Source organism: Haliotis rubra, unplaced genomic scaffold, assembly GCF_003918875.1.
Source record: "Haliotis rubra isolate DU_JTF1 unplaced genomic scaffold, ASM391887v1 Scf1423, whole genome shotgun sequence".
In the NCBI taxonomy this organism is placed as follows: domain Eukaryota; kingdom Metazoa; phylum Mollusca; class Gastropoda; order Lepetellida; family Haliotidae; genus Haliotis; species Haliotis rubra.
Genome location: NW_025765363.1, coordinates 137,501 through 188,911, shown reverse-complemented (window position 1 = coordinate 188,911; position 51,411 = coordinate 137,501). Strand labels below are relative to the sequence as shown.

At 39.2% G+C, this 51,411-nt stretch overlaps 2 protein-coding genes and 1 long non-coding RNA gene across 4 annotated transcripts in view; 1 reads left to right on the top strand and 2 right to left on the bottom strand.

The window, feature by feature from the left end:
- Nucleotides 1–1,772: 1,772 nt before the first annotated feature.
- LOC124269149 (leucine-rich repeat-containing protein 46-like) lies at nt 1,773–15,190 on the top strand. Its single transcript, XM_046704168.1, has 7 exons — nt 1,773–1,946; nt 2,613–2,703; nt 7,101–7,212; nt 10,266–10,422; nt 12,504–12,573; nt 14,674–14,837; nt 15,033–15,190. The coding sequence occupies exons 1-7, from the start codon at nt 1,901–1,903 to the stop codon at nt 15,188–15,190; spliced, it is 798 nt and encodes a 265-aa protein (XP_046560124.1). The 5' UTR covers nt 1,773–1,900.
- A 7,691-nt stretch (nt 15,191–22,881) lies between these two features.
- LOC124269144 (uracil-DNA glycosylase-like) lies at nt 22,882–32,107 on the bottom strand. Of its 2 annotated transcripts, none has more exons than XM_046704163.1 (5): nt 32,018–32,107; nt 29,415–29,638; nt 28,243–28,290; nt 27,668–27,840; nt 22,882–23,217 (listed from the first exon to the last, which is right to left on the bottom strand). In XM_046704163.1, the coding sequence occupies exons 1-5, from the start codon at nt 32,055–32,057 to the stop codon at nt 22,935–22,937; spliced, it is 768 nt and encodes a 255-aa protein (XP_046560119.1). In that variant the 5' UTR covers nt 32,058–32,107; the 3' UTR covers nt 22,882–22,934. The 2 variants fall into 2 exon arrangements, with proteins under 2 accessions (XP_046560119.1, XP_046560120.1); XM_046704164.1 differs by lacking the exon at nt 32,018–32,107 and adding an exon at nt 30,043–30,149.
- A 16,567-nt stretch (nt 32,108–48,674) lies between these two features.
- The window catches only part of LOC124269150, a 3,383-nt gene continuing 646 nt past the window's right edge, over nt 48,675–51,411 (bottom strand). Inside the window, exons 2-3 of the long non-coding RNA XR_006896443.1 lie at nt 49,767–49,852; nt 48,675–48,780 (exon numbers count right to left, since the gene is read on the bottom strand). This is a non-coding gene — a long non-coding RNA (uncharacterized LOC124269150). The remainder of the gene's footprint in view (nt 48,781–49,766; nt 49,853–51,411) is intronic.

Sequence of the window (51,411 nt, the reverse complement as noted above, 5' to 3'; positions counted from 1 at the left end):
AAAGATTAGGTGTGGAAACGAAGGCGGTGCAAACTGTACTTGTGTAAAATGTAAACAAATCATCACAATTCAGTTCTTAGACTGTGTAGCATTTAGATTTATGAACGTTTGATAATTAGTTGGTATGAACATACTTATTATAAGTTAGTGTTGTATACAAAATCTCGTACCTAGAAACTAGTGTCAGCAGATCTCAATGTACTCTACCTCTGAACATATTGTAATAGTCGGAGGACCGTAGATCCAATGCAACGTTCACTTTTAAGATAATGTAAAATTGTGCGTCACAAGATACTTCCGCATCCAGTGGTTGTATTATTTTTAGCAATTTCATTAAATTTGAAGATATGACTAGTACTCTGTTAATAATGATGCAAAATTAGTCAAAATACATCTACACAAACAGGAGAATATGGGAATCTAAGAACTAATTTACATATCGGACAGGGCCATCAAAATCGCTATTTGGTTCTTTTTTCATGTAGTGTGTTGTCATCTTTTCTTATAAATTGTGAAACTTCCAAAACTTATCCACTCACATTGGGGAACTTTGTATTGGAATAGTTTGGTTCAGGGTTAACAAACCATAACGAAATATAGCGTCCATATCCACAACAAATTCTATCCAAGTATCCTGAGTTACATTGAAATGGTGTTAAGCATATAGGAGTTATGCCCCCTTATCTGTATACCGTATTTCCTCTAATAAGCCCCCACCCCCGAGCGCTTATATTTTCAACGGACCTCCAGACCCGGCGCTTATTAGAGGCTCGGCGCTTATTAAAATACCCTGTATTTTTAAAAGCGGGGAAGAGTACATGAAGTTATGATTAAAGGGACCATTCCTTAATATATCTATTTTTAGACCAAGGGAGAATACATTTGCGAAAAAATGCAAAGGTCTATACCCGGCGCTTATTAGAGACCCGGCGCTTATTAGAGGCCCGGTGCTTATTTCTTAAAGCACTGCTTTATCCTCGGCGGTTATTAGAGGTCCGGAACTTAATAGAGGAAAAACGGTATATATGTGTATGGCCACTCGGTCGTCGTTTGACGTCATAGAACAAAATCCATTTTAGACATTTATTGCGAGTCATTTTCAAGGTTGAGCGCAGGGGCGGATACAGGATTTTGTTGGGGGTGGGGGTTTGCACCCCAATCCCCGAACCCCGGGCATTAAACATGTAGTACATTTGGAACACTCTGGGGGTTGCGCACCCACCCCCACCCCTCTGATCCGCGCATGGAGCGTATTTATGTATGAAACGTTATGCATTAGAACACAAACCCATTTCATATATACTTATGTCGTTGAGATATCAGACTGTACACTTTCCATAAAGATGCCAAATTTAAAAAGTCGCAGCGCAATGCTTTTATCGGTGCATGATAAAAACCAGAGACCTTTACTGTTTTTTAACGCATAACAAAATTTGACAGCATTTAGCTGTGTTTATTTCGCAAACCGCAGAGGTATTTGCACTTATATTTATACCAACGTATAGGAAATTTAATATTCTACATTTCTGTGTAATTTTATAGCCGTACGCAGATCCAGGACCACGCAAGAGGAATTCTAGCTCAACGTTCACTTTTCAAACCTAATGATTCCCAGATCTTTCAGCAGGACGTCAATGTACAGCTTGACCAGCTTGACCAATCCAGGTGTGACGGCGGCCTGTACCGGGTCCTACCTTTGGCGCAAGGTGGCGCGCGCAAAGGGAGCCGTGAACCAGCTTATGCGGGAAGGAGCTCGGTGCTCACCTAATGAAGGGAGAGCACTCTAGTTTGTTGCCGAGTCGATAAACAAACAATCACTCCGACAGATGCAACGATATTAGATCTACGACAGTGACCCAGTGCATGTGACTGATGTAACAGAGTGGTCGATAACCTGATCATGGAAGAGGAGGAGGCAGATCTTCAAACGTGTGATGCTTTCAAAAGTGAGTATGTGGAAGGATTTTTTTAAGGAAAACAGATTGATCAGATGCCGAAATGAGACTGAATGTCGCTGCGTTTCGTTTCATGCAACAAATAGGATTGTCACTGCTAGTCGGGCAACAATCTTTGGTATGCAATGTTCTGATCGTTGACTGCTACTCATATAAACAGTTAACAGCTTATCACAAGAGTAATTTTGCATGAGAAAAACATGGTATATAGTTCCAAATGATAGTGATTTTACAAACTGATGGCAATAAACATATGCATGTTAGAAGTAATAGAACTATACTCAGTCAGATGAAATGAACTATCACATCACGTTCAAGATTTTAACATCCAATGACGTACCAGGTTTTTGAAATTTTAGAATTCTCTATTGTACTATTTCTGATCTATGTAATGAAGTTGTGGTGTTTGAGTACTTGAAATATGCATCCAAAAGACACGTCAGAGTTTAAGGTTATCAAGGGATCTTGATTTTGAAGCCTTGACAAATTCCTCAATAGACAGACCGTAAATGCAAAATGTTTGGTCAACTCTGATCCCTGATATTGCACATTAGTCCCCAAATATGATCTGTCCCAAATGTTGCCATGGGTACAGATGATTCCTCTCACCACATACATCCTAGGTATGTCCTCCATGTTCATTGTATGTCTGTTCAGCTGAGAAGAAAGCTCAACGCTTGTCCTTGCATCTGCTTGTAACCAGACATCTTCCTCCAGAGGCAACTTCTTCATGGGACCAGGAGAAAATGTAAATATCTTTTGTCTGTATTTATAGGTCCGTCTCCCATTCTCGTGGGTTTCCGATTCTCGCGGTAAACACGCTTTCTGCCGAAATCGCCGATGCACGACACTTAGCGGTTGTTTACATCACCGACTGGTAACTAGGAAGTGGCCCAAGTCTGTGAGTGACAAAAATCTTGCAGTGTCACGAAAATTGGGGAGTTTATACCAACTTGGACATATCATTACTTTTTCCCGCCCTTTCCGGTAGGATTGCTTTTACATACACTTAATAACGTTAATTCCTGGTAATACCGCGAGAATGGGAGAAGCCTCGTTTCGTCAATGGCCGATGGCATTGTTTATCACCGGGCTCACAAGTGGTAGTTCACCTGATGGATCTGGCAGCTGATAGATGTAGATGTTAGAGGAGAAGGCCCTTCGTTTAAACACAACAAGCATGAATACGATAAGAATTGTTTGTGTTATTTTTTCAGCCGATATCCGTAAGTACCGCAAGAATAGAAAACGCCTTCCTATCTACTTTGTTAGTGAGGTAAATTCTGGGGTGGGTATAAAAGAAGGGAGCTGTTTATGGGCACAGCTTACTGTAGCGATAATTGGCTCCTTGTTTGATCGACATTTATAGAAGTTGGTGAGTCAAAAAAGAAGGAAACAACTTTATTGATGACAACTTCTTGTTTATTGCATTGAGAGACGTTTCGATATAGATTCATACACCACCATGAACCTAAAAGTGACTACAACCAAATGATTAGAAATATATATGAAGTATGTTTCAACAAACCGCAGATAACATGGTATTTTGTGACAAACAGCAGATTAACATTAACAACAGCATAATTGGCCCCTTGCATTTGTTAAAACTGATATAAAATACAAAATCTTTGATGTTCCAAGCAGTATATCCGAATGTTTTCACAGGCCCCTTGACAAGATAATCATTCCGTGTGTATATTCTGAATAGCAAGTTCATTTGGGCAAATTTTGATATTCAAAATAAGCATGCTAGTAATTATAGACATGGTTTTCTAATTATAAACATGGTAATCTAAGTATAAACATGATAATCTAAGTATAAACATGGTAATCTAATTATAAACATGGTAATCTAAGTATAAACATGGTAATCTAATTACAAACATGGTAATCTAAGTATAAACATGGTAATCTAAGTAAACACATGGTAATCTAATTATAAACATGGTAATCTAAGTATAAACATGGTATTCTAAGTATAAACATGGTAATCTAAGTATAAACATGGTAATCTAAGTATAAACACATTAGAATAGTTAATATGGAGAACTCAGTAAGCATGATTATCCAATTAATTGCAAACATGGTAATCTAATTATAAACATGGTAAGCATAGTTATCATAGAGAAAATACTAAGTGTCATTATCCAATTAATTAATAACTTGGCAATCTAATTATAGACATGTTATGGGCAGTTAATATAGGCAACATAGTAAGCGTTATTATCCAGTTTATTATATACATGGTAATCGAATTATACACTTGGTAGGCATAGTTAATATAGAGAACATACTAAGCATGATTATCCAATTAATTATAAACATGGTAATCAAATTATAGGCATGGTAAGATTGTTAATATAGAAAACATGCTAAGCATGATTATAAGTTTAATTTTGATTAGAGCTTAGATGCAACAAAGAAATGAAACATTTTTAAAACACAATTATCATTTTTTTATGCCATATAATATACATTGCTGATTATGAAAAAAAATATAAACACAATTATAAGCGTACAATCGCAAATCAACGTGCAATATTTTGTACTTGGGTTTACTTCCCTCGAAACGAACACCCGGATACCGAACCCAGTCAGAGTGGGTGGGCGTGCACTTCAGTGTAACGAAGACTTTCATTGGCTGATTCATTTGCCGATACTCTTAGGGCTCTTTGTGTGTGTATAGAGATGTTAGGTTTTTGTAAATATATGCTCATTTTTTGTGTATAACATTTTGCAATCAGCAGACGTCATAGCATGTGATGTGTACAATTATCACACCTGCCTGTCTGTATAATTACATAATGTGACAGAGACAGAACTCAGGTGCACGAGCCATAAATCAATGCGTTTTGTTTTTGGTGTATAGCCTGATAGGTGTTAAGTACAACTTGCATGTGGTCAGTGATCGAAGTTGTGTATTGAATATTGTCATTAGCAGACAGGCAGGCAGACACATAGGTGTCAATAAAACAGACATTGAGTTTTGTCTGTGACATAGACATATCTATATCACAGTTGCTGTTAAGTATTGAACTGAGAAGTGACTCGGTAAAAAGAATGTGTGGTGAAATAGTCAAATGAAATTATATAAACAGTTAAATCGGTAATCTACTGTCATAACATATTGAAAGCTCGCGCCTGTGAAACATTAACAAAACTCAAAACATTAGAAAAATAGCTCACATCAAAGCCTACTTCGAGTACTCACTGCCAGCGAAGGTTTTCAGTCTTGAAATGTCGAACACCTCACTGGTTGACACATAACTGAGTAGATCTAGATCCTTAACAAGGTTCTTTTATGTAAGGAGTAGATTATTTACTATTTGTTGCTTGTGTACACAACCAAGATTAGACTACTCCTGCTCACGACCTTATAATCCGGGCATGCCGCTTCAAGCTGCACAAACCTATTCACTCGCATGCACTATGAGCGCACCGCCGCACAGCTGTTGCAAACACTTTTCACCCCAGTTGGGACGATTTTGGTGAATCGTTTGAACTCCGATTTCGCTGGGGGTTTTTCATCGCATTATTTTTCAACTTTATAATCTGCAAAGTTGTGTTTTGAGTTGCATGTAAGCTCTAGGTCAGCATTCTTTTCATGTGATTTACATAGCCACTGTGATCTAAAGTTGGGCTGGCTGGTTTAGAGTATAAAAGAGGGAATTAAAAATGTTCATTTCACATCAAAAATGATTCTGCTTTATTTTGAATGTTTGTGGCCAGGGCAAATCTGCATATGGAAACAAAAAGACCTGTCTTCAACAAAACTATTTCTTCTATTTTCTTTGGTATTCGCGAAACTAAAAATATATTTATACAGGAAAATCATTTGTTGTCAAATTTGCAGATTTTAAATCCGTAACAGATAGCACAGCAAGAAAAAGTAGCAGAGAACAAAGCAAAGCAGCAGAGACCATCGAAAGATAATCAAAGTAGTTTTGACAATGATCATAAACATGATAATGACAGTGGACATAGTAAGCCGAGTAAGCATGACTATCAAAGTAAGCATGGTGTGCTTAACGAGCATAAGGCCAGTACAATGTCATTATTTTCTACAAAGCACACATGACACATGTGGACTCACCTTAAGCAAGTGAGTTTGTTCATGAATTGCCTCTGTTCACCCAGCAGTGAATGGGTACCCGGTGGGATAAGCTTGGGTTATCCAGGGTAATAACGTGTTAGCACACAGCATGCACAAGTGCGTGGGAACCAGCACTTTATTAATAGCCATTATTATCATATTGCACAGTTGGACGTTTCACTTTCTTTTGAGAAACAAGCCTGTAAAGAGAAATGATCGTTCCTGGTTACTTTTTTTCGAACAAAGACAGTCAGAGTTAAGCCTCCCACTCATCCAACTGTCATAGCTACTAATTCAGAACAGCCATCATAGACATCATAGACACAAGTCTGTCAAGAGAAATGATCATTCCTGGTTACTGTTTTTCGAAACAAAGACAGTCAGGGTTAAGCCTCCCACTCATCAAACTGTCATAGCTACTAATTCAGAACAGCCATCGTCCAAGTATTTCCAAGGGCCAGTTACTATGTAGTCAAGACATTTGAAACTTAACTGTAATTATGTATAAAATCCTCATCACCACATCATCGTACATTGACATGTCAGTGAACCAGTACCAACCAGGCCCCGATTTCTCGAAACAAACTTAAGTCTGAGTTTTGACTTAAGTTAGAGATTTTACTCAAATTTGAAAATGCATTTCCCACATTGAACTGAAATTGACTCAAAACATAAGGGACAATTTGGGTTTGGTGGATGGAATTACTTAAGCTGTATGGGCTTTTCTATTTTAAAAAATTGTAGTTGAGTTAAAATTAGATGTTTCCAAATTGTCAAACTCAGTTTGAAATTTGAGTAAAGACTTAAGTTTGTTTCGAGAAATCGGGGCCTGGGGCTCCTTTCACGAAGCAACTTTAACTAAGGTTAACCTTAACTCCCATTCTTTAACAGTGCACTAAGGTTACCTTAGTGACTTCCGATCACCTTAGTGCTTTGTGAAAGGAGGCCCAGCACGCCATTTAGAAAGGGGTTCACCAGACACCACATTGGTACAATAACACAACCAAGATTAATCATGATGAATTAAAAGAAGCATTTTTCATGTTTCACAGCTTAACAGCCCTTTGTGAGATCACACATGTTCGACTAGACCGTGAAAACATCAGTCATATTGACAGTCTGGAGCTTCTGAGTTATAAAGTCACCAACGTGTATCTCCAACAGGTGAAAGTGTGTGTGTGTGTGTGTGCGTGCGTGCGTGCGTGCGTGCGTGCGTGCGTGCGTGCGTGCGTGCGTGCGTGTGTGGTTCAAGTGTTCGCTTGTCATCTCTAAAACCTGGGTTCAATTGCCTATATGGGTATAATGTGTGAAGCCCATTATGAATTTCACAGCTTGGTGTTCATGAATTTCATAGTTTTGCACCTGTTTGTCTCCGGCCAATTCTGGTGTCCCCTGTCGTGATATTGCTGGAGTATTGCTAGAAGTGGCATAAGGTTAGGGGGGAATTCAGTTGAGTTTCATTGATATATGATACAGGGACTTTAAACACTAGGGTAGGGGTGTACAAATTATGAGCACTGGATGATAGTCACTTCTAACGTGATGTTTAATATACACAGTGACTTTGTTGACACAGTGAGATAATGGACTCATTGACATCATAGACGCAGTGGTGTCATAGACACAGTGGCGTCATAGACACAGTGACTTCATAGGTACAGTGACATCATAGACACAGTGATGTCATTGGCACAGTGACATCATAGACATAGTGACATCATAGACACAGTTGCATCATAGACACAGTGAGATCATAGACACAGTGAGATCATAGACTCAGTGAGATCATAGACACAGTGACATCGTAAAAACAGTGAGATCAGAGACATAGTGACATCATAGACATAGTGACATCAGAGACACAGTGAGATCATAGACTTAGTGACATTGTAGACAAAGTGACCTTATAGACACAGTGAGATCATAGACTTAGTAAGATCATAGACACAGTGAGATCATAGACTCAGTGAGATCATAGACACAGTGACATCATAAACACAGTGAGATCAGAGACATAGTGACATTGTAGACAAAGTGACCTTATAGACACAGTGAGATCATAGACTTAGTAAGATCATAGACACAGTGAGATCATAGACTCAGTGAGATCATAGACACAGTGACATCATAAACACAGTGAGATCAGAGACATAGTGACATCATAGACATAGTGACATCAGAGACACAGTGAGATCATAGACACAGTGACATCATAAACACAGTGAGATCAGAAACATAGTGACATCATAGACGCAATGACATGATAGACACAGTGATGTCATAGACACAGTGACGTCATAGACACAGTGGTGTCATAGACAGTGGCGTCATAGACACAGTGACTTCATAGACATAGTGACATCATAGACACAGTTGCATCATAGACACAGTGACATCATAGACACAGTGAGATCATAGACTTAGTAAGATCATAGACACAGTTGCATCATAGACACAGTGAGATCATAGACTCAGTGAGATCATAGACACAGTGACATCGTAAAAACAGTGAGATCAGAGACATAGTGACATCATAGACATAGTGACATCAGAGACACAGTGAGATCATAGACTTAGTGACATTGTAGACAAAGTGACCTTATAGCCACAGTGAGATCATAGACTTAGTAAGATCATAGACACAGTGAGATCATAGACTCAGTGAGATCATAGACACAGTGACATCATAAACACAGTGAGATCAGAGACATAGTGACATTGTAGACAAAGTGACCTTATAGACACAGTGACCTTATAGACACAGTGAGATCATAGACTTAGTAAGATCATAGACACAGTGAGATCATAGACTCAGTGAGATCATAGACACAGTGACATCATAAACACAGTGAGATCAGAGACATAGTGACATCATAGACATAGTGACATCAGAGACACAGTGATGTCATTGGCACAGTGAGATCAGAGACATAGTGACATCATAGACATAGTGACATCATAGACACAGTGATGTCATTGGCACAGTGACATCATAGACATAGTGACATCATAGACACAGTTGCATCATAGACACAGAGACATCATAGACACAGTGAGATCATAGACTTAGTAAGATCATAGACACAGTGAGATCATAGACTCAGTGAGATCATAGACACAGTGACATCATAAAAACAGTGAGATCAGAGACATAGTGACATCATAGACATAGTGACATCAGAGACACAGTGAGATCATAGACTTAGTGACATTGTAGACAAAGTGACCTTATAGACACAGTGAGATCATAGACTTAGTAAGATCATAGACACAGTGAGATCATAGACTCAGTGAGATCATAGACACAGTGACATCATAAACACAGTGAGATCAGAGACATAGTGACATCATAGACATAGTGACATCAGAGACACATTGAGATCATAAACACAGTGACATCATAAACACAGTGAGATCAGAGACATAGTGACATCATAGACATAGTGACGTCAGAGACACAGTGAGATCAGAGACTTAGTGACGTCGTAGACAGAGTGACATCAGAGACACAGTGAGATCATAGACTTAGTGACATTGTAGACAAAGTGACCTTATAGACACAGTGAGATCATGGACTCAGTGTCATCACAGACACAGTGACATCACAGACCCAATGACAGCATAGATTCAGTGACATCAGAGACAGTGACATCATAGACTTAATGACATCATTGGTGATGTCATGTACATGGTGGTGTCATAGACGCAGTGACATCAGAGACACAGTGGCATCAGAGACACAGTAACATCATAGACTCAGTGACATCATAGGCACAGTGGCATCAGAGACACAGTGCAATCATAGACATAATGACATCATATACATAGTGACATTATAGATAGTGAGATCATGGACACAGTGACTTCAGAGTCATAGTGAGAACATTGACTCAATGACATCATAGACATAGTGAGAACATGGAGTCAGTGACATCATGGACTGAATGACATCATGGACTCAATGACATCATAGACACAGTGACATCATAGACCCAGTGAAATCTTGGTTTCTGTATGGTCATGGAACATGTCCCCCCAAATCACTCTCTACACAGAAGTTCAAGTTTGTTTCCATAGACAACACTGCTAAAGGTAGTTTCAAGTGTTGTGTTCCTGTCTTTCATGTCTCAAACTTTGTATTTCCTTCAAAAGAATCAGAAATGCTGTACATGCCAGAGAAAGCCGAGTTTGATTTGGACAGTTGTACTTGCTTCCAGAACCGGATCACACGCATCAGCAACCTCGACTGCCTGAAAAACTTACAGTTTCTGACACTGGCCGGCAACCTCTTACAGAAGGTGGAGAACCTCAGTAAACTCTCCAAGCTTCTCTTCCTTGACCTCTCAGACAACCGCATAGCACAGTTTGACATTGGTAAGGTGCCACCCCAGCTCTGTGTTTGGAGACCAACAATTCAGGGAGCAGCCTTGGATGCTTTCTCAAGGCACTAGTTCAAGATTAAAGCCCTACATGATCTGAAATAATGCCTCTGTATTTTTATGCATGCCAGGGAATGCACAGGGGTGTCCCCAGGAATGTGGAAGTAGTGTGTCTGTGAACAACCAGGAGAGTTTTATGGACATAAAACTTATGAGCAATGTTTCAGTGTAGCTACAAACAAAATTTTAAGCAAGTGATGTGCAATACTGCAGGCAAGGCTATATGCTACTAGTAAAGTTTGAACAGTAAACTGGTTGTTCTTTACACAATTATTAAGCTTGATCTACAAGATTGGAGGATGTATACACAAGAAGGCAATTGTTACACAAGCAGAATTACCGGTAATGAAGGAGGGATTAATGGGCAAGGGAAGTCAATGATATGACAGACAGGAGAATAATGGAATTAAGATTGCTTGGTGATGAGTTGATGGTAGGCAGTGGGGATGTAATATCCTTGGTCTCTGTTCATGGCCTATTGGAGTCTCTTGATGTGAATGGCTTCTAGTAGTCTCCTGATCTTGTAGTGGGTGTGATTACTGGTGAGTACATTGATGCTGTTACAAAGGATCATATATGGTGGATTTGGAGTCTTTCTTCTTCACAGAGGTTTGATGTTCTTTCATTCTTACAGGGAGGGTCTTGAGGTTTTGTGGATGTATCAGTCACCACAGTCACATTGTATGTGGTAAACTGTACCTCAAGGGTGACAGTTTGGCAGCTTGACACCTGAGAGTTTCTAGGAGTTCAGTCCTGTCTCACAACGAAGCACATGTGATACATGTCGTCTCACCTTAAGCAAGTGAGTTTGTTCAAAATTGCCTCTGCAGAAAATGGGTACCCGGTTGGATAACGTCATGTGACTATTACCTTCTAGCGCCTAACAGGCAGCTTGGGTTATCCGGGGTAATAAGAATCAGATTCTGATTAAGCGCTGCGAGCAATCACTTGGTGTTTGGAGACTGTGCGCTATAGAAGATGACTTATTATTATTAGTGGTATATCCATGTAACTCTCCCTGTTGTTCACGACCGCCTCCGTGGTGTAGTGGTTAGAGCGTCTGCCTGGAGAACGGAAGGTCGGGGGTTTGATACCCGACCGCATCATACCAAAAGACGTTAAAATATGGTACTTGTTGGTCCCTACCTGGCGCTCGGCATTAATAGGTACAACAAGGGCTGGTCGGCTCGGAGTCAGTATAATGTGTCTGAGTGGGGTATTCATGCTTCACTGCGGCATGGTATCTCAGTGGGCTAGCACTATAAAACCCGCTTAAGCCTGGGCTAGTACAAGCAGCCGCACATACACATGAATATCAGCTGTCAAGGTCATGTGACCAGTTTCTCTCGTCCAAAGCTGTATATTGTATAGGCTTCAAAATAAATGACCAGTCATGTGTACCTGCCATTGTTTCAAAGCAAAATGCTGATGATCAGTTTTCCAACCACTGTTTCATGTCAGTACACTGATGATCAATTACCTGTCACTGTTTCATACCAATTCAGTGATAATCAGTTTACCTGTCACTCTTTCATAACAATATACCCGTGAATATATGGTCTGGGTTAGAATATTGAACTTTAATAACCCACGCTTGTCGTAAGAGGCGACTAACGGGGTCGGGTGGTCAGGCCCGCTGACTTGGTTGTCACATGTCATCATATCCAAATTGCGTAGATTGATGCTCATGCTGTTGATCACTGATGATCAGTTTACCTGACATTTCAGGGGTGGAAATAACCCTTTGCCCGATGCCCCAGTCCAGTGCTTTTTTCTGTTGGGCTAGCAAATTTGTATGTCACGCTGTACCGGTGTCCAGTTGACTTTCCAATGTTAATTATGTTGTTTATTTAAAATATCAACAAGAAAATCGGCCAGTGTAGTGGAAAAATTATCAGGGCACGTGATTTTACATGTGCCACTGTACCGGAGTACACTAGCAATTTTAAAGTTATTTCCACCCCTGCATTTTTTATAGCAAGACACCAATGATTGATTTACCTGATACTGTTCCAGATGAGTTCCCCCAGTCTCTGATACTGCTGAACCTGTCTGGTAACCCCTGTACTCAGATGGCAGACTACCGGTGAGATACTGGCTTCATAATGTTGACAAACTACATCTTGTACATAACTCACAACTTAAAAAATTGTTTCTTTATTTAAACTTGATATGGAAGAATACTGCTGTATCTGTAACAGAACTGGGTCAGTGGAGTTTGTTTGTTTATATCACATGTTGCGGCACGTGGTCCTGTGCATAGAGCTCAGGACAAAAATTAGTTAAAGTTAAACAACGTTGAGCGCGGAGAGTAATTGGATGGGTGACCGTGTTTGGCAGCTTGACTCCTGAGAGTTTCTAGAACTTCAGTCCTGCCCCACAATGAAGCACATGTGATACATGTGGCCTCCCCTTAGCTTATGCAAGTTTGTTCAAAATTGCTTGTGTTCACCCATCTGAAAAATGGTTATCCCTGTGGGATAAATCATGTGACTATAACCTTCTAGCGCTACCCTGTGGGATAAATCATGTGACTATAACATTCTAGCGCTACCCTGTGGGATAAATCATGTGACTATAACCTTCTAGCGCTACCCTGTGGGATAAATCATGTGACTATAACCTTCTAGCGCTACCCTGTGGGATAAATCATGTGACTATAACCTTCTAGTGCTATCAGGCTGCTTGGGTTATCGGGGGCAATAATGTATTGTACTATTCATTGTTAATGCAATGAGCATGTCTAGTGTGGAGTCTGGCGCCATAAAAATGGACACATTATTTTGTTTGTTTGTTAAATGTCATATTAATTGTTCTGGATTGGATTTTTGACAAAGGCTAGGGCACTTCAGTAAGGGGTCTTTCCTCCTCAACAAATCCAATCAGGTGTCTTTTTCCTTCTCTCTTGTTTTCATATTTTGTTGTGAAAGTTGAAGCATCTTAATTCTTTCAGGTCCGGTAGGCTGCTCAGGGGTGCAAATAACTTTAAAATTGGTAGTGTACTCCGGTACAGTGGCACATGTAAAATCACTTGCCCTGATCATTTTTCCACTATACCGGCCGTTTTCTTGTTGATTTTTTAAAATAAACAACATAATTAACATTGGAAAGTCAACTGGACACCGGCACAGTATGATATACAAATTTTCTTGCCCGACAGAAAAAAAACACTGGACTCGGACGTCGGGCAATGGGTTATTTCCACCCCTGCTGCTGAACATTCTGGTTTTGTTGTTTTCCAAATAGATTGATTCACCAATTGTTGTTTAACACCACACTCAGCAATATTCCAGCTATATGGCGGTGGTTTGTAAATAATCAAGTCTCGACCAGACAATCCAGTGATCAACAACATGAGCATTGTTCTACACAATTGGGAACCGATGACATGTATCAACCAAGCCAGCGATCCTGACCACCTGATCCTGTCAGTTGCCCCTTACGACAAGTATGGGTTGCTGAAGACCAATTCTAACCCGGATCTTCACGGTCGTTTTCCAAAAAAGAGACTGGTCACTCTGTAATTGTGGGTTTGATTTTTATTGGTTGGTTGTAGGTCTGTTCCTAGGCCTGTATCATATATTGCTGACCCCCACCACCATGACTGATCATATTTTTCAATGAAACATTTCCTATGGATTGTTTATCAGCTTAACTGGCTGGTTTTGCTCTTTGGTATATTTTTCTGAATTGTACTTTGTTTCTTTTCATGGAAACAATTTGACTTAGTCTCACACGACTCGAGGCTTCATTCTCAAACTAATGATATTTTTGTTTGAAGCTACAAACTTTGCATTGCGTTTATGCTGAGCTGCTGCCTAATAATATTTTGGGGCTTTTTTATTTCTTGTGTTTCTATGGAATCAAGTTGGACTTAGTCTCAAACAAGTTGCATTTGTTGTTAATTATGCAAACAAATATTTCCGCATGAAACCATTATCTTCATAAGTTATAATACAAAACACATATATAATAACAAATTGAATTTATGTATAAAATTTGGAGTTGGGGAGTTGGAGTAAAAATACATTCTATTTGGATGTTGACCAAGCTAATTGATGGGTTAGCGAATAATGTAACCTTAAAAATAATATTAAAAGAGTGGCTCAAAATACTCATTTTATTAAAAATAATCATTTAACTTAAAATACTTTTCTGTTTAGTATAGTGTCATACTGTTCTCCAGAGGCTGCATCATTCAAGACCTGCACAATCTGCAGCAGCTGGATAATGTGGATGTCACTCGGGAGGAGCGAGAGGAGGCGGGATACCCGGTGTCCAGTGAGGAGGACTCGGATGAGACAGAAGAGGAGCCAAGACGCAGGATGATGAGAGAACATGAGGTGGATGGTAAGTTGATCACATGTGGTACTTGATATGTCTGTCAGGAAACAGGTTGTTATCATATATGTGTAATATATATATTAAAAGTTTACAAGATCATATGGGTTTAGTGCAATTAATAGTTTTGCAAAATGGTATACAACCACGGCAGCTAAGCAAAAGTTACATGCTCTAAATTTCCTGCGTTGTCTTTTTCCTCAGTGCCTCTACAGAGTCTAACGTCTGAGGTGTTGATGAGGTCACAGACCCGTCTAGAGGAGAGTCTTGCTGACCATCGCAGACACAACATGGAGCTGGACAACATTAAGCTTAAGTACAAGCTGCCCCCAAGTGCTAGATCCGCTCCACACAACACCTGACTCCACTCCTCGCAACACCTGACTCCACTCCTCGCAACACCTGGCTCCATTCCACACAACACCTGACTCGACTCCACATAACACCTGGCTCCACTCCACACAACACCTGACTCCACTCCACACAACACCTGACTCCACTCCACACAGCACCTAACTCCGCTCCACACAACACCTGACTCCGCTCCACACAACACCTAACTCCACTCCACACAACACCTAACTCCACTCCACACAACACCTAACTCCACTCCACACAACACCTAACTCCACTCCACACAACACCTAACTCCTCTCCACACAACACCTGACTCCACTCCACACAACACCTAACTCCACTCCACACAACACCTAACTCCACTCCACATAGCACCTTACTCCACTCCACACAACACCTGACTCCACTCCACACAACACCTGACTCCACTCCACAACACCTGGCTCTGCTCCACATAACACCTGGCTCCACTCCACACAACACCTGGCTCCACTCCACACAACACCTGGCTCCACTCCACACAACACCTTACTCCACTCCACACAACACCTGACTCCACTCCACACAACACCTGACTCCACTCCACACAACCCTTTACTCCACTCCACACAACACCTGACTCCACTCCACACAACACCTGGCTCCGCTCCACATAACACCTGGCTCCACTCCACACAACACCTGGTTCCACTCCACACAACACCTGACTCCTCTCCACACAACACCTTACTCCACTCCACACAACACCTTACTCCACTCCTCACAACACCTGACTCCACTCCATACAACACCTTACTCCACTCCACACAACACCTTACTCCACTCCATACAACACCTCACTATTCAACACTGACTCCACTCCCCACAACACCTGACTCCGCTCCACACAACACCTGATCCTGCTCTACACAACACAGGATTCCACACCATACAACACCTGACTCCGCTCCACACCGGATCTGCTCTACACAACACCTGACTCCACTCCACATCTGACCTTGCTCTACATAACACATGATTCCTTGTCACACAACACCTGACTCCACTCCACATCGGACCTTGCTCTACATAACACATGATTCCTTGTCACACAACACCTGACTTCGATCCGCATCTGACCCTGCTCTATACAACACATGATTTTTCGCCACACAACACCGGTCTCCACACTACACAACACCCGATTTCTCGCCACACAACACCGGTCTCCACACTACACAACAGCTGACTGCACTCCACTCCATTCCAAAGTTTTACATGTATTTAGGGAGAATGGAATGATGTTATGTAAAATGGTGTTGGCAATTCACATCAATAAACCATTTCAGATATATAATCACAATAACCATATCCCGATCTATATAACCTGGGTTAGATCACATATCCTGATCTGTATTACTTGGGTAAGATCACATATCCTTTTTTGTATTACTGGGTAAGGGCACATATCCCATATGTATTACCTGGATAAGATCACATATCCCAAACTGTATTACCTGGGTAAGATCACATATCCCGATCTGTATTACCTGGGTAAGATCACATATCCCGATCTGTATTACCTGGGTAAGGGCACATATCCCAATCTGTATTACCTGGTAAGGGCACATATCCCCATCTGTATTACCTGGGTAAGATCACATATCCCCATCTGTATTACCTGGGTAAGATCACATATCCCGATCTGTATTACCCTGTAAGGGCACATATCCCGATCTGTATTACCTGGTTAAGATCACATATCCCCATCTGTATTACCTGGGTAAGATCACATATCCCATCTGTATTACCAGGGTAAGATCACATATCCCAAACTGTATTACCTGGGTAAGATCACATATCCCGATCTGTATTACCTGGGTAAGATCACATATCCCAACTGTATTACCTGGTTAAGGGCACATATCCCCATCTGTATTACCAGGGTAAGGGCACATATCACAATGTGTATTACCAGGGTAAGGGTACATCTACTGATATCATCTGGTTGTTCTTTGGTTATAATTTGTTTCTTGGTTTAAGCTTCTGCCAACATTAAAGGTCAATAATCCAAAAACAATGTCCAAGTTGACCAGGCCTCGAAGATATATGGGCCATACCACTTTTTGTTGTATTTATGCCTTTACATGAATCCATCCACAATGAACAAAAGCATATTTTTTATTTATCATTCTATGTCATGGTGACAAGTCATTTTTTGAGACGTGTTTACATGTATCATTTATTTCTTTGTGTTGTTGAAATATATTCAGTATCATTCCATTATAGTTCAATGTTGATAAAAAAATCCATGTTTTATATGTTTAAAATGATAAGATTCATTTAGTCGTCAGAAATGAACAAGTTATGTTCAGGCCCAAATCCTTGAAGTATGTAAAATTGTATAATTGCCAAGAAATATATAGGCACAAAACAATGACAATATACCATAATAAGCTAAACACAGGTGTTGGGCTATAAACAGATATTGCACTGATCGATATTCATCACTTGTATCAGCTCTATAGATCTGAGAATTTCATTTGAATATGGTACATGGGAATTCTGTTTATCTGACTACATTCCTGACAAAATGAACAAGATTTATACATCCAAATTGAATAAACTTCACAAATGAAAACTCCCATTTAATTAAATTAAAATTACTTAATGGTATGACAGTTAGTTTCAGTTGTCTTAAGAGCTTATTATTGCTTGTTCCAGCAGGATCTAAGCAACAGCTCATTTAGTTCTGATTGCTCGTTTGGAAGGAGATATAATTCTCCGTTTCTGTGACTTTGGCATGCCAATCTTTCATATACTGGACCGAGACACAAATGTGTTATCAATATGTGATTGTATCTAGCGCTGGCTATTCAGAAATATCATCGATTGGAAATATTATTAATGATTATCGATATGAAAATTGTGTGATCAATAATATCGTATATCAACCTATGTGATAGAAGAAAAATCATAATTTTCTCACACAATACCAATTTAGGACATTATTCGTATTCTGCTTCTAAATTGTGTTCAGAATGTAGTTTTGTTAATAATCACAGCAAAAACATGTCAGCACTCCCAGTGATGTGAAATATATTCCTTTATTTCAGATAGTTTTGGCATTTTGGCTCAAAGTTACGTCTCCGATAATTATCGATAATCGATTGATATTTTTTAGTTGATGATTATCAATTTCTACAATCTATATCATCAATAGCCAGACCTAACTGTATGTTCTTAAAGTATTGTTAAACAACCAACGTTTATATTTTTTTACTTTGAAATAAAGGGTTTTGAATCTGTGTTCTGTTTTGTATTGTGTTCTTATGAATCACAGATACAGTTCTATTAGTGATTTGAATTCTGGGAATAGAGTGAGTGAATATGGTTTTACTCCGCTTTTAGTAATATTCCAGCAATTTCAAGTTGGGGGACACCAGAAATGGGCTTCACACATAGTACCCATGTGGGAAATCGAACCCGGGTCTTCCGCATGACGAGCCAATGCTTTAACCACTAGGCTACCCCACCGCCCCTCTGGGAATAGGGGTAAGAGACTCCAGGACTGCTGTCGTCACAAACATCAATTTTTGCTGTATAAACCTCGTACACCCGTGAAGGTCCGGGTTAGAATTGATCTTCAGAAACTTGTAAGAGGCGACTCATGGGATCGGCTGGTCACGCTCGCTGACTGGATTGACACATCATCGTATCCAAATTTTGTAGATTGATGTTCATGCTGTTGATCCCTGGATTGTCTGGTCCAGACTCGATTATTTACAGACCGCCGCCATATAGCTGGGATATTGCTGAGTGCGGTGTAAAACTAAACTAACTCACTCATAAAAGGCGACTGAGGGGATCAGGTAGTCAGACTCACTGATTTGGTTGACACATGCCATCACAAAAGGAATTTTGAAATTTCGTAGATCTATGCTCATGCCGTTGATCACTGGATTGTCTGGTCCAGACTTGATTAATTACAGACAGCCTCCTTTATTCTTTTCCAGGTGTCTTCACAAGGTATGTATTGTGCTGTGGGTGAAATTCTTGGTATACTGACTGATTGAGTTTAGTTTTACGCCGCTTTTAGCAATATTCCAGCAATATCACGACAGGGGACACCAGAAATAGGCTAATTCTGGGTATAAATAAGGTGAGGTGAGGTGAAATTGGGTTTTACGTCGTGCTTGAGAATATTTCGCTCATATGACGACGTGTGTGTATGTGCGGCTGCTTGTACTAGCCCAGACTTAAGCTGGTTTTAAAGTGCTAGCCCACTGAGATACCATGCCGCAGTGAAGCATGGTATACTGACTCTGAGCCGACCAGTCCTTGTTGTACCCATTAATGCCGATCGCCAGGCAGGGACCAACAAGTACCATATTTTAACGTCTTTTGGTATGAAGTGGTCGGGGATCGACCCCGCGACCTTCCGCTCTCGAGAATACATAAAGGAACACTTTTACTTTCATGTGTTCCCTTATTCGTTTCCATGAGTATATATTCAATGACTAAGAGCAAGTGGAATGTCAACCAAGTTAGTCAATCTGACCAACGATCCCCTCCGTCGCTTCTCATAACAAGCATGGGTTGCTGAAGACCAATTCGAACGAAGATCTTCACTGTATCCAGCTATTTCAACAGCTGATGGTCACCAATCTGGTCAAGCAGTAATGTGTCAGTATGATACATGACCTAAAGTTTTTAAGAATGACACATACAAAACTGTCGCAAAGTGTTTTATTTAAAAATCTGTCCCAAAACTGCTCATTAAAAACATGGTGGAAAATTACAAAAAGAAATATAGTCTCTACAAATGTATATGGTTAATGTTACATCAAAACAACATGTGTAAAAATAACTATATCAGTTTACAAGCAATAATAAAAAAATATCATATTAACAAGATAGGTGTAAAAAAACAATTAGATTTAGAATATTGATAACAAATTGTTACATTTACAAGATATGCGTAAAAATTGGTATATTTGTTTTAAAGTAACGCTGAAAAATATTGAATGCTAGTGCAAATCCTAAGAACTATGACAAAATTGGTCCCTGTGCATGGAATCTATTGCTGGAATCTGGTTAAAAGAAACACTGAACAATTCTCATTCACCCACACAAATGACAATGTTGTTTCATGATTGAAGCAAGCACTGCTATCAGTGCTATTGGATATGTGATGATGTGCTCTCATAAACCAACTGTTCATGGTATGAGCTTGTGTCACTCTAATGATGAGATGCTACAGCTGCCACAGCTCTGGTCCCTGTAATGACAAGATGCTACAGCTCTAGCCAAGTTGGCAACCAGCTGCTACAGCTTTTGCCACTGTAGGGGCCAGCTGCTACAGCTCTTGTCACTGTAGGGACCAGCTGCTACAGCTCTTGTCACTGTAGGGACCAGCTGCTACAGCTCTTGTCGCTGTAGGGACCAGCTGCAACAGCTATCACAACTCTGTAATGACAAATTGCTACAGCTCTTGCCAATGTGTGGACCAGCTGCAACGGCTCTTGTCACTGTAATGACCAGCTGCCACAGTTCTTGTTAACGCATGGACCAGATACTTGAGATAAAGTCATTACAGGAACCAGATGCTTGCAATAAAGTCATTGCAGGGACCAGGTTCTTGGGCTAGCCACTACAGGGTCCAAATACAGGGTTCCCACAGGCATGGCAGGCCAAAATTCCCTGACTTTTCCCTGATAAGTATAGATTTGTCCCTGACCATTTAAGTGTAAAAACTGGCCTTCTTCCTCCCTTTCAGTCAGTCCTAACCACCCTGTTAAGATATTTCCTTCACACATATCATAAAAACACACAATATTTGTTAATTTATTACATTTACAAAAACATTTATATTTGTGATGAAGAAAATTTTCCTTGACTCTCCTGCCACAATGTTACATAATACTATTAGATACATTTGACCGCACCATCATATATATATTCTCAGGTGAAGTCAGTAATATATCATCTGAAAACTTTGTATTTTATATTAAAGGCTTTTGACAAAGAGCATAAATGTGAAACTAATGATTTAATTGAATTGTTTCATTCAAAGTCAGGAACACATTTCTTCATTATCACAAAATGTTATAATTATCAAAGGCGTATTTGGAAAGAATAAACATGCAAGATGTAACTTTACATTCAGTACAACCATGACAACTAGATTATGAACATCATTAAACCACTTTCCATTTGTGAATAAACAGCAAATGTCAGAACATAGGGCATATTATAAACCTATGCTGTACTTTAACAATGAAACTTATATGGGTATTTTTGGCCAATATAGGCTTTCACAATTTGCAAGAAACCACCATAGCCATCATACTATTTATAATATTTTGGAACAGTATACAAATGAATGGAAAATTATCTGTTAACATAGTTATCTTTAGAAGAAGTGGATCTGTTGCCTATAAAGAAAAATGTTTTTAAATGGCAAACAATTATCTATTGTTAATCACTATGCCTATCTCGGATTAGTGTTTTTCCATACTAAACAAGAGTCATCAGAAGATGACAAATCCCCCAGCCCATACAAATATGAAAGAGCAAATCATCTGACAGTTACTTAAAGTTGAACTTCATTTTTTCAGACAAATTCCAATATGTTTCCATGGAAACCAAGAAAAATAGATATGACAAAAATCTGTAAATAGCAAAAGGCACCACTTTAGGTTCTGTTTGATATAACTGCCAAGTTTTGTTGAAAGATATTAAACGGTTTTCGAGTTGTGCTCCGGAAGCAAAGCCCACCACTCCCTTTTAAGAACAGTCTTAAACGTTTCCATGGAAACCAAGAAAAAAAAAAATGACAAAAATATGTAATTAGTCAAAGGCACCACTTTAACTTCTGTTTGATATATCTGCAAAGTTTTGTAAAAAAATTGAACCGTTTTCGAGTTATGCTCCGGAAACCAAATGATTACAGGTGGAGGGACAGACAGACGGGCAAGGCGTCGACTATATCACCCCGCATTCATGCTAAGAAGGCTCTTATCAAATTTATGTCAGTTTCCCAGAATTTTGGAATTTTAACCCAGAAAATATGTTTCATATTGTTTGATTCACAAATCCAACCGATTGTGCTTCATAGAAGAATATGTCTGTTATGTCACCCGGCTGTAGAAGATACAATTCACATTATGCTGATTTCAGAAAACAATACATGCCAAATAATTATCTGTAAAAATATCCTTCAAGTGACTTTGTTTCCATTCTATCCTCCAGAAATGAAAATGTAATATGTAATCTAGGGCATTATGTAAAACATGCTGTTATGCTTAAAAGCAATCTCTTATCTGAACTGTAATTTATTTCATGAAATGTCTGTAACATGTGCTGCTTCTTTGACTTTGACTACTACCATACCTGATTAGCGACATCCTGAGTCTTACTTTTCCCTGACCCAAACCCTAAATTTCCCTGACTTAAACCCCAAATTCCCTGACTATTTCCTGACTTTTGAAAACATATCAAAATTCCCTGACTTTTGAAAACATATCAAAATTCCCTGACTTTTCCCTGACTTTCATAGAAATGCCAAATTTCCCTGACTTTTCCCTGACTTTTGAAAACATATCAAAATTCCCTGACTATTCCCTGACTTTTGAAAACATATCAAAATTCCCTGACTTTTCCCTGACTTTCATAGAAATGCCAAATTTCCCTGACTTTTCCCTGACCTGTGGGAGCCCTGAAATACTACAGTTATGTGACTTCATGACCCAGCTGCTACAGCTCCTGTTACTCCAGAGACCAGTTTATTGGAGAGAACCCTTTCTTCTGCAGAGCATCATTAGTGGCAGAGAAACACTTACAGCCTGCGAACCTGGTAAAACTTAGTGGGGAGGGGTGAGCATTCTTAATGATTTTGTGCTTATTATCATCAATTACTTTGCCCTTTTCCTGAGCAAAGTTTCCCCAGAGGTTGAAAACGACAAATGGGCACTGATCACTGATGATCTTGATGACCTGGTCAGTCAGCTTCAGCCAGCCATAGCCTTTATGTGAGTTAGGAGTGTGTGCCCTGAAACAGAAGAGGTAACGAAATGCAGGGATCAAAATAAGGAGATGAAACCTTCTTGCACCCAACGCAACATTAGGTAATAACCTTGCTGCACCTGACAAACAGATTGCACCTGCAGCTCAATATATAGTGATTACAAAGCTTGTGGGTGTTGAATATGACAAATTGTCCAACTCAATATTCTTAAACGTTTTGATTTATTCACAAGCCAAAATTCCATATTCGACATCCACGAGTTTTGTGATCTATTTATCACACATAGGTTGGGAAGACAGTGTGATCTAGAATGACAAATCAAGCGGATGATGCCAGATGTAAACAAAATGAAAGGGAGATAACTCTGTCTTAGAATTACTTTAAAGGCAAAAATAAACAAAAATATTCAGTTGAAAAACAACTACTAATCCCCATGACACTGTAATTGAACTTTAATCATGTACAAACCCAATGTTTTGTTTGGTTGACAGTTTTGGTAAAAAAATGCTTGAATGGAGTTATAGTGTCAATTCAAAATATCAAGTTCGCAACAGAAATGTCTGCATTATGAATTCAACATCACTGAATAATCTAGTTTGGTTACACAACACTCATTGGATAATTTAGAACTGGCTACACAACACCTGTTTCAAATAACCAAATTTAACTCACAAAGATATATAGGTTATCATCCGAATATGTTTTGGGATGGTTAATATCCTGCTTTGGGAATAAACATTGTATTTAGCAAACCTTGGCGAGATAAATACATAGTGTTTACTTCCAATGCAGGATGCTGAGCACCGCTGCTAGCTTCACATGCACAATGAGTAACGGCTGAATAAATTCAGAAGTAGATTTTTATTACGGCCATTACTGCAACCATTATGAACATTCAGACTGAAACCAATTGAACATATATTCAGCTGTATTATATAAGGATCAGGACATGAAGATTAAGCTTCACGATTATTTCCGTGGTTTGAGAGGGTGTTTTTTCACATTTTCAGTATGTTTACTGGTAGACATATTTGATTTTCCATCAAGCTGCTTTGTACGGAAGCGTAGTAGGGCCACGGTGAAAAATGTTTTGGTCTCATTATCTCCTACGGAGGTCATACTATGTCCTACGTAGGACATAGTATCTCCTACATAGGATATCGTATCTCCTACGTAGGATATCGTATCTCCTACATAGGATATTGTATCTCCTACATAGGCCATTGTATCTCCTACGTAGGACTTAATATCTGCTACGTAGGACTTACTGTCTCCTACGTAGGAGTTATTAAGTCCTACGTAGGACATACTCTATCCTACGTAGTACTTAATATCTCCTACGTAGGATTTGGTATCTCCTTCTAAGACTTACTATATCCTATGTAGTACTTAGTATCTCCTACGTTGGACTTAGTATCTCCTACGTAGGACATATAACACCTCCTTTGAAGGAGATGAGCGATATATATTAATATACATTAATTTGAAATGGTCAACTCAAATCCCCAGACACGCAAACAATCCCCCGTTTCAGTCAGTGTTGTATACAGTCACTATTATGTAGAGCCTACTATCATGTGTTTCATTTCCTATTAGAGTCTGGGTGGTGGGGTAGCCTAGTGGTTAAAGTGTTCGCTCGTCACGCAAAAGGCCCATGTTCGATTCCCCACATGGATACAATGAGTGAGGCATATTTCTGGTGTCCCCCCAGCAATGATGTTACTGTAATATAGTTAAAAGCGGTATAAACCTGAACTTACTCACTCACTATCTACTATCATGTGTTTCATTTACTATTAGAGTCTGCTGTTTCATTCACTATTAGAGTCTTGTGTTGAACTAATTGCTGCACATTACTGTCACGTGTTGGACGGACTGTTATACTTTACTGCCTTGCGTTCAGTTTGCTCTACTATTACGCGTTGCAGTTATTCACTGTTATATGTTGCACTTTGTTACACTTTACTCTTATACGTTGGATATTTCAGAGGTCATTGCACATGATCCATAATCTGCATACACAGACCTGTCTAAGATTATCGGTGTGAATCTATATTTGCCTATTTCCACGATTCAGAAGCCGGTCGAGTGTAGTAGCTACGTCGACACAGAAAATGTTTGTCAACAATATTTTCCCTGACCTTCCTCCAAGATAAAAGACAACATTACCATCTTCTTGTGAATAGATATTACAGCTTGTCGAGTTTGTGGCATGAAAATGTATACTGTAAATACTCGTGAAATGCATTTTCTGTAATATTTGACTAATAAAAAAAAAAAAAAAAAAAAAATTATCTCTGGAAATAAAAAAAAAAAAAAAAAAAAAGAGTTTGTGTCATTTCACATCATGGGAATTCTGTGTTAGAACTAAACCCCAGTAACCTGTGCTTGTGGTCCGGTTGACTTCAAGTGGATCCGGTCGGTAGGCTATGCGACATTTTAAATGCGAGTGACATTGATCATTGGCCAATATATGTCTTTTTGTGTTACAGCGGTTTACAAATAACTAGAATGACAATTCTTTGCCTTTTTTAATTTTGCATAGTTTTACGCCGCATTCAAGACTTTTTCACCCAGTCAAGTCAACCTGTAAACAATCACGAACAAAGCGCAAACAACGAGCGTTGTATCCGATCCAACCTAGCCCCATCGGAAGACAAGCAGCAACTTGCGGAGGAGTTTCATATCATAACCTCATCCCTCCCCACCTACCCCCCTCTCTCTCCGTCTGTGTATGAATAGATGCATGTATGATAGATCAAACATAACCATACCAAAATTGCTATAACTGCACTTATCAATAGAAGGTTCACGCCACCCTAACGTTATACACAACAACACTGTATAGCAACACTGCGTTAGTGTCATGAAAATTCACTGACTCACATTTCTACTATCTAACGTCCTGCATAAACAAACAAACTTTAAAAAGGGAACTTTTTCTGGAATTATTCAATTGCTACGATTGGCATACGCATGTAATTACAACATTAAGCGACACTCAGTACCCAGATTCGAATTGTAAATACCCGGTACTTTCTAGCCATTACTAGCCTCTAAGTAGACATAAACTGTAACATTAAAAATGGAAGAAATTATTATCAAGTCTTGACGTGGTTGCTGGACTTAATAATTACGTGTGACCCATCCACATAACTGCAGGATTCTTATCAATTTCCCTTTCACCTCACGGAACATTAGTTGTGTATATACGCAAATATCTTTATATATATTTATCATCTCCTATGTAGGAGATATTAAGGAAATACATGTAGTATGTCCAACGTAGGAGATATTAAGTCCTACATAGGAGATACGAAGTCCTACGTAGGAGATACGAAGTCCTACATAGGAAATACGAAGTCCTACGTAGGAGAGACGAAGTCCTACGTAGGAGATATGATGTCCTACGTAGGAGATACGATGTCCTACACAGGAGATACGATGTCCTACGTAGGAGATACTAAGTCCTACATAGGAGATATGATGTCCTACGTAGGAGATACGATGTCCTACATAGGAGATACTAAGTCCTACATAGGAGATACAAAGTCCTACATAGGAGATACAATGTCCTACGTAGGGGATACTAAGTCCTACGTAGGAGATACCATGTCCTACGTAGGAGATACTAAGTCCTACATAGGAGATATTATGTCCTATGTAGGAGATAAAGAGACCCAAAACAAAATTCACTGTGTCCCTACTACACTTCCGTAGCTTTGAACTATATGGCCTTACTTAAGATCACCCTGTTGACCACATTTCACGTCTAGGGCCCTTTATGTTTTTTCAGAATAAAAGATTCATCCTAGTGACAATATTGATATTAAAATTGGATGCTTTGATGTGTTAGTTTATTTGTTTATTTGTTGTTTTAAACCCTGCACTCAGCAGTTTCCAGACGTAAGACATCTATCCCCTTAGATGTGTCTTAATAAAAACATGAGTTGCTGAAGACCAAATCTAACCCTGGTATGGATGATTTGAAAAGCCATTAACACCCTTATAGAAACTAGAGGTGTGACGATACAGAAATTTTATGATACGTATCTCGATATCTTTGAATGATACGATTCGATACAATGCGTATCATGATATGCTATCTTTAGTTATTTTCTATAAAAAGGTGTATTTGAATAACAAGTAACAGTGTAAATTTTGACACACCCGTCAATTTCCAGTGAAAATTCACAATTTTTAGGTCAACGATACATATCACGATACTAAAACAAGTATCGATATATTTATTGTCGGAAAAGATATCATGATTATCGATACGACGATATATCGTCACAGCTCTAATAGAAATAACATCCAAGCCATTATGAGAAGAGGACAAAAATATAGAATTATTACTTCATAATATTTTCGGACAATGACAATAGTACACGCTGTGACACAGGCCAGTTGAGCTAAAAAGCCCTCAGCAGTCACCTCTATATATCACACAAACGCTATGAGACAAACTTACTCCACAGTGAGTGTAGCATTGAGAAGGAACACTCCTTGTACAGCCCATTTCTCTAGACTTCCGCCAGCAGGCGTCTTGAACCCTGGGATGTCTGTTGTCAATTCCCTGAAGATGTTCTTTAGAGACGGAGGAACAGCCAGTCCATCAGGCACCGAGAACGCCAGCCCTTCCGCCTAAAACAAAAAGCCCTTGGTTTCACATTATCCAAAACCGTTAGAACTAGATCCCCATATACTACACAGTTACCTCCCTTAGACCACTCTGGTAATGTCTCACTACACAAATATTGAAAACAGGCATTGACACAATATTGTTGGAAATTTTCAACACTGTGATATTTTACGATCATATTCGGTAATAGCAAGACAAAGTTATATCAATCTTCAAAACGAGTGCAAATAAAATAATTCAAACTCAATGGCTATGTATAAAAAAACCCAGGGCATTCCTTAAGAAATTCCTGGAATTTCCTGGAGAATGCCCAGGAAACTGACTGCAGAACTTTACGCTGTAAAAGAACAACCCAACTGAACAATAGCGTGATGTCACTTGAGGTTTATAAGTGAGTTTCTCACCTGCCCATCATCGTGGTATGGGTCTTGTCCAAGGATCACAACTCTCACCTAAAAAACAACACACATTGTCAACATGCCATTAAGAACGGTACCACTGTGTTGAAATCAGTAAAGTTGCCCCTTCTCATTTTTATTTCACAACACATCAACTGTTCAACCGTATAACCTTATAATACAACCATATCCCCATTGACTAGATCCATGCTCATGATTTTAATCACTGGATTATCTGGTTCAGACTCTTTTTTCATGGCCACCACGTAGTTTAATATTGCTGAGTACAGCGTTAAACGACAAATATACAATCAGGAATTCAGAAATCTATCATATATATACACCCATGCATACATATACAGAATAGCCCGTGAAGGTCCTGGTTAGAATGTGAATTCAGTAACCCATGCTTGTTGTTAGAGGTGACTAACGGGATCGGTGGTCAGGCTTGCTGACCCGGTTGACACATGTCATTGTATCCCCATTGCATAGATCGATGCTCATGCTGTTGATCACTGGATTGTCTGGTCCAGACTTGATTATTTACAGACCGCCGCCATATAGCTGAAACATTGTTAAGTGCTGCGTAAAACTAAACTCGCTCACTCACATTTACAGAAAATCATAATATACTGTACATGTATATGCAGTAATAAGATTCCTGGTGTACAAAAACATAACCGTAACCTGGGGTGGAAATAACCCATTGACTGACGCCCAAGTCCAGTGTTTTTTCATGCCGGGCAAGCAAATTTGTATGTCACACTGTACTGGTGTCCAATTGACTTTCCAATATTTATTATGTGGTTTATTTTTAAAAATCAACAGAAAAACGGTCGGTATAGTGGAAAAATTATCAGGGCAAGTGATTTTACAAGTGCCACTGTCCCGGAGTACACTAGCAATTTTAAAGTTCTTTCCACCCCTGGTAACAAATTATACCTTTTCAGAGAGATCATGGGTAGGTTAAAATATCTCCTCAATATTGATGAAACACAAGGACAATGTAACCACCCAATATTTCAAAATATTTTCAGATTATCAATTAAGGACAATTTAACCACCCAATATTTCAACATATTTTCAGATTATCAATTAAAGTTTTAGTTTAAATAAATCTGACGCCTTTACAGATTCAGATCTGTGACCTCACTTCACACTTTCACAAAAATGTTTACCTTGTCAATTGGGGTCAGGTTAAAAGCATTAAAAATCTTTTCTTTTGGAGGAAAGATCTGCTTTGCTCCTGAGTAATCTTGCTCCAGCTTTTTCTGGAGGTCTTCAAAATACTGCTCTTTGAACACTTCCTGTAAGGCGTTTGTCCAGCTGCTTTCCGTTAGAAAGGACTTCAGGTCAAATGGTGATGACATGCTTGCTTTCGCTTCTGCCACTTTTACAGGTGCTAAAGAGGAAACGAGGAAAACATGATCAGAGTATGGCAGTTTAACTTCTTTTAGACATGTTTAACATCCTAAGAGAGACTTCAGTTTTTCCATATTTTCATGATATTACTAGGGTACAATTAAGAGGAAATCGGCTGTAAATCTTTAAATGATGCCCCATGGAAGGTATTGTGTGCAAGACAGAGTGGTCAAGGTCATATCACATTAACTAGGAACCTACATCGTCCAGAATTAATCAAGGACACTTTTACAATACACACTATTTTTATCTTAAAATGTTGACCTTTTGCTCAAAGGTTGTTTGTTTGTTTGTTTGTTTAATGCCACAGCCAACAATATTCTTCCTAAACATGTAAAGCATTATGTCTGGACTATACACGGGGAGTCATGTGTTCTGTCGTACCTCCCTTCCAAAGTCCGTAATAGGTAGAACACTATTGATGATATCCAACTGCCCATAAGCCCGACAGCTTTCGCTTTAACAGGAATTGCCAGAAAAACTATTTATAGCTTATGACTCACTTTGTCGCTGGGCGTTGAGGTGATTACCAGGCATGACGACCTGAGCTGTGTTGCATGAATTGCAGTTGTCAATAGAAATAAGCCACTCACGTCGAGAGATTCAAATCTTGAATAAACCTATACAGACTTGTCTATATTTAATAACTAGATGTCTAAGATAAGACGAATGAAAATATGAAAATGATAATTCCACCATTTTTGTTTGGGGTTAAGGTTTTCCATTGTTGCTTTGATTTATCAAACTATCAAAACAGATATACAGTCGTTACTTACTAACTATTGACTAAATTTCTGTTACTGATTAATGTAACTGATTATTGTGTAAAATAATGTTATAAATCGAAAGTACATATACTGTGTATGAAAGACACATTCAATGATCCCTCAAAGTCATTACCGGATAAACAATCTGAGCCAATTCATTCCACTTTTCAGGAGCCATGCCATAAAATAGATGCTTAACTGATGATTTGTTAATATCATAGATATATCTTGAGGTTGCCCCTGCAAATATTTTTAACATTATTTTGACACTTTAAAAAAAACCTCCAAACTCACAAACTTGCATTAAAACATTATGAACGTTTATGAACTAGAAATGAGAGGAAAATGAAATATCGGAATAATGGAACATGAAACACCATTCCGAACTGTGAACACGCAAAACACCGAATACCCCACAAAAACAATGAATGCTCACAGACCTGGTTTATGAAAAACAAACGTAGTAAATCTAGATGATTTAGATAGCTTTAATGGATACTAATATTGATGTTGACTAATATTGACAAAGGTCTTCTGTATTTAGACTTATTACATATAAATATTATTGTTAATACCTAATAAAGGAAAACGATAACATCTGCAATTCCTAAATTTCAAAGAAATTTGAAGAAATTAATGTACACTGAATAGATATATTTTAATCTCTTTAACGTTTTTACAAACATTTAGATGTATACATTTGGAAATAAAACACTTAAAGCTCGGAATAATTACGACGACAGAATATGTTTCCAACAAATTCATTTCATCATCATCATCATAATTGTGTAGTATACGCAGACGCACGCAGACGCACGCACACATACATACACACACAAATACTCAAAGAAACCGCACATACACAAGGATTAGAAAAATGTACTGGATGAATATGCACAGTTCAGTAAAAGAAAAGCCGACATCAGCAAGGGGGGTTAAACAACAAACAAACAAATCACATGGTCAGGCAAGCGTCTGCAGGAGAACGTATTGACGATGAATATTATACTCAACGTCGTCAGTAGCCTAGCTGTTGGCGAGAACGCTCACGGTCTCATTCGTTTATGAAATACAGCAATGAGTGATTGTTAAAACTATTAGAATCATTCAGAAATAGAGTTATCGTTCAAGTCTGAAGTAGTTCTGCTCTTCATTAGCCAACATTAAATCCTCAGCTTGGCCCGTAATAACACGAATTGGTAACGAATGAAATGCAGCTCGTCAACTCTACACTGTGACGTCAGGTCACATAATAGCAACTCTAGTCGTCAACTCTCGCTAGTTTCCGGAACACGAGTACTTTTTTAGAAGACTATTGACATTATGAAAAACATCATTTTCAAGATGCTTGTTTTTATATGCTTTATAAATGATTTGATTTGAGTTTTACTGTACATCTCCTTTACGTGGAGCGTTGAAATCAGAGGGTGTGAAGTAGCTTTGAACACAAGTGTTTGGTCACCAGTAACAGTTAAATCATGACATGTTCGTAACACTAAACAATAACATTAAGACAGCAGTCTACAGAAACAGTTATATCCCAAGCATGGAGACAGTGGGAGAGTATGTAACATTGAATACGAACAACTTACAGTGAAACTCTGATAGTGTGCGGGCGGTCCACCCGTCCATACAACCAGGAAGTTACCCGGGTTCTACTTTCGTTATCGTGTATGAAGGGGGACAACTCGTACAGTAACAGTCTATTATATATCACCTTACGTTGTGGACCGGTTCAAATCATGGTTCTCGTCAACACTCTTCTTTTAATACTTTGTTTCAGTTTGTATTCCATATTTGGTTACCGACTTACAAACTATCCTAATCTATGTATGGTATTTTCATGGATCCGAGGATGAGGTCAATTCATTGGATTCCTATGGCATGCTTGCCGCATGATTTGACTGTTAATCACATTAGGCACTGTATGGGCAGACCTATCGGCGTACAGTTTGTAAAACAAGACAGCCGATTTGAGAAAACCTTTAATGTTTTTCATAGAAGACAGGTGTACTATTTGACATCGAACATGTGATACACGCGTTTACTGTATAACCAACATATATTACGGTATTTAATTTATTATATACCTGTTTTAGACACAGTAGTCCTTGTATCCGACTGCGCGTGAACACACAGACAGAAACACGCACACACACGCACACACAGATAGACAGAAACACGCGCACACACAGACAGAACGCACACAGACAGAAACACGCACACAGACAGACAGAAACACACACAGACAGACAGAAACACACGCACACAGAGACTGAAACACGCACACACACAGACAGAAACACACGCACACACACGGACAGGCACGAAAGGGGAACTGTACACGAATAAATCACATTTATTCTTATGTGAATCAAAGTGAACTGTTTTAATTAGTTAATACCAATGTTTGAAAATATACACTTATTTTTCTTACAATGTAAAAATAACCCACAAAATAAGTGCTGATATGTTACGCCAATATGTTACGCCTTTGTTTGCAGAGCTAAAACAGGCCAGAGTTACCGCCCTTTGATTATGACGTAATTGGTGCCACTTGATTTTTAAACTGGTCTCCTGTCTAGTCCCAAGATAAATTATACTGAAATTAATCACGTGAAAAAAGTTTGTGAAAATTCGAAAGAAGCATAAGAACAGACAATGTAAGCAGCAGGACAGATTGATCGTGTGTATTTTCATTCATAACCTCACCTCAGTGAAAATACCAAATGTGTATAACAATGTTGACGTCCGTATGACATCACTATCGGGAAGCGACTTTTTCAAAATGGCGTGTTCACTGACACGAGTACGAAGTTTTCGAAGACATTTTCGTTGTTTCAAGCAACGTATATGCATAAATGTGACATGTAAGTAGTCCGAAAATTATGTCAGTCTGCTGGTTGTTATTTTCTTTTTGTTTTCATTGTGACCAAGGGAAATAGTCAGAAATTAAGAGGTACCGTCATCGTTGTGCGTGAGTTGGCGTCAATCATGGCGTCACGCTTTCAGAAACTGTAATATATGTTGTGATGAATCTAGAAAATCACAAGAATACACCTATTTTATTTAACTATCGCTTGCTACGATACCTTTCCATGCATGTTCTAAATCTAATGACCAGGCAACAAGTAGGCGAACGGATACACAGTGTAAAATCTGAGATTGGCTTTGTTTACATTTCAAACATGTGGTCCTTTCCCAGCGCGGCATCTGATATATTTCGTTCGATTTCACTGAAACACTTCGAATTGGTGACAAAGTCCACTTGCCAGTTTATTTTGAACTGTATGTGGAATTCAGGGATTCCTGTCAGGAAGATGGTGTTGAACTATACAATTTTATTGATTTTATGGGCGAAACATAACCAACATACATGTGACGTGATTTTATAAACACTCTGTAATATGGCTTTGGTGTTTGCGTATTTTCCTTAACATTCTCAGCGATTCTCGGTTCATCGACAATGCTTCAGAACGAGCATTGGTGATTTGATCATACAACAACAAAACTACCGCTGATCACAATGATACGTCTTTTTCTTTTAAATTGAGTTCTCCCAGTAAAATTTGACATTTGAATTAAGACATACTATAAATTACGCAAAACGCAGTAAATGGTGATTTAGTAATGTGTCAAAACTGGCGAGATTTACGATGCATGTAATTTTCAGTATATTTGGATAATGAGCGGATGATACATCTATCATAGAAAAACGAATTTCAAACAGAGTTCAAAACTGCAAATTGCATTTATCTTCGTGATGTATTTGGATATGGTATCGATATCAAAGTGAAGGTGGAAGAGGAGGGACATATTGTACGATTTAAGTAGGAATTTTAGTAACAAACGTAGAAGGCCGGCACATTCACAGATGGCAAGCTAGATGTAGTGCACGTTTTAATTTTTGTGAAAAATGATACTGTTGAAAAGGCGACCGACTCAGGTTGAATGTTATACAATTTGGTTACGTGGTAACACATTTAGTACAATGTATACTTTTTTCAAAACAGCAACGTCATTACAGTGTAGAACTGACCACATAGCCAGCTGACGGCTAGGCAACAGGTGGATTAAAACAGTAGCCTGCGCATCGAGACACAAGAACCACACCTATACCTGCACCACGTGAAATGGGTCTAATAAGGTCTAAAGACGTCATTCGTTTATCGTTTGGGCACCAATGACGTCATTTCCAAGGGACATAAGCCATGGTGTGTTTATTGTGGACATAGAACTCTCGGTAAATGTTGAAAATATGAATTGATATAACGCAAAAAATAAATTAGTTACTTCTGATATATGTACGTGTTTGGATATAAAACTACTTGATAAACACTTTTATGATGAAAAAGTGCAAGACAAAAGGTTAATTTTACACTTGCCCTTTAAACATGTCACACTTGCCCTTTAACTGATTGGCTACAGTGAGAATGCTGAGCCAGCAAAGGGAGGTAATAAAAACATCGGACCGAGCCGTAGATGCATCCAGGGTTTAGTGGAGAGTTACCGTAAGGTATACCCTGGAGATTATCGAGGGTGGTGAATTGTAAGCACAGTGTTTAACTTTCAAGTTGATCGGTTGTGTGTGTATCCATCCATTAACACACACAAACATACACACACAGACACGCACGCAGGCGCATCCATCCATCAATCCATCCATCCATCCATACATCCATACATACATACATACATCCATCCATCCATCCATACATACATACATACATACATACATACATACATACATACATACATACATACATACATACATACATACATACATACATACATACATACATACATACATACATACATGCATACATGTGCATGATAAAGATAATATATAATGATAATGAAAATTGGATTATATTATTCACATAAATATAACATTGTCATGCACATGTCGCTAGTTCCCGGTCGCTTAGTTTCTAATCACATGTACCCCAATAAAAACGGCAGAAATGGATAACCTCGAGTACAGAGCAGTCATAAAGTGTTTAGTCCAAGAGGGCCACCCGGCGAATCACATTGCAGAGTGATTGACACAGTACAAGTATTGAGTCCCATTGGGTACTTTTTGATAGCCCCTAGTACATACATTCGATAACGATGAATGTTCTCGACTTTAAGTTACTAAATGGCTGCTGTTTGGAACCACTGAAAATTAAATAAGTAGCCGCTTTTAGCAAAATAATGTTTACTTTCAGACGACGAGACCCGACAAGAAGACTAAGGTCAAGAGGGAGCAGGATGAGACAAACTTCGCTAAAATGCGGCAGCGTACATTTCGTTTCGAACTCACCCCAGGTCGTTACATCCTGGTTCCTTCCACAGGCGATCGTGAAGGACACAGAGACGTCTTAGCACGGATGTGTTCGCCTTATCTAATGCCCTACTGCAGGTAACTTCATTCAACGGGTAAAAAAACCAGTATGATGTCTTAGGTAAAACTCCATAGACAAACACACACCACCCCGTCTTTACCTCCCTTTGTGTGCATCTCTGCTATTTGCCTTTCAGAGATTCTGTAGAATTTATGACGTAATAACTTCACGTATACGTGCATTAATGCCATCATGATTTCTCGTTGAAGAAATGCCCTTATGATTTCACGTTGCATAAATGCCATTATGAATTCACGTTGCATAAATGCCATTATGATTCACATTGTATAAATGCCATTATAATTTCACGTTGCATAAATGCCATTATGATTTCACATTGTATAAATGCCATTACGATTTCACGTTGCACAAATGCCATTATGTTTTCACGTTGCATAAATGCCATCAAGATTTCACATTGCATAAATGCCCTTATGATTTCAGGTTGTATACATGCCATCAGGATTTCACATTGCATAAATGCCATTATGATTTCAGGTTGTATAAATGCCCTTATGATTTCAGGTTGTATAAATGCCATCAAGATTTCACGTTGCATAAATGCCATCAAGATTTCACATTGCATATGTGCCATTATGTTTTCACGTTGTATAAATGCCATTATGATTTCACTTTGCATAAATGCCATTATGTTTTCACATTGTATAAATGCAATTATGATTTCACTTTGCATAAATGCCATTATGTTTCCACGTTGCATAAATGCCATTATGTTTTCACGTTGCATAAATGCCATTATGTTTTCACGATGCTATATAATAAACGATATTGGTATGGCAGAAATAAGCTTTCGATGTCATTGACAATAGAGACACACATCTAAACATGGCTCCTGTTCATTGGCACATAAATAGCGTGTATGAACACCCCCTGATAAGACACGCAGTAAACCAAGAAGAGTCAGTCTTCTCAAGACGTCACGTTGGATACGTCAACATTCTTTTTGGAGGATCTGGATCAGTTCTTGTCGGTTGGCTGGGAGATGTTTTTGATGTCGCACACGACTATCCATAACATCCCAGAAGTGTTTCATGAGGGAATTATTTGTGTAGCGCAGGCGAAGGCAAGACCTTGACATTGAGGGCTGCAGGGATGCTCGGGCTGTATGGGATCTGGGGTTCTTATGTTGATAAAATTGAATGAAGAATGTCACCCATGTAACGCTGTAAAATATCGCTGTACGATGACCAGTGATGTTCTCATCTGCCAACAAATTCCTCCCCACACCACAACGCCTCATGACCGCCTATACGCAACATGCCGCCGTTTGTTGTCTCTTTCGGTGTTCAAACACGCAATTCGGGAGTCGTGTTCATCAGTGAAGACGACCCTCTGCCAGCCACGTCGTTGCCAGTCTCTGCCGACACGCTATCTATAGCTGTAATCCGCAGTCTTTCGAGTCGGATGTCTCCTGGCTAATTGTCTGTCGCCTTACTATATGCCCAAAGGCATTTGTCACTTATGACGCCACGCCAAGGGCATCCACTGACAAGGTGTTGGATAGTCTCCATAAATTCATTACATAGTCGACATTTCATATGGAAATTTTCTTTAAGAATAACAGGGGGCCGTGGGGTAGCCTAGTGGTTTAAGCGTTGGCTCGTCACGCCGAAGGCCCGGGTTCGATTCCCCACATGGGCACAATGTGTGAAGCCCATTTCTGGTGTCCACCGCCGTGATATTGCTGGAATATTGCTAAAAGCGGCGTAAAACTAATCTCAGTCAGTCAGTTAAGAATAACATTTGTCGATTACGAGTGGGAAGTGACTGGTCCTGAGCAGCAAAAAGAAAGCCCTCAGGTTCACATTTAAGACCAGCCGACTTCATCCAGGCGAAGGAGTCGGTGGGATTGCTATTCTGTTCCACTCTCTCCATGTACACACGATGCAATGGCTTCTCAGAAAGCTTCTCCACAAAGGACCGACTCTGGGCAGACTTGGTGAATAACTTCACCTGGTTTACTCCCATCGCAGTACCGTCCAGCAATACAACGCCATCAGCAAAATCAACCTCAAATTTCAGATTCTGTCCAACAACCTTGGCACGCTTAAAATAGCTGTGGAATTCCTTGCATCACCAGAAGATCATCCGATAAATATGTGCAAAAGTACACAATAAAATTCTATCATGAAGAGCCTCGACATTAATCAAACCCCTACCTCCAGAATTGATTGGTATATAAAAATTGTTAAGAGAGGAACGAGGGTGGTGGGCTCTGTTATCAGACATGATCCTTCTGGTCAGGCGGTCAAGACTCTGGATGTCTTGTTTTGTCCAATCAACTACTCCAAAGGAATAGGGAAGGACTGGCACAGCAAAAGTATTGGTGGCTTTGACCTTGTTTCGAGCATTTAGCTCCGAGCTCCAGATTTTCTGTAAGCGAGATTTGTACCCGGCCCGAAGTTTGTCTTGAATTTGGGCACACTGGAGGCTGTCTTGAACTTGCATTCCAAGACAGGGGTAGGCCTGATCTTCCACAAGATGCTCAATAACTCCTCCCCCCTGTAACTTGACCGATCCACCATTAACTACCTTTCCTCGTTTCAAGAGTATTACATTTGTCGAGTCCAAATGTCATGCCCATATCTTTACAAAAGGACTCAACAAGGAGAACCTGTTCTTTCAAATTGGCGTCTCCTTTGGCAAGGAGCTCGATGTCATCCATGAAAAGGAGATGAGTAAGTGGTGTTGGGGATCTGTGTTGAGGAGGTCCGGGATGGTAACCCTCCGCTTTATTGAGCAGAAAGCTCAAAGGATTTAGAGACAAACAAATAAGCACAGGACTGAAGGAGTCCCCCTGAAATATTCCCCTTCTGATTGGAATAGATTCCGAAGTCTGCACCTGCCCTTGCGATTACATCTCAAATTGAGTCGACCAGCAACTCATTAAAGACTTGAGTAAATCCAGTAGTCGCTCAGGGAGGTCAATACAACGCAGACACTTAAGAATCAATTCATGAGGGACAGAGTCTATGCTTTTTTGTAGTCAATACAGCACATGGAGAGGTTGCGGTGATATGTTTTAGCCTTTTCAAAAATCATTTTCTGTACACGAAGTTGATCCTTGCACCCCCAACATCCCCTTCTTGCTCCCTTCTGCTCTATAAATTAAATCATTGGCAGAACAGTAGGATGACACGAGGTTTGTCAAACACCCTATAAATATTTTATACTGAGTATTCAAACATGTGATAGGGCGAACATTTTTGGGATTAGTCAAGTCTCCTTTTTTGGGAAGGAGTATTGTGCGACCTTTGCAGAACCATGGATGAACATCACCTGTGTCCACGAGAAAATTGAAACAGTGAAATAATGGTGTTTGGACACAGGGGAACAGTTTCCTGCTCAGCTGCTCAAGGGCGCATTGTTTTCCCCTCAATGTCAATCTCAACGGCCCGTCGTATTATCAATCTCAATTCCCTGGGGAACATACGAGTCTTGCAGCCACTAGGCGCACCGTGTTAGTGTGGCGTTCCTATCCTTACGACGTACCCATTCACAGCTGGGTGGACTTGGACAAATAGTCACAGGACTTTGTCCAAGTTTACTGCACATTGCTGTACCCACAACAAGATGTTTGCATGTATTCATGTGGCCACCATCTGGTCATTTACCATCGGATTCGTAGGTTCTTTTAAGTGCACAGGGTTGTGTACTGTACACTAGGGGTTGTGACAACACTGAAAGTGTCTGCACACGGAGAAGACTCCATGGTTTTTACACCCGGTCACAGGTGGGCTCGATCCCGTCACCTCAAGCTCGCTGGATCACTCGAAGGGCGCCTTAGACAGCTCGTCTACCACGTTTTGTTCAGAGGGAGTGTCTCATGTGTCTTCGGTATAACACGTGCAGTTTTGCCTGCTAAGGCAGTTCCTGTTTACGCAAGAAAAGGTGCCGTGAACGTGTATCACTATCAGAGTATTGTTGTATTTGGATGATACGATTTGCACTGATTTATTTCGAACTTCATAAATTTCCGCAGTTTCATTTTTTACCATAATAGTTCTTTCGGTCGTTAGTTAATTGTGTAGAACTCCTCCGGAAACATTACCTGGAGCCACTTCTCATTCTATAGATAATGCTAGATTTGTGCGTTCTCAAAAGATCAGTCAAATTTGATGCTTACATTTTATTACATATCGTTTGTCTCCGGTTATTTGAAACCAGACTTGTTCGATAAGTACCTCATTTGACCGAAAACTCAGTCTTTGTGAAGATTTGTATTTAGATGCCGACCTACTGCTTGATTGTCCTGATCATATGTGTAGACTGTAACTAGCAATAATACACACAATAATACACACACATGTACATGACACGCTTGTAAATACAAAACGTGAGTGGGTAGAATTGAGGGGGTAGTTCCGTTCTCTCGTCACGCCCAAGGCACGTGCTAGATTCCAAACAATGTTTTATTCTTTCCGCCAAGTAGCCGACAACACAGACATATCCTGGAGCAGTAACGGCGCCATTACTCCCGGAGCAGCATGGATTCCATGAAAGATGGATGATGTCAAATGTGTCCAAATCTTAAGTGAGTGAGTGAGTGAATGCACTTTGATGCTACTTTGAACGGTATTCAAGGTGTATCATGGGGCATCATGGTAAGTTGGCGTGCTCGACGTTTTGCAGGTTTTAAACGTCTACTACTGAAGCCTACCAGCAAGGATGTGGTGTTGTTGAAGCTAATATGGACTAAACCCGAGCTTCCAGGTTTCTGGCGTGCTCAAGGGACAGCAGGAGATCCAGCAGATTAATATGGTGTAATGTCTCTACAAGGATGTTACGGAAGAAAGTTGATTTTATAACAAAAAGATTTTCAATAAAAGATATTTTTCCGGAAAATTACATATGCATGATGCATGGTGATCAAGTGTTGACGAGGTGTCCCGAGAAGGAAATACACTGAACAACAAAACAAAATGTAGCTCCAATAGCGCTTTCTTAAAACACACACTTTAATTCACTCTAATTAACAATCAAAACGGAGGATTGAGTTTAAACTTGACAATTATGGTTAACACGTTTTGAAAATCACATTTAGAGTTCACACAAACAAATCACCAAAAATGGTACCATTGATTTGCCCCAAATTCAGTAACGTGTGTGGACATCCATGGACATTAATGAAATCGTTGCATCGTCTGTACATGGAATGAACTAGCCGGTTGATGAAGGCCATATGCACTTAGGTCCATATTCGAAATGTCTGATCGAGTTCAGCCACTGTTGTCGGCCTTGGTTGGAGGTCATTCAGTCTTCTTTGAATCGAGTATCTTGAATGAGTGCAGGCTACTGTAGAGTATGGATGTCATGTTGTCTTTGGAAGTCGAGAGCGAGACCGACCCGAATCTTGCCGACATGGACAGATAGCTTTAATTTATGGAGAGTGAAAATATACAAATAAAAGAAGACATAAAATCTCTAAAAGAGCATATCTCGTCTCAAGCTAAAGTCGAGGCACCCTCTCAGATTGAGAATCTGAGGCTAAAGGAGGCCCTTATTGACACAAGGTGTCGGAGTATGAGGGATAATCTCATCTTAATGAATATCCCAGAAACAGAGCCAGACTGAGGAGTGTGAGGAGGTCCTCTGACGGTTTACCAAACTACACCTATGTAACAGTGAGGATATCAGCTTTAAACGGGTACATCGTCTTGTTCAGGAGAGGAGACCCCCCCCAAGGAGATAGTGTAAGACCCCGCCCCATGATAGCTTTATATACACTGTGGAGAGAGATGCTGTCAAGAGGGCTGGGAGGGAACTCAAGGGACAGAACATCAGCATCTTTGAGCAGTTCCCTGATGAGGTGAGCACATACAGGAGGGAGGTCCTCATGTCCCTAGTTAGGGATGCCAGAAGAGCTAATAAGAGAGATCATATCAGCATAGACAAACTCTATGTGGAGAACAAACTTCAATCAGTACCTGTCCCCACTATCATTGTACAACTTGATATTGATATTGATAATGAATGATATTTATGAACATGAGAATATCCTTTGCACAGCCTCCCTGCCTATATTAAGAGCAAATCAAGATAAAGATAAAAAATGCATCAGGCCTCAAATTGATACAACTATGTAGAAACACCAATATGCTCATTTGTAATGGCAGATTAGATAAAGATGTTGGCAAAGTCACTTGTCAGGATTCAAGTTTAGTTGACTATGTCCTATCCTCATCATTATGCCTACCACTTTTTAGAGATTTAAAGATTACTGAATTTTCAGCCCTTTACTCAGATATCCACTCTCCAATCATGTTCTCATTGAACTTAGGTTTCAATGATGTAATAGTAGAACAAAAATTTAAGGTTTATAATATTGATACAAACGTACCCCAAAATGATAATATCCAGAGACCTAAGCGTTATGAAATATATTCACCTAAATTGTTTGCAGATAATATCAACATCAATAATGTCTCCAGATTGTCAAACATATTGCAATCGACAACAGGTCACGATGACACAGCACATGCAATTAGTGAATTTGCCTCTTGAATAGCGAATCTGCTTGCCGATGCTGCACGTGCCACGTTCGGTGTGAAACGCCCGTTTAAAAATGAATTGAGCGCACTACGTGATCACAAACCTTGGTTCGGCAAAAAATGCAGACATATACGTAATAACTTTCATAAATCCAAAAGAAAATACTTTAATTGCAAAACATCTCTTAATAAAGCTGAGTACCGCCGATGTCCTAAAGAGTATAAGAAGCATATGAATAAGCATAACAAGCAGCATGAAAATGAATTTTGTAAATTGATTAGAAAAAAAACAAAGTCTAAAGGATTTTGGAATATGCTTACAAAGAGTATAAGAAATATCTCTAGTGATGCACCTGATATCGATACATTTTTGGAACATTTTAAATATATATATATGGAAAACAGATTTCAGATTACCCCGAAATAGACCGCTAAATAATCGAGAAAAACTACGAGTGAGTGAGTGAGTTAATATTTAACGTTACATCGGCAATATTTCAGCCATATCGTGACGAGAACATATTTGACATTGAAATTGAATATATGTATATAATAAAAACCTGTCGACGAAGGGCAGTAAAGCAACTAGAATATCACAATTAGAATTAAAACTAGCGTGGAGCGTTAAAACTAATAACACTAATTGGACAATACACTATAAAAACAGGCTATAGATCGCCAACAACAGAAGGTAAATCACCATAGTAGGGACCATGGGGACTAACAGTACTTTTGCTACCTGCATGGACGCTAGTTGGATTTCATACCTTCAACCGTTGGCGATTGTACGAAATGTAAGCCAAAGTTAAAATAACAAGAATACTACGTATAAAACTCCTGGTAAGTTTAAATTAATAAAATTTAAATTAAACAATAAAATATCTATCTATTTACAAACTGTCTATTTCTTTTAAAAATTCGATAATTAAATGAAAATTAACAGTACTAAAAAGATCCTTAACAGGTTTTACATTGAAATACTTAACCCTTGTGATGGAAAAAAAGAAAGACCACGATGACTACGTACATGCTTAATAAAGATATAAAATTTGAAGAAATAGCTTTTGCAATTAAAAATCTTAAACGCAATAAAGCCTCTGGAATTGATCAAATTGAAAATGTTGATCTTATAGATTCATTTGATCTACTTGGTGCTACATATGTTAATACATTAATTTGAATTTATCAAAGGAATATTGCATGGTTGACAGGCTCTATCGGACCCATCTACAAAGGAAAGGGAGATAAATCTGACCCAAACGCATGTCGACCAATCACGATACTCAGCAGTTTCGGTAAACTGTTCACAAGCATTCTGAATAACAGACTTAACACCTTTCTTGAAATAAATAATATACCTTGAGAAACAAATAAAGGAACGCGGAAAAATCCAAGCATTCCTTTATTACTTTCCAGTTTTCATCACAACAGTGCTATTCAAAGCTGGTGATGAAAACTAGAATATATTAAAGGAACACTTGAATTTTCCCGTGTTCCTTTATTTGATTCTCTACGTATATATTTAACTCTTGTTCAAAATATGTATGCCAATATGAAATCTTATCTACTATCAAACACTAATATGTCGGATTACTTCCCCTGCTACTCTGGCGTGCGCCAAGGTGAAAACCTTTCCCCTCTTTTGTTCTGTTTATTCATAAATGACCTGGAGGAATTCCTTACTAATGATGCATCTCTGAGTCTTCGTAATTTTCCAAATATTGATATGAACCTATGTATTTCATTAATGATAAAACTTTATGCAGATGACACAGTAATTTTTGCTGACTCAGCTCCTGAACTTCAACGCACTCTTAACTCATTCCATACATATTGTATCATGTGGCATCTGGAAGTAAATCTAGATAAAACAAAGGTACTTATATTTGGGAGCGGTCTTGCAAAATACTCTAAGCTAAAGTTCTATTATGGAAATACTTTGATTGACATTTTAGATGACTACATTTATCTTGGAGTGACTTTCAACAGAAACAGAAAATTCAATGAAGCAATAAAAAAACTTTCAGACAGCGCATCTAAAGCTATGCTTCGCCTTTTGACAATATCAAGAACCTTTAATACACCTATAGATCGTTTACTGAAAGCATTTGATGTTTTGATTTCACCGATCGTGCTGTATTGTTGTGAATCATGGGCATATGAACATTTACATGTCATTGAGAAGACTCATTTGAGATTTCTTAAACTAGCTATTGGTTTTCGCAACCCTACCCGAAATTATATGGTTTATGGAGAGCTACGGAGAGTTCATATCACCAGGTTCTAGATCTACTTACGTTATCGTGTTTGAAGTGGGAGAACTCGTACGGTAATGGTCTTATAACCCACTCGTGTTATTCCGGGACAAGGAGACCAGCAACTCCATTTGTTTCCAGTCGCGCCTTTCCGTAATCTCCAAAGAAAACTCGTCCCATATCAATGACTCTCATGTGGTCTCATTGACTGCCATATCAGTTACAGTGGTCAGCATCTTTTGCAAAATGTTGTTAACGTAAATAAGAAATATTCATAGAAAGGTTTTTGACGAATTGTTTAATTGATATTATGTCATTTTATCATTCAGATCACTTGGTAATCATGTTTAAATTGATTTATGATCGTGTCTAGCAAATACAGATAAAGAACATCAAGCTGAATTCCTTTTATGAATGTGCGAGAGTATGAGCCTCAGATTTTATCAATCAGGGCACACATTTGAGGTAGAAAAACGTTTTATTATTTTACATAGGAATGAAAATTAAGGGTGGATGGGAGATTGGAAACATACGGACACCCTATCGGTAAAAGGGATTTGTCGAACACTAATACAAAGTATGTCGTTTCTGTATCCTTATAGCAAGGGTTAAGAAGATCATGTTTCATGTCCTGCTCAAAGTCCATGGACTAGCAGAACATCCTCAGTTGTAAATTTGATCTCAGCTGAAACAGGGGTCGGTGATTACAATTATGACAATCTCTACGCAACCATATGGCGAACTATGACAAATTCAACGATCCTTTGTTCTGTTCAGTGTTCAGTTCACTGTTTTATTCATTATTCTGTTCACTCTTAATTCACTGTTCCGTTCACTGTTCTGTTCACGTCCCTGTTCAGTTCACTGTTCCAATCATTGTTCTGTTCACCGTTCCGTTCACGGGTCTGTTCATTGTTCTTTTCACTGTTAATTCACCTTTCCGTTCATTGTTCTGTTCTCTTCATTGTTCTGTTTACGGTTCAGTTCATCGTTCCTTTCATTGTTCTGTTCTCTTTATTGTTCCATTCATGATTCAGTTCAATGTTTAGTTCACTGTTCCAGTCATTGTTAATTCACTGGTCTAGTCATTGTTCAGTTCACTGTTCCAGTCATTGTTAATTCACTGTTAAGTCATTGTTCTGTTCTCTTCATTGTTCTGTTCACTGTTCAGTTCACTGGTCCATTCATTGTTCAGTTCACTGTTCTCTTCATTGTTCTGTTCATTGTTATGTTCTGTTCATTGTAATGTTCTATTCATTGTTCTGTTCACTGCTCAGTTCACTGTTCCTTTCATTGTTCAGTTCACTGTTCTCTTCATTGTTCTGTTCTCTTCATTGTTCTGTTCACTGTTAAGTTCACTGTTCCATTCATTGTTCAGTTCACTGTTTAGTTCACTGTTCCAGTCATTGTTAATTTACAGGTCTAGTCATTGTTCAGTTCACTGTTCCAGTCATTCACTGTTAAGCCATTGTTCTGTTCTCCTCATTGTTCTGTTCACTGTTCGGTTAACTGGTCTAGTCATTGTTTTGTTCACTGTTCAGTTCACCGTTCCAGTCATTGTTAATTCACAGTTAAGTCATTCTTCTGTTCTCTTCATTGTTCTGTTCTCTTCATTGTTCTGTTCACTGCTAAGTTCACTATTCCATTCATTGTTCAGTTCACTCGTTAGTTCACTGTTCAAGTCATTGTTAATTCACTGGTCTGGTCATTGTTCAGTTCACTGTTCCAGTCATTGTTAATTCACAGGTAAGTCATTGTTCTGTTCTCTTCATTGTTCTGTTCTCTTCATTGTTCTGTTCACTGCTCAGTTCACTGTTCCATTCATTGTTCTATCCACTGTTCCAGTCATTGTTAATTCACTGATAAGTCATTGTTCTGTTCTGTTCTGTTCATTGTTCTGTTCTGTTCATTGTTCTGTTCACTGCTCAGTTCACTGTTCCATTCATTGTTCAGCTCACTGTTCTCTTCATTGTTCTGTTCTGTTCATTGTTCTGTTCACTGCTCAGTTCACTGTTCCATTCATTGTACACTTCACTGTTTAGTTCACTGTTTTAGTCATTGTTAATTCACTGTTAAGTCATTGTTCTGTTCTCTTCATTGTTCTATTGTCTTTGTTTTTCTGTTCTCTTCATTGTTCTGTTCACTGCTCAGTTCACTGTTCCAGTCATTGTTACTTCACTGTTAAATCATTGTTCTGTTCTCCTCGCTGCTCTGTTCTCTTCATTGTTCTGTTCACTGCTCAGTTCACTGTTCCATTCATTGTTCAGTTCACTGTTCAAGTCATTGTTAATTCACTGTTAAGTCATTGTTCTGTTCTCTTTATTGTTCTGTTCTCTTCATTGTTCTGTTCACTGTTCAGTTCACACGAGGATTCTGATCAAAGACACCTGTGACGTAAAGTTAATCACCATCTTTTGTGATGTTGTATGACCACCTGCAACTTCCTTGGTAAACGCCTGTAACAAATAGCATCGTTATTAAGATAGTAAGTAATAATGTCTTGCCTGGGCATTGCTGGGTAGACTTATAATGAGCAAATAATCGTCAGTCTCGGATCCTTGTTTAATTGAGTTTATTACAGACATGTTCTGAATATCGTTGGAAGAAAATTTTGGTTATTTGAAACAGGGGTTGTGTAGAGAGTTGATAGTTATCTAACGAGTGTTGTGTAATCAAACTAGGTTATTCAACGATATGGACGTCATAATGCCGAACTTTCTGTTACCACTTCGATGTTTTGAATGAACTCCATTCAAGCAGTTTTTAACCAAAAATGACAACCAAGCAAAACCTTTAGGCTTGTAAATAATTAAAATTCAGTTTCGGTGTCCAGGGATTAGTTAAAAAACATTCAATTAAATATTTTTAATAGTTTATTTTCGTCTATAAAGTAGTTATGTCCCTTTCGTTTAGCTTACATCCGGCAGCGTTTTTTAATCTCTGTGTCTCTGTACCCCAAGTCAATGATGACAACATCTTGGTTTGATTCTATTGTATACTGCCCATAGTAACACTAACGAACAAAATTACCAAATATAAAAATACCATTGTTCGTTACCGATGTAATGTGCTTCCTGATATTGTGAAATTGTCACGTGAAATTTCATCAAGTGTTTGTTCTCATTATCCATCCAGTTCTACCAAGATAACAGTACCCGGTCAGTGAATCAAACTAGAAACTTCAACAAAACACCCCTAACTGCTCCATCAGGGAAACAGAACTTACCAGTCTTAGTTCCCACATGAAGCTGTGCGTGAGAATATGACACGATTCTTGTTGTTTTACGTCGTATAAACCAGTCTCTCAGCTATATGAAAGCTGTCTTTGAATAATGACTCTGCAGCAGGACCCGTTTCACAAAGCGTTCGTAGCGCTACGACATTCTTAAGCCTGTGATAATCTATAGAGTTACGACAGGTCGAAACGTTACGAACGCTTTGTGGATAGAGAACCAGGACCCATCGTTCATAGCACTACGATATTCGTAAGCCTATGATAATCTATAGAGTTACGAACGCTTTGTGGACCCACGACCCGTTCACAAAGCGTTGATACTACATTCGTAAGCCTGTGATAATGAATAGAGTTACGAACGCTTTTTGGATCGTGACCCAGGACCCGTTTGATAAAATGATCTTAAACCAACACCAATTCATAACGTAGATTTATGGTCATCATAAAGACTGGAGCCTCTTTACGGTCCAAACCTTTCAGTGATGGATAATAAGAGCAACGGTCTATGCTTTCTAGTCAGAGCTGCGAATTAAGAGAACAATTAGACATGTCACTAAGCGTTTGTTCCCATTGGTCATTCAGTTCTACCAGACCAACAGTACCAAGTGTACCATATCCCATATCAGACATTATGTTTCATCAGTCCTAACAATTATTGTAGTCCCTTAATGCCAGATAAACCTTTCCTTGAATAGTTTCTTGGTCAGATCTTCGCATGAAAAGATTGCTGAACAATTAGCACACTTTACCTGCATCTATAGAGAGGCCGGGGCGAGAAGACTCTGATGAGAAACTCCATGTTGATTACCGGGATGAACAAGGGACGGCAGCACAAAATATCGCCCGGGGGTGAGGCTGAAGCGGAAGGTGTACTGACGCGCGGGGTAAATAGTACTCCTTCCTTTCAGTATTACAGGGCATCCTTTCTATGAAGACGTGGCTCTCAGTCTCGGAACCTTTTATTACCTATAACGTAACATACAAAGTAGTAACAAAAATACAACGTACGCTTAAAGTGCATCAAACAGGAAACACCTTCAGAGGTAAAGTTTCATGAGACTCCAGAAAGGAAAAAGGAAATTGATCCAACAACAGGTAAGGTAGTCTAAGGTGCCCTTTCGGTGGGACAAATCTGTCAGCATCATATCATAAGTCTTGGGTTTAATGTACGTTGTCAATGTCTGGGATCTCGAAAGATCTGGGATCTGATCCAGAAAGCATTCGTAACGTTACGACCTGTCCTAAGTCTATAGTTGACCATAGGCTTACGAATACCGTAGCACTACCAACGCTTTGTGAAAGTGAAGTGATGCAGGGTCCCGATCCACAAAGCGTTCCTAACGATAGGACATACGTAATCCTATGGTAAACTTTAGAGTTACGACAGGTCGTAGAGCTACGAACGCTTTGAGGATCGGGACCCTGGATTACGTCGGGCTTTCACCATACTGATAAAAATTAACTGGCTCTGCATCAGTCACGTTGGTCTCAAGAAGAATGTGAATAGCTCGAAGTTAGTCAACCCAAATTTGAAACCTGTCTCGTTCTTATTTACCTCAGTTATACACAGAGATTCCAAATGGAAAGCAACAGTTAATTTGAATCAGTGGCGGTGGGGTAGCCCAGTGGTTAAAGCGTTCGGTCGTCTCGCCGAAGATACGGGTTCGATTCCCCACATGGGTACAATGTGTGAACCCCATTTCTTATGTTCCCTGCCGTGGTATTGCTGGAATATTGCTAAAAGTGGCGTAAAACAATACTCACACATGTCATTAGGTGTTGGAATATTGCTGAGTACAGAGTTAACAAACAAATCATTGGTGACAGATGCAGGACACATTTACCCGTTTCAAGAAAACCAAGGATCCCCACATGGGTACACTGTGTTACGCTCAGTTGTAGTTTCCTCGACGTGACATTGCTGGAATATTGCTGAAACTATTCTCACTTACCTTAAATAAGTCGCACCGCATGTGATAAATCCTCTCGCCACGGTCAGCGTTCTGGACGATGTGTATCACAACGGGTATGTTACCTCCTGGAAAACCAGTGTCAATTTGAAAACAAATGTATCGTTCCACTTTGACCGGATATTTAAATGGCTGCTAACACTAAAAGTTCACCCAGATAACCATTCACTGAAAACGAGTGAGTAAGTGAGTGAGTTTAGTTTTACGCCGTTTCTAGCAATATAACAGCAATATCACAGCAGGGGACACCAGAAATGGGCTTCACACATTGTACCCATGTGGGGAATCGAACCGGGTCTTTGGCGTGACGACCGAACGCTTTAACCACTAGTCTGCCCCACCGCCCCTACTGAAAACGGAGAAAACATTGTTTCCGTTTCATTCAGGGTTGACTGGTGAGTAATCGATGAAAATTCAAGGCCGCTTTCAACTTTATCTAAGTTACATGACAGCGTGTCTGGTTAAAGTGGGAGGGAATCCCGAAGTGAGTGGTGAAGTACTCAGTGGTTGAACGCACTTGTGAGAAGCCCAGATGAAAGCTATTGTGTTAACAAGACAGGGTTAACCTCATGGTTTCGCTATCTCTGCGCAACGAACCCAAAACCTTGATTTTATGCACAGAAGATATATATCCTAAGATACTTTTCTAAAAGATCAAAAGCGCCCACAGTAATTTCTTAAACGATAAAGTATACTTTTTGCATGACATCACACTACATTGACGTCACTCCGCCATTCTCGTCTTCCCCCTCATTATCAAACGTATAGTATGGCCAGAAATTATTGAGAATTTTAAGTACAGTCCGAAAGTTAACGGTGTGTGTGTGTGTGTGTATGTGTGTGTGTGTGTGTGTGTGTGTGTCATATCTGTGTTAGGGGCAACGCCCTCTGTGTATTTGAAGGGAATATGAACAGTGAGCGGTACACAGATATTCTCGAGGGACATTTACTTCCATCTGCTCACGTGTTCAATGGAAATGTTTTGATTGTCCAGCAGGACAACGACCCAAAACATCGTTCAAAGCATTCACAGGCCTGGATTCGGACCCAAAGTATGACATTATTAGATTGGCCAAGCTATAGCCCTGACCTAAATCCAATACAAAATATTTGGGGACTTGGCAATATTCCAGCAATATGACGGCGGGGAACACCAGCAATAGGCTTTACAAGTTGTCCCATGTGGGATATTAATAAGAGGTTGATGTGATATCAATGAGGTTGATGTGATATTAATAAGAGATTGATGTGATATCAATAAGATGTTGATGTGATATCAATAAGAGGTTGATGTGATATCAATAAGAGGTTGATGTGACATCAGTAAGAGATTGATGTGATACCAATAAGAGGTTGCTGTGATATCAATAAGCGTTTGATGTGATATCAATAAGAGGTTGATGTGATACCAATAAGAGGTTGGTGTGATGTCAAGTAATTTCAATATCACATAGGTAATCCCTGGTGTTCATAAAACGGGTCAACATGTCCTGCATCTGTCACCAACGATTTGTTTGTTAACTCCGTACTCAGTAATATTCCAGTACATAACGACTGTTTGCATACAACGAAGTGACTGATATCATGGTATCAATTGCGATTCGATGACATGTGAGTGACTGAGTAT

Coding starts and splice junctions, on each gene's coding strand:
- LOC124269144 (XM_046704163.1), bottom strand. CDS start 32,057: ATGGACGGGTGGACCGCCCGCACACTATCAGAGTTTCACT. Junction 29,639..32,017: donor CACACTATCAGAGTTTCACT/GTAAGTTGTTCG, acceptor TTTCCTCTTTAG/CACCTGTAAAAGTGGCAGAA. Junction 27,841..28,242: donor CATACCACGATGATGGGCAG/GTGAGAAACTCA, acceptor TTTTTGTTTTAG/GCGGAAGGGCTGGCGTTCTC.
- LOC124269149 (XM_046704168.1), top strand. CDS start 1,901: ATGGAAGAGGAGGAGGCAGATCTTCAAACGTGTGATGCTTTCAAAA. Junction 1,947..2,612: donor AACGTGTGATGCTTTCAAAA/GTGAGTATGTGG, acceptor ATGTCTGTTCAG/CTGAGAAGAAAGCTCAACGC. Junction 7,213..10,265: donor CCAACGTGTATCTCCAACAG/GTGAAAGTGTGT, acceptor ACTTGCTTCCAG/AACCGGATCACACGCATCAG.